Source organism: Papaver somniferum, chromosome 7 (assembly GCF_003573695.1).
Source record: "Papaver somniferum cultivar HN1 chromosome 7, ASM357369v1, whole genome shotgun sequence".
NCBI classification, from domain to species: domain Eukaryota; kingdom Viridiplantae; phylum Streptophyta; class Magnoliopsida; order Ranunculales; family Papaveraceae; genus Papaver; species Papaver somniferum.
The window spans coordinates 56,828,094-56,900,182 of NC_039364.1; the positions used below are offsets into that span (position 1 = coordinate 56,828,094).

The 72,089-nt window shown below is 38.1% G+C and overlaps 1 long non-coding RNA gene and 1 pseudogene across 1 annotated transcript; one reads left to right on the forward strand and one right to left on the reverse strand.

Annotated features, from left to right (window-relative positions):
• Nucleotides 1-18,711: 18,711 nt before the first annotated feature.
• LOC113292716 lies at nucleotides 18,712-23,263 on the reverse strand. Its single transcript, XR_003331836.1, has 3 exons — nucleotides 22,805-23,263; nucleotides 20,708-20,796; nucleotides 18,712-19,056 (listed from the first exon to the last, which is right to left on the reverse strand). It is a non-coding gene; the product is annotated as an uncharacterized LOC113292716 (long non-coding RNA).
• Nucleotides 23,264-34,667: 11,404 nt separating this feature from the next.
• On the forward strand, nucleotides 34,668-57,876 carry LOC113294656 (annotated as a pseudogene).
• The last annotated feature ends 14,213 nt before the right edge of the window (nucleotides 57,877-72,089 follow it).

Here is a 72,089-nt window from a genome sequence, read left to right on the forward strand (position 1 = left end):
AGTTCGCAACATTTCTGTATTAGGGTACTTTGCAACAGTGGTTCTGTAACAATTATATATGTTACAAACATGTTGTTTTATACCTTCTCTTCTTTTTAATCAACTTTTGAGCAACAAACATGTATTTTGAGCAAGTGGTTAATATGAGGAGATAAACCCCATTTTTGAGGCGACGAAGGAAGCCGTTTTTCCAATTATTATGTGGTAATTTCTATTTAACTTAATTTTTACAATTCTTTATGATTATTTGCACTGAACTGAAATTGAATATATGATTATGATCAAGTGGTTGTGATTTCAATTGATGGGTCATGCTTAGGTTAAGTCTTTTGATGGTCCATGCTTTCGACAACAATTAAAATTACATCATGAAGCCAGACCGATACTACTTTCTTGTTGTTGTGTGATCTGATCTTGTTGTTTCTATCGTATGAGTACAATTGTAATAATTGGCATGAGATTGATATCTACGATAGGCAAGATATAAAAGTAATCACAAACACTTCGTCTAATCGTTTGTGATTCCGCAATATCTTTTTTCGCTGCGTCGATTAAGATTATTTTGAAGTGATTGATAATACTAGGCTGTTATTCGGGAATATAAGTTCGGGTTATCAATTGGTTCCTGTTCACCTTAATTTATCAAAAGACGGAACAAAACTCGTAGGTATATTCGTGGGAGACGTATTTATCTATTACCGTAGACTTTTCTATGTTATACAAATTTGTTTATTAAAGTCTTCGACTTTGGGTCGTAGCAACTCTTAGTTGTGGGTGAGATCAACTAAGGGAATCAAGTGCACAGCATCCTGCTGGGATCAGAGACGTAGGAGCATAACTGTACCTTGGATCAGTGTGAGATTGAATGGGGTTCAACTAGAGTCCATACTGAAGTAAATTTGGAGTAGGCTAGTGTCTGTAGCGGCTTAATACAGTGTGTGTTCAATCTGGACTAGGTCCCGGGGTTTTTCTGCATTTGCGGTTTCCTCGTTAACAAAATTCTGGTGTTTGTGTTATTTCTTTTCCACATTATATTTTGTTATATAATTGAAATATCACAGGTTGTGCGTAGTTTAATCAATCAGAATATCCGACCTTTTGGTTGTTGATTTAAATTGATTGACACTTGGATATTGGTCTTTGGTACCATCCAAGTTATCTCTCTTGTATTTGATAAAGACTCACAGATTTCTATTTGCTTGAGTATATATCAAATCGAGAGATTGAGATATAAACTCTTTGATATACTTTTTATCAAGATCGAGTCTGACTGTCTAGTTGATTCTCTAAAAAGTATATTGGAGTTTGTCCATACAGATTGCTAAGCGAAATATTGGGTGTGGTTGTTGTACCCCCGCTTTTTCAGTATTTGCTCAAGTTTGAGTATACTTTCAGTTTGGGTCGAGTGGACCTTGGTGTTGGGAATTGTCTCTCTATGTAAGGTAGTAGCGAATGAGGGTATTTCAGACGAGAGTTTTTGTCTCTTTCGTTCGAATTAAAGCTAGTTCGTGTGGAAGATGCTACATAACATATTATGCCAAAATATGCAATAGAAGACGATGAAAGTGAAAGAAGCAAATCAAGGAGTTGGTGGCATAGACGAGTTTTTTGTTGAGGGTTATGTGGAAGTGAGACGATATTTGGCAACGATAGCATGGAGTAACGCAGCAAGATTGTAGAAGTAAGCCCATCAAATAAAATGAGTTAAGATTGACTCATAGCTTGGAAGAACATGATGTTTTTCTATTACATTAAAGCGTAACAGTTTGAAAGAACAGTGAGGCATGTTGGTTTCAAAGGTGCGTGAAGAGGATACCTTGTCCGAAGTGAAGGTGGGATGTCCCGGGTAATCCTAAGTCATGACTATACCAAAGTAATGCATTTCAATCAAGGTGTTTCGAAAATGCAAGCAAAGAACAACAAGGTGTTGGTTCTTTGGCATACAAATTATTCAAGTCCAAGAAGGTGAAGTTTGCAATATGATTTGAAGGCAAAATCTAGTGAAAATGCTGATGTTGGAGAAGTGTAGCAAAGGTTATAGATTCTTCCGCATACCAAGAGTGGTATGGAATCATAGAGTGCATACCTTAAGGCATGGCATGATTTGGCGTAGGCGCATATGATTGAAGAATGAGGGAAATTCTTGTTTAAAGTCATGTTATGTTGCGTGGTGCAACTAAAGTCGGAGAATGAAGGCATAAGACTATGACAATTATCATCGGTGATCACTTGGGAAGAATCATTACTTGCATACACTTAGGCGCAAATGATTTATGCGAAGTTCAAGCCTAATTTCGGGAATTGGCAAGAAGAATTTCAATTTTGCACTTGGGTGTTGATATATGATTTTCAATGAAGTTGAAAGCGGTCGCGACGCAATAACAAAGTACAAGATCAGTATGATCAATGTAAAGGCACTAAAGCTAAGTGATGCTGATGCTAAAGCATATAAGTTGGCTTAGGGCGTTTTGCAAAAGCTAGCAAAGATTGCTGAATTTCAGAAAGGGTTCTGAAAGTGCATGCAGCGAATATTGAGACTAGTATAGCGAGTATACTTGGTTGCGTTCAACGAGGACGTTGAACAGATTAGGTGGGGGAGGTCTATTACAGGCCAGGCAAGTGATGCACAATGATTGTGTGCTACAGTGTTGCAGGCCAAGTCAGTGTCCGACAATGATTGCACGATATTGCATAGACTGTAAAATGCTAAAGATAGTAAGACCCTACAGGGCCATTGATGCGCAAAGGTGGTGCTACACTGTAAAAACGTTTGGCTAAGTAATGAAGCTTATTGGTCGACACTGAAAATGCTGGGGTCTAACAACCACACCCAACAATTCGTTTGGAAATCTGAGAGTACTTACTCCAATATAATTTCTAGAGAATCAACTAGACAGTCAGACTCAATCTAGAGAAAAGTATATCAAAGAGTTTAATATCTCTAACTCTTAATTCAATCTGCAATCAACAAATAGAAATATGCGACCCCGATTGAATAAGAGGAGTAACTTGAACGGTACCAAAGACCAATGTTCAAGTGTCAATCAATGTTAATCAACAACCCAAGGTTGTATATTCTAATTGATTGATCTTAACGCACAACCTGTGATATGTCAATTATATAACAAAATATAATGCGGAAAAGAAATAACATAGACACCAGAATTTTGTTAACGAGGAAACCGCAAATGCAGAAAAACCCCGGGACCTAGTCCAGATTGAACAACACACTGTATTAAGCCGCTACAGTCACTAGCCTACTACCAATTAACTTCGGACTGGACTGTAGTTGAACCCTAATCAATCTCACACTGATTCAAGGTACAGTTACGCTCCTTATGTCTCTGATCCCAACATGATACTACGCACTTGCTTCCCTTAGCTGATCTCACCCACAACTAAGAGTTGCTACGACCCAAAGTCGAAGACTTGATAGACAAATCTGTCTCACAAAGAAAAGTCTATAGGATTGAATAAATTTGTCTCCCACAGAAATACCCAAGAGTTTTTGTTCCGTCTTTTGATAAATCAAGGTGAACAGGAACCAATTGATAACCCGGACTTATATTCCCGAAGAACAACCTAGAATTATCAATCATCTCACAATAAACTTAATCGACTAGCGAAACAAGTTATTATGGAATCACAAACGATGAGACGAAGTTGTTTGTGATTACTTTTATATCTTGCCTATCGGAGATATAAAATCTCGAGCCAATTATTTCAATTGCACTCAACACGATAGAAACAGCAAGATCAGATCACGCAACTATAAAGATAATAGTTGGGCATGACTTCACAATCCCAATGAGGTCTTCAAGTCGTTAACCTACAGGGTCTCGACAAGAAACCTAAGGTTAAAGGAGAATCGACTCTAGTTATGCAACTAGTAACACACAGGAGGTGTGGAGATTAGGTTTCCCAGTTGCTAGAGTTCTCCTTTGTATAGTTTTCAAATCAGGGTTTGCAATCCAAGTTACCTTGGTAACAAAGCATTCAATATTCACCGTTAGATAAAAAACCTGATTCAACCAAGCTAATATCTTTCAACCGTTAGATCGAACTTAGCTTGTTACACACAAATGAAATGTACCCTCATTTAGGTTTATGTAACCGTACCTAAACATGTACACCGTGTTGGTTCACAAACAGTTAACCGAGGTTAGCCATATGATTACTCTCATATCAACCTTATTCATCTCAACCATAACTAGTTCAAATGACTCAAATGAAACTAGTTAAAGAGTTTTTCAATTGCTATAGAAAACACAATTGAAACCAAATCGGTTTGATTCACTTGAATCAATCATGAACATTATAGCCACGGTTTGCAAAGATTGCATTCCTTATGATTTAAATGTTTAAGTCCATGAACTGACCGATTTGAAAAAGTAACCAGCTTAAGTATGTGTACGGGTATGCGTACTTAAGCAATCGGATTTGAGTTTGTTAAGTTTCCAAACTCAGCAGAAATTTTCGGTTCGAAAACTTCCGCCAGTTGTAGATACCGTCGAAATCGGTTAGGATCTCTCAAATATCCAAAATGGGAATCACGTGGAAAATTATTAATAAGGGAAGTCGTCACCCAACTTAGGGAGTTGGGACCCAAAAAGTAACACTGGTCCAATTTTCAGAGATTAAGTCCGGGAATCAAAACACGGGCTAGGAAGGTGTGAGGCACCCAGCCCATCCAATCCGGAGATTGGCCTCTACTTTATATTTGGGATTTTAGGATTCTAACTTACAATAACAAATAAAAATAATGTTCACAAATTAAATTATAAGCCAATAAAATATTCTCACTAAATCCTGTAAAAGAGAGCAAACTTCAATCAATATCCCAAAACATCATCATTATTATTACCAGAAAATTATTATTATCAGGAATTATTATTATTATTGTAAGAAAATATTATTAAGACGAAACAGAGAACTAAAATAATCAAGCCAATATTATTCTTATTATTATTATTATCGATCAAAATCAATATCAATCCAACCACTACTATTACTATTATTATGCAAAATCTAGATGAAGAAAATCATGGAACAGAGCACGAGTACTGACTATTGGCCACTAATCAACATATCATTATTATTATTAACCATTGAGACACACAGGGACATAATGCTTTTTTCGCTAACTGGATACGATCAGGATTCATGCAATACACCACAAGAACAGAATTCAATCCACTCCAACAAAACAAATATCAAGCATCGGTGTACGTAGATGACTTAGCTAGGACTTAATGAAAACGCATGTTGCTACAAACTATGAAGATGAAGACAAAACAACCACAATCATGCACATATCAACGTCACAAATTTACTCAATGATTGACATACGAATATGAAACTATTCCAAAGCAAATCATACACAGACGCATATATGATAGTATTCAACACAAACAACGTTCCACTCTTGATGCAAGAATAATTAATTCATGGAGTACTAGCATGTGATGCGGATCCAAACGTCATAATATGATAGGAAGAAGATTAGAGAACATATATATAAAACAGGACTAGCTTCGGCACACAAACAGACGAAAACAAATTCCAATTTATTTCATCATATGATCATGATAACATCATTACATACTAATTATAGAAAACCAGATCATATATTAACTCACAAGGGTTATGTTGTATACCTGTTTCGCAGGTGATAAAATGTAACTTGGGTGAATACGAACCGACAATAGATGCTTCCGCGTACCGAATCTAGCAACCACTTCACCACCGTTTCAAGTTTATTTTTCTTATGCAAAATGAATTTTTCTCACAGTTTTTCTAGCTCTGTCTCTATGAATAGGGCTCGCACTAGTATGCCTATCTCTCTCCCAAAAATTTTCCCAAAACTCATGAAATAACTCCCTATTTATAGTCTTCTCCAATCAACTAAGGCTTTAGAATTCAATGCATACAATCAAACGGTGGAACTCTAAAACCTAAATATTATTACTCATTTAATTGCACTAATTTAACTCTTATTCCCAAATACAATGGAGCTGTGTCTTTGCATAACTTTAGACCAATTAATTTAATTGGGAGTGTTTATAAAGTTATATCTAAATTGCTTGCTGAGAGAAAGAAACTGGTACTTCCTAATATAATTTCAGACTTTCAAGGGGATTTCATCCATGGAAGATAATATTCTAATTTCTTCAGAACTTATTGATTCTAAACTAAGGAAGCAACATACTGGTTTAATATGCAAAGTAGATTCTGAGAAGGATTTTGACAATGTTAACTGGAATTGTGTGGATATCACTCTGGCAAGATTTGGCTTTGGGGTTAAGTGGAGGTCATGGATCAAATGGTGCATATCTACACCAAGATTTGCAGTTCTTTTAAAAGGAGAAGCAACTAACATGTTTAAGAAAAAGGAATAAGACAAGGTGATCCAATATCACCTTTCTTATTTATCTTAGTAGCTGAGGTGCTTTCTTTATTGATCAAAAAAGCTGCAGATGAGGGTCTTATAGCTGGTTTTTCTGTCTCCCAACAAGGTACTCTGATAACTTATCTTCAATTTGCTGATGACTTGATTATTTTTCTTAAAGATGATGATACACAAATTCAAAATTTGAGGAATATTCTTATGGGTTTTGAGATTATTTCTGGTCTTAAAGTGAATTATAGAAAAAGTATTGTGGTGGGCTTAGGTCAGTTACACAATGCTGAAGTTTGTGCTGACATTTTTGGATGTTCTGTGTCTCAACTTCCAATGAACTACTTAGGTATTCCTCTTGGCAGTAAGTCCTCAGAATTATTTGGAATGATATCATTCATAGACTGCAGTAAAAACTTTCAAGCTGGAAAAGAAGATATTTATCAAAGGGTCAAAGGCTAATAATGATTCAGAGTGTGCTTTCTAGCTTATCAATCTACTATCTCACAATGTTTCAAATGACTGTGTTGGTTTCTAAAGAAATTGAGAAAATTATCAGAAATTTTCTTTGGGGATCAACCAATTCTACTAAAAAAATGAGCTGGGTGTCTTGGGTAAGAACTTCCTTGCCAAAATGTAGAGGTGGTATTGATATTAAGAAGATGCAGTTGATGAACAAGGCTTTAAACTCTAAATGGATTTGGAGATATGGCTCATAGAAGTTTGCATTATCGAGAAGAATTATACATCAAAAATTTGGAGGTGTTGTGGAGGCTTTTTTTCCTTCTCTGACAAGGAATTCAGTTTGTCACAGTCTTTGGTCCGGAATTTTGAAGGCTAGAGACTTTGTGAAATATGGAACTAAACTGAATATTGGTGCTGGTGTGTGTATGCATTTCTGGGAAGCTGTGTGGATTGGGGAATTTCCATTGAAACAACTTTTTCCTTTACTCTTTCAGATTACAAGACAGAAACATGCTATGGTAAGTGATTTGATCTCTGATGAAGGTGCCTGGATTCTAAACTTTTCTAGAACTTTAAATGAGCAGGAGGTGTTGGAGGTGGCTAATTTATTGCAGATTATTGGAGATCCTTCTAGGCTGGTGAATGAAGATTCAAGACAGTGGCGCTATGGAGGAGAATTTTCAGTGTCTAATGCTTATGCTGCACTTGAAACTGGTGGCTTGTTAACTTTCCCTGATAAACAGCTGTGAAACTCAAATGTGCCTTTAAAGGTATCTTTTCTCTGGACTCTATGCTTCAGTGGCGCACCAACATTTGATTATTTATACAATGCTGGATTAGTGCAAGATCCCACCTGTGTGTTCTGTGAAGCATGTCTGGAAACAAATGAGCATCTGTTTTTGCACTGTAGTTTTGTCTTTGATATATGGGCCTATTTTCTTAAAAGCTTCAACATAAATTGGGTTTTAGCTAGAAATGTGAAGACAAACCTTTGGGAATGGGGTGATAGATGCCGGACAAGATCTATAAGCAAAAAAAAGAAAATATGGAGCATCTTTCCTTTTGCAATTTGGTGGTGTGTCTGGAATGAACGAAATGCAAGAATTCATAATAATGTGAAGAAAGATTTGGATCAGCTGATTAAGGAGATTAAATGTTTGATGTTCAACTGGGGTTTGAAGTCGCAAATCTTTTCAGGATTTCAGTTATCCACTCTGCTATGTAATTGGATGCAGTGATGCATTGACACTTTTTGTTTCTTTTTGTGTATCTTGTGTCAGTGTTTTGGTGACATAATGATCCTTTTAATCAATTTTGCCCTTTTGTCAAAAATAAAATAAAATATTATTACTCATTTTGAAAATATTATTCTCATTTTTATAAATTCATTGGGTATTAATACCAAAAATGAAAAAGATTTCATTTAATCCTAGGATCTTAGTTGGAAGGAAAGACTTGGGAATAAAGGAACCTTAATATCAAAAGCATGTCGACATTTGCGGTGACGACCAGCTAAATGTAATGGCTAGCTTACTTATGGGAACGGACAGGACTTAGTGGACCCAAAACATTTGGTCACACTGTTTGGAGCAGACGTCCAACTAACTTTCAAAATTGTTCGGACTAAGTGAATTCATTTTGGTCCTGTGGACTCTCAAACTATATTCCGGCTGGCGATGCGCATGTTGCTAGATTCGGTTCGCGACAAAAAAATTTAAGGTCCATATCTGTACGAAATTAGGGTGTCTACAGTTACCCCTCTTTGCCAGAGGTTGCCCACAACCGAATGGCAAATTTATACACCTAATTTCGCACAAAAATAGTCTCAACTGCTTTGTTGGATTTTATTGGGTTTTTCGGGATGACACGGTTCAGTTCACGCGAAGCACCTCCAAGTATTTAATTTTATGCATGCATATACATTCTCATGACTAATTAATTAAGTCAAAAAGTTCGTAATTGTTGCGTTTCGAAAAACAAGAAAACACTTACTTACCTTTTACAAATATTCTCTCTTGCAATAACTGACTTCTACTTTTGTCACTTTCTTCAAATCCAATTCTCTCATATCACCCTGTTAACTGCCCCAAATCTTTGTGGTTTTTCAATCCTTTACTTTATTCGAGCGGGTGGCCATTCCTCCTTTAAAGCACAAAGTTTTCCGCGAAGACTTACAGATTGATATTGTAGATTGAGTTACCGATCAAAAGATCTAAGAATTAATGAGTTGGAGGCTATGCTTCACACAAGAGGAGAATGATTAGTAGTACGTGCCTTTGTAGAAAATAATTCTAGAAAAAGAAGAGAAAAGAAAATACAATAAAATACAACTAATTGTATGGAATTTTTGGCTCAGTCAATCTAAACGGAGTAAATTATTATTATTATTTTGTTATGTTTACCTAGATTTTTCCTCACCGGCTTCCACACAATTAGAGTTGTTTTTTTTTTAAAACACTATAAAATTAAAAACAATAATGCCTGATTATGGCACAAAGGAGCCCAACTTCCTGATTCAATGTGTAGGGAGGGAGAACACTGGCATTAAACCGGCACCGTCGAATTTTCATGAGTCAATCTGACCAATTCCAATCATCCCCGATTGTTTGATGTTTTGCCCAAAAATTCCGAAGTACATGTATGTTGGATTACCTTCTTCTATCCTTGTTTCATCATGCGGCTTACCACTCTTTTCTAACTCCTTCAGTTGTTGACCATTTCTCCTCGATGCTTCTTATTTTTCTTTGACTTCTTCAAATGCCGACCAATTTTCTCAAGTGGTTGTTTATTAAACAATCTTTTTTTTGTGTTACTCAAACCTACCCGTTTGGACGTCCGTTGCTTATAGAACTTAAGGAGATGTTGTACAAGACTAATGATGACATACAAATAGACTAACATATCTCTTTCTAAATTACATGACTTCAACAAAACTGAAATAAAAGACCGAAACTTGTCGTGGGACCAATATGATGATGGCGGTGCCCCTAGTTTTTCTTTTGACTGACTCTATCTGAAAATAATAATTCATCATCTTTTTTTTGACCGACTCTATAAGACTGCAAAATAATAGTTCTTCACTTTTTTCTCTTTTTTGTTTTTGATCGACTCTATAAGACTGCAAAATAATAACTCTTCACATTTTTTTTGATGAACTGACGAAGGGTCCAAACTTAATGACGACTCTGGCCCTAGATTTTTTTTCTTTGGACTGACTGACGGAAGGGGCCAAACATAATGACGACTCTGCCCCTACTTATTTTCTACCTGACACTATGAGAGAGAGATATTGGACTCCTAAAAAAATCTCCTTAAATTGTATGAGCGTTCACCGCCCTTAGATAGGTTTGAGCACTTACCTTAGGTGTAGTATTTCTTCAGTTGGTCGAAATTTGTGAGCTTCGGCTCTTCTTGTCCGTACAGATCAGTTAACCGGACTGCAGATCCTGGGTAGATGCTTTTGCTGATGTACGGACCCTCCCAATTAGGCATGAACTTTCCTCTTGGGTCAGAATATTTTATAGGTCTGACTTCTTTAAGCACTAGATCTCCTTCCTTTAAGCCTCGCGGATGAACCATGTTGTTGAAACTTCGAGCTATCCTCTCCTGGTAAGCCTGTGCATGGCATGCGGCACATATCCTCTTTTCATCAATCAAATTCAGTTGTTGAACCTTCGACTCTATCCATTCATATTCAGGTACCATGCCTTCCTTTATCACTCGTAAGGTGGGAATTTCGACTTCAACGGGCAAAACTGCTTCTGTACCATAAACCAAAGAATACAGAGTTATACCAATGGGTGTACGGATCAAGGTACGATAGGCCCATAATGCATAAGGTAACTTCTCATTCCAATCTTTGTATGTTTCTGTCATCTTCTTTAAGATTCTTCCTAATGTCTTATTTGCAGCTTCCACAGCACCATTGGTTTGCGTCCTGTAAGCGGTTGAGTTCCTTAGCTTGATTTTGTACTTTGCACACTCCCTTTTTACCTCCTTGCTAACAAAGTTGGATCCATTATCTGATATAATCTCATTTGGAAATCCGTAACGACATATGATGTTGTTCGTGAGGAACTTAACAGTCTGATTCCCCGTAGGATTCTTTACGGATATTGCTTCTACCCACTTTGTAAAATAATCAATTTCCACTATGATGTACTCATGCCCATTTAATGCGGAAGGATTTAACTTACCAATCACGTCAATGCCCCAAACATAAAAAGGTCATGGTGATGTAAGAGGGTGCAACTCGGTCGGTGGCAGATGTAATAAATTGACATGTATTTGGCATTTATGGCATCTTTTCACGTACTTGAAACAATCTGACTCTATTGTTTTCCAATAATATCCCATTGGAAGAATTTTTCTTGATAACATGTGTCCGTTCATTTGTGGGCCGCAGATTCCTTCATGTACCTCATTAAGAAGGCGTCGAGCTTCATCTCCATCTACACACCTTAACAAAATCCCATCATAAGATTTTTTATAAAGCACTCCTTCGAGGATGATAAATTGAAAGGACATGTGTTGTATGTAACGACGCTCTTTTCTACTCAACCCATATGGCATCGTCCGATCCTCTAAGTAATTCTTGATATCATGATACCATGGATATCCGTCGGATGTTTCTTCTTCGATTTCAACAACATGACAGTAAGATGGTTTCTCTCTTCGTGCCACCTCGATTGATTTGACTGTGGAATCTCCTGGGATCGGGATTAGTGATGCTAAAGAAGCTAATGCATTTGCAAACTGATTCTTGTCTCTATGAAGATGATGAAAAGTAATGCAATCAAATTTTTCTACTAGCTTCATGAGGCATTCATGGTATGGAACTAGCTTTTCTTCCTTGATCTTCCAGACTTTCTGTGTTTGGTTGAAAATCAGCAAGGAATCTCCATATACCTCCAACTTCTTGACTGATAACTCTAAGGAAGCTCTCAAGCCAGCAATGCATGCTTCATATTCAGCCATGTTGTTAGTACAGTCGAAATTCAATCGAATAGAAATCGGAATGCGTACCTCATTAGGAGATATCAAAATTGCCGTTGCTCCTTTACCAACTGGGTTCATTGCTCCATCAAAATACATCTTCCACAATTCACCTTCTTCATCTTGTTCAGCAACAAGGATATGTCCGTCAGGAAATTCTGTTATGAGTGTCTCACAATTTGGAATAGGTTGTGCTGCTAAGTGATATGCTATTGCTCTTCCCTTTATTGACTTTTGAGTCACATAAGTGATGTCAAATTCTTCTAGCAACAACTGCCACCTGGCCGTTCTCCCCGAGATCATTGGCTTTTCAAATAAATATTTAAGTGGGTCCATCCTTGATAACAACTACACCGAATGAGATAACATGTAATGTCTAAGCCGTTGAGTAGCCCAGACAAGGTCAAGGCATGTTTTCTCTAATGTGGAATATTTTGATTCATATCCGGACAATGTCTTGCTGATATAATATATTACTTGCTATTTCTTACCCTCTTCGTCATATTGTCCTAAAACTGCCCCCATTGATGAATCAGTTACCGATAAATACAACAACAAAGGTTTCCCAGGTACTGGAGGAACCAACACAGGTGGATTGGACAAATACTTCTTTATCTGATCAAATGCCTCTTGACACTCTTCATTCCACTCCTTTTGCGAGTTATTTCTTAGCAATTTAAATATTGGTGCGCAAACCGGAGTTAGTTGCGTGATGAATCGATTGATATATTGGATTCTTCCTAGAAAACCTCGCACTTCCTTCTCGTTCTTGGGGGGAGGCATATTGATGATTGCATTCGATTTCTATGGATCAACTTCTATTCCTCTATTGCTGACAATGAACCCTAGTAGCTTTCCTGATTTTACCCCGAATGTACATTTATTGGGATTAAGCCTCAACTTGTACTTCCTGAGACGGTCAAACAGCTTCTATAGGTATGATGGGTGATCTTCTCTTCTTTCGTACTTGGCAATCATATCATCTACATACACCTCCAAATCCTTGTGCATCATATCATGAAAAAGAGTAGTCATTGCGCGTTGATAAGTAGCTCCAGCATTTTTAAGACTGAAAGGCATTACCACATAACAAAATGTTCCCCAATGTGTAATAAAAGATGTCTTCTCCATATCTTCTTCTGCCATTTTTATCTGATTATATCCTGAGAACCCATCCATCAATGATAGTAAGCCATGCCCTGCAGCATTGTCAACAAGGAGGTCAATATGTGGGAGGGGAAAGTCTTCTTTTGGGCTTGCCTTATTAAGGTAACTGTAGTCAATGCACATTCGGACTTTGCCATCTTTCTTCGGGACCGATACTATGTTAGCCAACCATTCTGGATAATTTGTAACCATCAAAAACCCAGCTTCATATTGCTTGATTACTTCGTCATGTACCTTTAGAGACCACTCTGGTCGGAGCTTACACAACTTTTGTATGACAGGTCTCATTCCGGGAATGATAGTTAAGTGATGTACTACCATGTCTGTGTCTAACCCTGGCATATCTTCATACGACCATGCAAATATATCTTTGCATTGAGTTAGTAACTCGATCATCACCCTCCTTTCTTCTGAAGACAAAGTGGTACCGATCTTGACCATTTGGGGTTGATCTTCTGTGTTCAGATTGACCGACTGTACTTCTTCGACTGGTTCCAGCTTGTCTTCCAAGTGATATAATGACCTGAGGATCTCATGAGGTACGTCTTCTTCGATCATTTCCTCGTCATTGGGAGTCGGTTCATCAGTACCATTGTACTCCTTGTCCAAGTCAAATATTTTGTTTCCAAAATTATTTTGATTTCCTGAAATATTTTTAGAAAGAACATAATTCTCTGGTTTTCCAACCAGGTAAGTTTTTTCAACATGAATGGTTGAAGGGCATTTCTGACCTTCCATTAATCGAATTGAATTGACTGGATTAAAACAGGGTATTTCAGTGAAAGTCTTACCTGAGTCCGCTTTTATAGTTCTTACCTCATGTTCTTCTAAAAAAGATCAGCTAACCCGTCTGTTATATTTCCAGAATCAACCTCATGTTTTCCTAAAGACCCAGTAATGGCCTAGAGAGTCAACTTCTTTGTCTCGGCTTGCATGCTGGCTTCATATTCTGAGAACTTGGTATCCAACATCTGTTGGAATTGTTCGCACAACCAAGAGAATGCCCCAGTATCGATATTCATTTCAGATTCTATGCTCGTGTTCCTGTTTTCAAGGAAACAAAAGAATATATGGTAACACAAGGGTGCTTATGCCTCGGATTTTGTGCAACAATAAATGCAATTTACAATCAATGCACGTGCATGCAGGTTTTACTAGATTTTGGGTAGGCTTGGGCTACCTTAGCAGAATATACCTCAGACGTAGTCGAAACTAGTCTTCTTTGGTACTTGGCTAAGGCTTGTGGTGGTTCGGCTGATAACGCTCAGTGGGTTCAGCTTACTAGCCACGGATTTTCCTAAGATTCAGATTCGGACGATGCAAAATGAAAATGCAAGGTGAATGGGTGTGTGCAACACCGAGTAGTGTCAAATTAAAACCCTAAAATCCCAGATACGTTTCAAGTTAGATTCCAATCCCCAGTGAAGTCGCCACTGTAGATACCGTCGAAATCGGTTAGGATCTCTCAAATATCCAAAATGGGAATCATGTGGAAAATTATTAACAAGGGAAACCGCCACCCAACTTAGGGAGTTGAGACCCAAAAAGTAACACTGCTCCAATTTTCAGAGATTAAGTCCGGGAATCAAAACACGAGCTAGGAAGGTGTGAGGCACCCAACCCATCCAATCCGGAAATTGGCCTCTACTTTATATTTGGAATTTTAGGATTCTAACTTACAATAACAAATAAAAATCATGTTCACAAATTAAATTATAAGCCAATAAAATATTCCCACTAACTATTATTATTATTATTATTATTATTATTATTATTATGCAAAATCTAGATGAAGAAAATCATGGAACAGAACAAGAGTACTGACTATTGGCCACTAATCAACATATCATTATTATTATTATTATTAACCATTGAGACACACAGGTTGCTTTTGTCGCTAACTGGATACGATCAGGATTCATGGAATACACCACAAGAACAGAATTCAATCCACTCCAACAAAACAAATATCAAGCATTGGTGTACATAGATGACTTAGCTAGGACTTAATAAAAACGCATGTTGCTACAAACTATGAAGATAAAGACAAAACAACCACAATCATGCACATATCAACGTCACAAATTTACTCAATGATTGACATACGAACATGAAACTATTCCAAAGCAAATCATACACAGACGCATATATGATAGTATTCAACACAAACAACGTTCCACTCTTGATGCAAGAATAATTAATTCATGGAGTACTAGCATGTGATGCGGATCCAAAGGTCATGATATGATAGGAAGAAGATTAGAGAGCATATATATAAAACAGGACTAGCTTCGGCACACAAACAGACGAAAACAAATTCCAATTTATTTCATCATATGATCATGATAACATCATTACATAGTAATTATAGAAAACCAGATCATATATTAACTCACAAGGGTTATGTTGTATACCTGTTTCGCAGGTGATAAAATGTAACTTGGGTGAATACGAACCGACAAAAGATGCTTCCGCCTACCGAATCTAGCAACCACTTCACCGACGTTTCAAGTTTATTTTTCTTATGCAAAATGAATTTTTCTCACAGTTTTTCTAGCTCTATCTCTATGAATAGGGCTCGCACTAGTATGCCTATCTCTCTCCCAAAAATTTTCGCAAAACTCATGAAATAACTCCCTATTTATAGTCTTCTCTAATCAACTAACGCCTTAGGATTCAATGCCTACGATCGAACGGTGGAACTCTAAAACCTAAATTTTATTACTCATTTTGAAAATATTATTCCCATTTATATAAATTCATTGGATATTAATACCAAAAATGCAAAAGATTTCATTTAAGCCTAGGATCTTAGTTGGAAGGAAAGACTTGGGAATAAAGGAACCTTAATATCAAAAGCATGTCGACATTTGTGGTGACGACCAGCTAAATGTAATGGCTAGCTTACTTATGGGAACGGACAGGACTTGGTGGACCCAAAACATTTGGTCACGCTGTTTGGAGCAGACGTCCAACTAACTTTCAAAATTGTTCGGACTAAGTGAATTCATTTTGGTCCTGTGGACTCTCAAACTATATTCCGGCTGGCGGTGCGCATGTTGCTAGATTCGGTTCGCGACAAAAAAATTTAAGGTCCATATCTGTACGAAATTAGGGTTTCTACACCAGTATGCGTACGGGTACGCATATTTAAGGTGACTAGTTTAGGAGTTTGTAATTCCCAAACCCAGCAGATATTTACGGTTCGAAAACTTCCGCCAGTATGCGTACGGGTACGCATACTTATCTTGTCCCCTTCACCAATTTCGTACACACACATATGCATACACTTGGCTCCTAGTTTATGGATTCATACACTAATGTGTGAATACACTATATATGTTTATATCCAAACATGGTTACATTCTCAACTCTTTATTTCAATCATTGAAACATTCTTCTATAATGACAATAGCCGTTTTCACACACTATCAGCATCAAAGCAATTTTCAAGATATTGAAATAATCATTATCGAAACATTCCAAGCCTACATCAAATGATTGTATCACAAAAATCATGTAAGATGTTACTCGGCAATTTTCTCATGATATAAGATGAACTTGGTCGAAGCGAAAGCTTATCAACACATATTTCGAGAAATATGTAAGCGAGATATACTCAGCTCGAAATCTCAAATGTGTATAGAGAAAACAATATCGTAACACGACTTATGTCTCAATATAGGAGATAGTAGAAATAGACTTTCCAAGTGATAGATGAGTTCAAGTCTCCACATACCTTTTGTCGAAGAAGTTCCACAAGCTCCCCTTAGTAGTTCTTCGTCTTCAAATGATGAACTCTGTGAAATCTAAGCTCAACTACGCTATTTATGTCCTAGTCCGAGACATCTATAAATAGGCTATAAATCAATACTTATAGTTTTGGTCACTAACATTGACAAACATGCTTGAGATAGCAACGCATGCGAGTTCGACCGAGCAGTGCTCTAACAATCTCCCCCTTTGTCAATTTTAATGACAAAACTATCAATGCATATGGATTACAAAATAGATAGAAATTGTAGCTTCTCATCCAAATGCTTGATCTCCTTGGCATCTTCAACGCGACTCGAAATCTTCGTCACTTCCAAGTACTCCATGATCCTAAAGGTTGTAAGTTCAGCAGCACAGTTGTTGAAGATCCGTAGCGATAACAATGAGAAAACAAAATGCTCTCTATAATTGTTATACAGTGTCATAGTATTATTACACGGAATCAAAGTTCAATTGTATTACAACATTGACAACAATACTATGGTGATATGTATCACTCCCCCTTAGTCAATACTTCATCTCAACATGAAAACCACTCCCCCTTACATAATGATCCATAAACCATATGTATTTTTAGTGTGAACTACACGTTAATTCTCCCCTTTTTTGTCAAAAAAAATTGGCAAAGGTACGAAAATTAGTGGGATCCTAATGAAATTTCCACGGAGATGCTTCATTACCAAAGGTGTATTAACATACCAACAAATTTAGATGCAATCATATAGCCGAAGCTAAATGCATTCATAAAGGAGTAAATAAAGATACAAGATAACCCCTATAATATTCCACAGCCGCTGGTAGGATTGTAGACAGTACCTACAACTATGTCAAACTGCAAGTGCACAGCGTCTATTGGAGACAGAGCAAATACAGGTCGATCCCACAGAGACAAGGTGGGTGTAGAGTTGATTCTAAGGTCTTTACTAAACTGATTCAATGATAAGTAACACAAAAGGATTTTTGTTGTGTCGATACGACGAAGATGTTGGTGAAGATTATAACAGCAAAATAAAGATGCAATAACAAATATGTTAACACTGAGAATGGAGGTACTAGGATTGTCAAATCCACCACTAACTCACACTATATATTCAGCTAATTATATTACTCTTGTCCTTGTAACAGATAAGGGAGAAGTGTCAAGTCTACCACTTACGTAAGGTGTTTCACCAATGGATAATTCAATCGCAACTAAAGTATCAATCCAGAGCACTAACTGTCTAATTAAGCACAACTAGTCAAGGGATTCACAATAGTCTCTAAAGCATGAGCCACAACACAATCAACACAGTTTTATCCTAACTACAATGGATGCTTGACATACACTGTGAGAGCAAAGTATTGAATCACTAAGATTGAATCTATCCTAGAACATTTTAAGCATTCAAGAGCAACACAAATAACATGAATAACATAGCAGGAAGCTAGGGCTTCATCTAAACTCTAGCAGATGACTTTAGAACATGATGAAGATGATTAAAACACAAATTATATTATGAAAACTAGCAATTGATCCAACTAAATTTTGATGATAATACAAATTACAGAGAACCTTATTTATACCCAATTTTCTTCTCAAACATTAGAATTTGATAATTTAGAGAACAACCACTCACTCAAAACACGTTTTCCCGACAAACCCCCTCTACAATTCAGACCTGCACTCTTGATTTGATGTTTTCTTTTAGCTATTGAAGATAACCCTAACTATATCTCTCTCAATCATAGCTTCTAGGGTTACTGTTTTGGAGAAGAAGCTATGATAGAGATAGATAGAGACTAGGAGGTTGATTGATTGCATAGGGTGGCTGATAGGTTGCCTGAGCTCAGAGGAGGTCGGGGGTGATTGATGGAGATGGGATGGTTGTTCTGCAGAAGTTTGGAGAGAAGAAGAAAACGCAATGAAGGTGCGTTTGGCTTGGATTCTGTTCGAGTAGGGGAAGAAGATATGAGGTTCTTGGGTGATAGGCAGGAGTATCCATATTTGATGCATCTATTGGGATCCCGTTGGATGATGTGCAGCTCTGACGGTTCAAGATGCAAACTGGTTTTGGGTCTTAGATCTTGTCACTTCTAAGACTATGTTTTCTTCAAAGCTCAAATAGTTTTGAGACGTGAAAGCAACATTCTTCACTTGCGGATGAGGTGCAAAAGATATTCTTCACTGCCTTCTAGCGCGAGTCTTTGTTGTCTCTCTTCCATCATCACCAATTCTCTGCTCTGTTGGCTTCTCCAATCATCCAAGCTTTATTTAGTACCTAAAAACACAAAATTAATTAGTAAAAGTGTTTATTCTTGAAAACAATGAAAACACAGAATTTGGGATAATATATGATTTTACACGTTTAAACATTTCCAACATCTCATTATGGTGAGTACCCCCTTTTTGTTGCATCAACCTTTGAGGGAATGGGGCGACAGGAATATTAGATGGTGCAGGGACATTAACATCAGTGGAATTCTTAGAGTCACTTTCATGCTCAGATTCCTTTTCCACCATGGTTGTTTTCTGTGGAGTTGTATGCACCGGTGAGTTTGATTTAGACTCCATTGACTGTGGTACACCTACGTTGTTATCAGCAACCTTACCACTACGAAAGACCAATCCTCATTAGCACTTTTGTCAATAAATAAACCATTGCACATTGACTCAACTGCAGGTACTGACATCTAAGCCTTCATACTAAATTTGCACAAGTCTCCATTTTTCAAAACCATGGTGAGGACATTGGCCCAATAATTCATTAAATATCTCCAGATATTTGGCCAGGGTCTCATCTTCTAATTGCACAAAACTATTCAGACTTTGACGAATTGTCGCAGTATTATGGTTAGGGAAAAACTTTTTGAAAAATTCTTTTGTAAGGTCTTCCAATCTTCTGATGGACTGTGTTTGTAGGGCATTCAGCCAGGATTTGGATTTTTCTTTTTTAGAGAGAGGAAACAGTCTCAGTTTGAGGGACTCTTCTGGCATTTGGTTAAAACGCAGAGTCCCACAGATATCCTGAAAATCTCTTACATGGTTGTAAGGGTTTTCAGCATCAACCCCTCTAAACACAGGAAACATATTAATTGTGCTATCTTTTAGATCAAATTGACCAGTATCAGTTGGTAAAACAATACACGAGGGATGGCTTGCCCTAGTTGGGTACATGTGCTCCTTCATACTACGTCCTGGTTCAATTCTTCATCCACTATTTGAAATTGGTCTGAGATGTTCTCTTCAGAAGTGGGTATCTCAATAATATCCTCTTGACTGATTCTAACTAGTCGATTTGTTTGGTCTCTAAAAGACACAATCATAGCCGAGCATGCATACCAATCATGTTATAGTACCCCAGATAACTAAGCAATTCGAAACAGGGAGAAAACACTCATGTAAACCAAAGAATTTCAAAACAATGAAACAGTGGGCGTAGGTCAAAATGTAATACTGACCAGGCAAGCTTCAGTGCATAATTCCGGGAAGAAGGATTTAATTAGACGGGTATCTAGATTATGCACAACAAACAGATTTTAACAAGCAATGATGGATTTTACTATGACAGTAACACCATTTGCACAAATTATAGAAAACTGGCAAAAGGTTCACAGATACATGCACAAAAACACATTGTCCTGCAGAGATAGACGGATTGTGATAACAATTTCGGCAAGCAATGATTTTACTCAACTACCGCAGGGTCAAGGACTAAATCACTAAATGTTGCAAGGTTGGATAAGGCTATGTGAAATACTAATTCAGCAGCATTCATGGAAATTAGTCAAGGAAGCTAGGTTATCAGGCAAACATGGGGTATCAATCAAAACAGTGTATGAGAAGTTCAGAGATTCAAGGATGAACAAGGAGTTACAGGTTCAACAAATAATCATGGAAGGTATCAGAAATTTAAGGATCGAGAATGATACCGCGGGTATAAAACCGGGTTTAGGCACTTCCACAAATTGTCCTGCTCCTTTCCTTTTCTTCCCTGAGTGTGTAATTTAGCTTCAGGTACCTGATGACTTAGAGGAGAACTTCAGTACATGGAAGTATACAAGGTATGCAAAGAAATACTGAAATGGTGCACTTTTACCACTACCACCAAGACGGAACTGTGAACTACACTGATGTATCAACTGAAAACTTAAGCAGTCAGCAATTGAAAGACTTGCACAGGACAAAATGGGACAGAAAGTATGGACAAGCTTCAAATGGAAAGAGCAAAGAGATGAATGCAGGAATGTCTAGATATATTAGGGGATGAAATGTGAGTATGCTTGATATATTACATAATGCTGACATTCTACTAAAAGAGTACTACTAATCGAACCAGACTATGCTTTTTACCGATTTCTAAAGATGCTTAACCTACAGATAAAACTTTTATAATGCTCAAAACTGAAATAACTCAGATGGACTGGAATAGATGCAGTTTATGCGAGTGACTGAAATTTTAAAATTACAGCTACAACTACAGATGATGATGATAACAATCCTGAAATGGAACAAGTTACACTAGAAGACTAGATGCAGTAACAGATGCACACTGATGGAAGTTACAGAAGATAGTCTAACTACTAACACATTAACAATTTAAGCTACAGGATTCTAGTAAACTATTACACTATAGCATGTAACTGACAGACAGGATAAAGTGCAAACAGAAAGAAAACTATGTAACAGAGAAAAGAGTAACTGAAGATGAGAGGTTACAGCAGTCTGAAAGGCAAAAATATTTTTTTTTAAGAGATGCAAGGTATATATATACAAATGGATCAACTGAGCTACAACAGCAAGGCTGCAAATGATAGTGAAATACAAACTGAACAACAACAGGAGACCTAAAATGCTAAACAAAATACAGGAATAAGATTATCTTACAAGACTATGATGTTGATATGAGAATGCAGCAAAAAAATATGCAAGGAGACTGAAAAGATGATGCGAAGATGCAGATATATAACTGAATGAAATTTAAAAACTTGAATTACAGAATGAGACTATATGCTAATGCAGACAACTTAAACAAGGTATGAGATAAAACGATGACACAATTGACTGAAAAACTTAAAATTACAACTAACAGTAACAACAAGATGCAATTTTCTAACACATATATAAAAGAAATATACTAAAATCAGTAAAGTGGAACTTTAAATCAGCTACACCGCTACCGAGTCCCCGGCAGCGGCGCCAAAAACTTGGTAGGATTGTAAACAGTACCTACGACTATGTCAAACTGCAAGTGCACAACGTCTATTCGAGATAGAGAAAATACAGGTCGATCCCACAGAGACAAGGTGGGTGTAGAGTTGATTCTAAGGTCTTTACTAAATTGATTCAATGATAAGTAACACAAAAGGATTTTTGTTGTGTCGATACGACGAAGATGTTGGTGAAGATTATAACAGCAAATTAAAGATGCAATAACAAATATGTTAACACTGAGAATGGAGGTACTAGGATTGTCAAATCCACCACTAACTCACACTATATATTCAGCTAATTATATTACTCTTGTCCTTGTAACAGATAAGGGAGAAGTGTCAAGTCTACCACTTACTTAAGGTGTTTCACCAATGGATAATTCAATCGCAACTAAAGTATCAATCCGGAGCACTAACTGTATAATTAAGCACAACTAGTCAAGGGATTAACAATAGTCTCTAAAGCATGAGCCGCAACACAATCAACACAGTTTTATCCTAACTACAATGGATGCTTGACATACACTGTGAGAGCAAAGTATTGAATCACTAAGATTGAATCTATCCTAGAACAGTTTAAGCATTCAAGAGCAACACAAATAACATGAATAACATAGCAGGAAGCTAGGGATTCATCTAAACCCTAGCAGATGACTTTAGAACATGATGAAGATGATTAAAACACAAATTATAGTATGAAAACTAGCAATTGATCCAACTAAATTTTGATGATTATACAAATTACATAGAACCTTATTTATACCCAATTTTCTTCTCAAACATTAAAATTTGTTAATTTAGAGAACAGCCACTCACTCAAAACGCGTTTTCCCGACAAACCCCCTCTGCAATTCAGACCTGCACTCTTGATTTGATGTTTGCTTTTAGCTATCGAAGATAACCCTAACTATATCTCTCTGAATCATAGCTTCTAGGGTTACTGTTTTGGAGAAGAAGCTATGATAGAAATAGATAGAGACTAGGAGGTTGATTGATTGCATAGGGTGGCTGATAGGTTGCCTGAGCTCAGAGGAGGTCGGGGGTGATTGATGGAGATGGGATGGTTGTTCTGCAGAAGTTTGGAGAGAAGAAGAAAACGCAATGAAGGTGCATTTGGATTGGCTTATGTTCGAGTAGGGGAAGAAGATATGAGGTGCTTGGGTGATAGGCAGGAGTATCAAGATTTGATGCATCTATTGGGGATCCCGTTGGATGATGTGCAGCTCTGACGGTTCAAGATGCAAACTGGTTTTGGGTCTTAGATCTTGTCACTTCTAAGACTATGTCTTCTTCAAAGCCCAAATAGTTTTGAGACGTGAAAGCAACATTCTTCACTTGCGTATGAGGTGCAAAAGATATTCTTCACTGCCTTCTAGCGCGAGTCTTTGTTGTCTCTCTTCCATCGTCACCAATTATCTGCTCTGTTGGCTTCTCCAATCATCCAAGCTTTATTTAGTATCTAAAAACACAAAATTAGTTAGTAAAAGTGTTTATTCTTGAAAACAATGAAAACACAAAATTTGGGATAATATATGATTTTACACGTTTAAACATTTCCAACATCTCATTATGGTGAGTACCCCCTTTTTGTTGCATCAACCTTTGAGGGAATGGGGCGACAGGAATATTAGATGGTGCAGGGACATTAACATCAGTGGAATTCTTAGAGTCACTTTCATGCTCAGATTCCTTTTCCACCATGGTTGTTTTCTGTGGAGTTGTATGCACCGGTGAGTTTGATTTAGACTCCATTGACTGTGGTACACCTACGTTGTTATCAGCAACCTTACCACTACGAAAGACCAATCCTCATTAGCACTTTTGTCAATAAATAAACCATTGCACATTGACTCAACTGCAGGTACTGACATCTAAGCCTTCATACTAAATTTGCACAAGTCTCCATTTTTCAAAACCATGGTGAGGACATTGGCCCAATAATTCATTAAATATCTCCAGATATTTGGCCAGGGTCTCATCTTCTAATTGCACAAAACTATTCAGACTTTGACGAATTGTCGCAGTATTATGGTTAGGGAAAAACTTTTTGAAAAATTCTTTTGTAAGGTCTTCCAATCTTCTGATGGACTGTGTTTGTAGGGCATTCAGCCAGGATTTGGATTTTTCTTTTTTAGAGAGAGGAAACAGTCTCAGTTTGAGGGACTCTTCTGGCATTTGGTTAAAACGCAGAGTCCCACAGATATCCTGAAAATCTCTTACATGGTTGTAAGGGTTTTCAGCATCAACCCCTCTAAACACAGGAAACATATTAATTGTGCTATCTTTTAGATCAAATTGACCAGTATCAGTTGGTAAAACAATACACGAGGGATGGCTTGCCCTAGTTGGGTACATGTGCTCCTTCATACTACGTCCTGGTTCAATTCTTCATCCACTATTTGAAATTGGTCTGGGATGTTCTCTTCAGAAGTGGGTATCTCAATAATATCCTCTTGACTGATTCTAACTAGTCGATTTGTTTGGTCTCTAAAAGACACAATCATAGCCGAGCATGCATACCAATCATGTTATAGTACCCCAGATAACTAAGCAATTCGAAACAGGGAGAAAACACTCATGTAAACCAAAGAATTTCAAAACAATGAAACAGTGGGCGTAGGTCAAAATGTAATACTGACCAGGCAAGCTTCAGTGCATAATTCCGGGAAGAAGGATTTAATTAGACGGGTATCTAGATTATGCACAACAAACAGATTTTAACAAGCAATGATGGATTTTACTATGACAGTAACACCATTTGCACAAATTATAGAAAACTGGCAAAAGGTTCACAGATACATGCACAAAAACACATTGTCCTGCAGAGATAGACGGATTGTGATAACAATTTCGGCAAGCAATGATTTTACTCAACTACCGCAGGGTCAAGGACTAAATCACTAAATGTTGCAAGGTTGGATAAGGCTATGTGAAATACTAATTCAGCAGCATTCATGGAAATTAGTCAAGGAAGCTAGGTTATCAGGCAAACATGGGGTATCAATCAAAACAGTGTATGAGAAGTTCAGAGATTCAAGGATGAACAAGGAGTTACAGGTTCAACAAATAATCATGGAAGGTATCAGAAATTTAAGGATCGAGAATGATACCGCGGGTATAAAACCGGGTTTAGGCACTTCCACAAATTGTCCTGCTCCTTTCCTTTTCTTCCCTGAGTGTGTAATTTAGCTTCAGGTACCTGATGACTTAGAGGAGAACTTCAGTACATGGAAGTATACAAGGTATGCAAAGAAATACTGAAATGGTGCACTTTTACCACTACCACCAAGACGGAACTGTGAACTACACTGATGTATCAACTGAAAACTTAAGCAGTCAGCAATTGAAAGACTTGCACAGGACAAAATGGGACAGAAAGTATGGACAAGCTTCAAATGGAAAGAGCAAAGAGATGAATGCAGGAATGTCTAGATATATTAGGGGATGAAATGTGAGTATGCTTGATATATTACATAATGCTGACATTCTACTAAAAGAGTACTACTAATCGAACCAGACTATGCTTTTTACCGATTTCTAAAGATGCTTAACCTACAGATAAAACTTTTATAATGCTCAAAACTGAAATAACTCAGATGGACTGGAATAGATGCAGTTTATGCGAGTGACTGAAATTTTAAAATTACAGCTACAACTACAGATGATGATGATAACAATCCTGAAATGGAACAAGTTACACTAGAAGACTAGATGCAGTAACAGATGCACACTGATGGAAGTTACAGAAGATAGTCTAACTACTAACACATTAACAATTTAAGCTACAGGATTCTAGTAAACTATTACACTATAGCATGTAACTGACAGACAGGATAAAGTGCAAACAGAAAGAAAACTATGTAACAGAGAAAAGAGTAACTGAAGATGAGAGGTTACAGCAGTCTGAAAGGCAAAAATATTTTTTTTTAAGAGATGCAAGGTATATATATACAAATGGATCAACTGAGCTACAACAGCAAGGCTGCAAATGATAGTGAAATACAAACTGAACAACAACAGGAGACCTAAAATGCTAAACAAAATACAGGAATAAGATTATCTTACAAGACTATGATGTTGATATGAGAATGCAGCAAAAAAATATGCAAGGAGACTGAAAAGATGATGCGAAGATGCAGATATATAACTGAATGAAATTTAAAAACTTGAATTACAGAATGAGACTATATGCTAATGCAGACAACTTAAACAAGGTATGAGATAAAACGATGACACAATTGACTGAAAAACTTAAAATTACAACTAACAGTAACAACAAGATGCAATTTTCTAACACATATATAAAAGAAATATACTAAAATCAGTAAAGTGGAACTTTAAATCAGCTACACCGCTACCGAGTCCCCGGCAGCGGCGCCAAAAACTTGGTAGGATTGTAAACAGTACCTACGACTATGTCAAACTGCAAGTGCACAACGTCTATTCGAGATAGAGAAAATACAGGTCGATCCCACAGAGACAAGGTGGGTGTAGAGTTGATTCTAAGGTCTTTACTAAATTGATTCAATGATAAGTAACACAAAAGGATTTTTGTTGTGTCGATACGACGAAGATGTTGGTGAAGATTATAACAGCAAATTAAAGATGCAATAACAAATATGTTAACACTGAGAATGGAGGTACTAGGATTGTCAAATCCACCACTAACTCACACTATATATTCAGCTAATTATATTACTCTTGTCCTTGTAACAGATAAGGGAGAAGTGTCAAGTCTACCACTTACTTAAGGTGTTTCACCAATGGATAATTCAATCGCAACTAAAGTATCAATCCGGAGCACTAACTGTATAATTAAGCACAACTAGTCAAGGGATTAACAATAGTCTCTAAAGCATGAGCCGCAACACAATCAACACAGTTTTATCCTAACTACAATGGATGCTTGACATACACTGTGAGAGCAAAGTATTGAATCACTAAGATTGAATCTATCCTAGAACAGTTTAAGCATTCAAGAGCAACACAAATAACATGAATAACATAGCATGAAGCTAGGGATTCATCTAAACCCTAGCAGATGACTTTAGAACATGATGAAGATGATTAAAACACAAATTATAGTATGAAAACTAGCAATTGATCCAACTAAATTTTGATGATTATACAAATTACATAGAACCTTATTTATACCCAATTTTCTTCTCAAACATTAAAATTTGTTAATTTAGAGAACAACCACTCACTCAAAACGCGTTTTCCCGACAAACCCCCTCTGCAATTCAGACCTGCACTCTTGATTTGATGTTTGCTTTTAGCTATCGAAGATAACCCTAACTATATCTCTCTGAATCATAGCTTCTAGGGTTACTGTTTTGGAGAAGAAGCTATGATAGAAATAGATAGAGACTAGGAGGTTGATTGATTGCATAGGGTGGCTGATAGGTTGCCTGAGCTCAGAGGAGGTCGGGGGTGATTGATGGAGATGGGATGGTTGTTCTGCAGAAGTTTGGAGAGAAGAAGAAAACGCAATGAAGGTGCATTTGGATTGGCTTATGTTCGAGTAGGGGAAGAAGATATGAGGTGCTTGGGTGATAGGCAGGAGTATCAAGATTTGATGCATCTATTGGGGATCCCGTTGGATGATGTGCAGCTCTGACGGTTCAAGATGCAAACTGGTTTTGGGTCTTAGATCTTGTCACTTCTAAGACTATGTCTTCTTCAAAGCCCAAATAGTTTTGAGACGTGAAAGCAACATTCTTCACTTGCGTATGAGGTGCAAAAGATATTCTTCACTGCCTTCTAGCGCGAGTCTTTGTTGTCTCTCTTCCATCGTCACCAATTATCTGCTCTGTTGGCTTCTCCAATCATCCAAGCTTTATTTAGTATCTAAAAACACAAAATTAGTTAGTAAAAGTGTTTATTCTTGAAAACAATGAAAACACAAAATTTGGGATAATATATGATTTTACACGTTTAAACATTTCCAACATCTCATTATGGTGAGTACCCCCTTTTTGTTGCATCAACCTTTGAGGGAATGGGGCGACAGGAATATTAGATGGTGCAGGGACATTAACATCAGTGGAATTCTTAGAGTCACTTTCATGCTCAGATTCCTTTTCCACCATGGTTGTTTTCTGTGGAGTTGTATGCACCGGTGAGTTTGATTTAGACTCCATTGACTGTGGTACACCTACGTTGTTATCAGCAACCTTACCACTACGAAAGACCAATCCTCATTAGCACTTTTGTCAATAAATAAACCATTGCACATTGACTCAACTGCAGGTACTGACATCTAAGCCTTCATACTAAATTTGCACAAGTCTCCATTTTTCAAAACCATGGTGAGGACATTGGCCCAATAATTCATTAAATATCTCCAGATATTTGGCCAGGGTCTCATCTTCTAATTGCACAAAACTATTCAGACTTTGACGAATTGTCGCAGTATTATGGTTAGGGAAAAACTTTTTGAAAAATTCTTTTGTAAGGTCTTCCAATCTTCTGATGGACTGTGTTTGTAGGGCATTCAGCCAGGATTTGGATTTTTTTTTAGAGAGAGGAAACAGTCTCAGTTTGAGGGACTCTTCTGGCATTTGGTTAAAACGCAGAGTCCCACAGATATCCTGAAAATCTCTTACATGGTTGTAAGGGTTTTCAGCATCAACCCCTCTAAACACAGGAAACATATTAATTGTGCTATCTTTTAGATCAAATTGACCAGTATCAGTTGGTAAAACAATACACGAGGGATGGCTTGCCCTAGTTGGGTACATGTGCTCCTTCATACTACGTCCTGGTTCAATTCTTCATCCACTATTTGAAATTGGTCTGGGATGTTCTCTTCAGAAGTGGGTATCTCAATAATATCCTCTTGACTGATTCTAACTAGTCGATTTGTTTGGTCTCTAAAAGACACAATCATAGCCGAGCATGCATACCAATCATGTTATAGTACCCCAGATAACTAAGCAATTCGAAACAGGGAGAAAACACTCATGTAAACCAAAGAATTTCAAAACAATGAAACAGTGGGCGTAGGTCAAAATGTAATACTGACCAGGCAAGCTTCAGTGCATAATTCCGGGAAGAAGGATTTAATTAGACGGGTATCTAGATTATGCACAACAAACAGATTTTAACAAGCAATGATGGATTTTACTATGACAGTAACACCATTTGCACAAATTATAGAAAACTGGCAAAGGTTCACAGATGCACAAAAACACATTGTCCTGCAGAGATAGACGGATTGTGATAACAATTTCGGCAAGCAATGATTTTACTCAACTACCGCAGGGTCAAGGACTAAATCACTAAATGTTGCAAGGTTGGATAAGGCTATGTGAAATACTAATTCAGCAGCATTCATGGAAATTAGTCAAGGAAGCTAGGTTATCAGGCAAACATGGGGTATCAATCAAAACAGTGTATGAGAAGTTCAGAGATTCAAGGATGAACAAGGAGTTACAGGTTCAACAAATAATCATGGAAGGTATCAGAAATTTAAGGATCGAGAATGATACCGGGTATAAAACCGGGTTTAGGCACTTCCACAAATTGTCCTGCTCCTTTCCTTTTCCCTGAGTGTGTAATTTAGCTTCAGGTACCTGACTTAGAGGAGAACTTCAGTACATGGAAGTATACAAGGTATGCAAAGAAATACTGAAATGGTGCACTTTTACCACTACCACCAAGACGGAACTGTGAACTACACTGATGTATCAACTGAAAACTTAAGCAGTCAGCAATTGAAAGACTTGCACAGGACAAAATGGGACAGAAAGTATGGACAAGCTTCAAATGGAAAGAGCAAAGAGATGAATGCAGGAATGTCTAGATATATTAGGGATGAAATGTGAGTATGCTTGATATATTACATAATGCTGACATTCTACTAAAAGAGTACTACTAATCGAACCAGACTATGCTTTTTACCGATTTCTAAAGATGCTTAACCTACAGATAAAACTTTTATAATGCTCAAAACTGAAATAACTCAGATGGACTGGAATAGATGCAGTTTATGCGAGTGACTGAAATTTTAAAATTACAGCTACAACTACAGATGATGATGATAACAATCCTGAAATGGAACAAGTTACACTAGAAGACTAGATGCAGTAACAGATGCACACTGATGGAAGTTACAGAAGATAGTCTAACTACTAACACATTAACAATTTAAGCTACAGGATTCTAGTAAACTATTACACTATAGCATGTAACTGACAGACAGGATAAAGTGCAAACAGAAAGAAAACTATGTAACAGAGAAAAGAGTAACTGAAGATGAGAGGTTACAGCAGTCTGAAAGGCAAAAATATTTTTTTTTAAGAGATGCAAGGTATATATATACAAATGGATCAACTGAGCTACAACAGCAAGGCTGCAAATGATAGTGAAATACAAACTGAACAACAACAGGAGACCTAAAATGCTAAACAAAATACAGGAATAAGATTATCTTACAAGACTATGATGTTGATATGAGAATGCAGCAAAAAAATATGCAAGGAGACTGAAAAGATGATGCGAAGATGCAGATATAACTGAATGAAATTTAAAAACTTGAATTACAGAATGAGACTATATGCTAATGCAGACAACTTAAACAAGGTATGAGATAAAACGATGACACAATTGACTGAAAACTTAAAATTACAACTAACAGTAACAACAAGATGCATTTTCTAACACATATATAAAAGAAATATACTAAAATCAGTAAAGTGGAACTTTAAATCAGCTACACCGCTACCGAGTCCCCGGCAGCGGCGCCAAAAACTTGGTAGGATTGTAAACAGTACCTACGACTATGTCAAACTGCAAGTGCACAACGTCTATTCGAGATAGAGAAAATACAGGTCGATCCCACAGAGACAAGGTGGGTGTAGAGTTGATTCTAAGGTCTTTACTAAATTGATTCAATGATAAGTAACACAAAAGGATTTTTGTTGTGTCGATACGACGAAGATGTTGGTGAAGATTATAACAGCAAATTAAAGATGCAATAACAAATATGTTAACACTGAGAATGGAGGTACTAGGATTGTCAAATCCACCACTAACTCACACTATATATTCAGCTAATTATATTACTCTTGTCCTTGTAACAGATAAGGGAGAAGTGTCAAGTCTACCACTTACTTAAGGTGTTTCACCAATGGATAATTCAATCGCAACTAAAGTATCAATCCGGAGCACTAACTGTATAATTAAGCACAACTAGTCAAGGGATTAACAATAGTCTCTAAAGCATGAGCCGCAACACAATCAACACAGTTTTATCCTAACTACAATGGATGCTTGACATACACTGTGAGAGCAAAGTATTGAATCACTAAGATTGAATCTATCCTAGAACAGTTTAAGCATTCAAGAGCAACACAAATAACATGAATAACATAGCATGAAGCTAGGGATTCATCTAAACCCTAGCAGATGACTTTAGAACATGATGAAGATGATTAAAACACAAATTATAGTATGAAAACTAGCAATTGATCCAACTAAATTTTGATGATTATACAAATTACATAGAACCTTATTTATACCCAATTTTCTTCTCAAACATTAAAATTTGTTAATTTAGAGAACAACCACTCACTCAAAACGCGTTTTCCCGACAAACCCCCTCTGCAATTCAGACCTGCACTCTTGATTTGATGTTTGCTTTTAGCTATCGAAGATAACCCTAACTATATCTCTCTGAATCATAGCTTCTAGGGTTACTGTTTTGGAGAAGAAGCTATGATAGAAATAGATAGAGACTAGGAGGTTGATTGATTGCATAGGGTGGCTGATAGGTTGCCTGAGCTCAGAGGAGGTCGGGGGTGATTGATGGAGATGGGATGGTTGTTCTGCAGAAGTTTGGAGAGAAGAAGAAAACGCAATGAAGGTGCATTTGGATTGGCTTATGTTCGAGTAGGGGAAGAAGATATGAGGTGCTTGGGTGATAGGCAGGAGTATCAAGATTTGATGCATCTATTGGGGATCCCGTTGGATGATGTGCAGCTCTGACGGTTCAAGATGCAAACTGGTTTTGGGTCTTAGATCTTGTCACTTCTAAGACTATGTCTTCTTCAAAGCCCAAATAGTTTTGAGACGTGAAAGCAACATTCTTCACTTGCGTATGAGGTGCAAAAGATATTCTTCACTGCCTTCTAGCGCGAGTCTTTGTTGTCTCTCTTCCATCGTCACCAATTATCTGCTCTGTTGGCTTCTCCAATCATCCAAGCTTTATTTAGTATCTAAAAACACAAAATTAGTTAGTAAAAGTGTTTATTCTTGAAAACAATGAAAACACAAAATTTGGGATAATATATGATTTTACACGTTTAAACATTTCCAACATCTCATTGTGGTGAGTACCCCCTTTTTGTTGCATCAACCTTTGAGGGAATGGGGCGACAGGCACATTAGATGGTGCAGGGATATTAACATCAGTGGAATTCTTAGAGTCACTTTCATGCTCAGATTCCTTTTCCACCATGGTTGTTTTCTGTGGAGTTGTATGCACCGGTGAGTCTGATTTAGACTCGATTGACTGTGGTACACCTACGTTGTTATCAGCAACCTTACCACTACGAAGAGTGATGACAGCAATCACATGATCACGTGAAATCTCATTACAAGTTGAGGTGCTTGCCTGAAATGCACTTTTCTGAATTTGTTGAGGTTGACTAGGGAGTTTACCTTTTTCTCTCTCATTTAATGCATTACAGATTTGACCCAATTTGAGTTCTAAACTCGCAAACTTTTGGTCATTTAACTTCTGATATTGCAAAAGATTTTGATTCATTTGGTTCACACCATCATCAAAACTAGGTATTTTCTCTACAGGGTATTTTTTGTGTGTTTGTACTTGGGGGTTTCTAGGATATGCATATCCTTGGTTATTACTCGTTGTACCCCCTTGTACGTGCCCTTTAGATCATGAGAAATTAGGGTGATTCCTCCACCCTGGGTTGTAGGTCTGAGAATAAGGGTTTTTCTCTTGCCTATAATACAAAGCATTGGCTTGTTCTAGTATAGACTCCTGAAATGCTTGTAAGTATGGAACGTAACTAACCATTTCAAATTGGTCACAGAGAGTAGGGGCAGCAGTTTTCACATTCTTCAGCTCTAGCGCTAGCGCTTCTACTTTCCTAGCCAGGGATGCAACATTTGCTTTTTCTTCAAAATTGGACTCGCTTCTATGAACATTAGATACATGAGTGGTCTTTTTGGGTTCACGGATGGACTCCCATTGCTGTGTTTTCTCAGCGACTTCAAATAGGAAAGACCAATCCTCATTAGCACTTTTGTCAATAAATAAACCATTGCACATTGACTCAACTGCAGGTACTGACATCTAAGCCTTCATATTAAATTTGCACAAGTCTCCATTTTTCAAAACCATGGTGAGGAAATTGGCCCAATAATTCATTAAATCTCTCCAGATATTTGGCCAGGGTCTCACCTTCTAATTGCAGTCTTATGGTTAGGGAAAAAAATTTTGAAAAATTCTTTTGTAAGGTCTTCCAATCTTCTGATGGACTGTAGTTTTAGGGCATTCAGCCAAGACTTGGATTTTTCTTTTTTAGAGAGAGGAAACAGTCTCAGTTTGAGGGACTCTTCTGGCATTTGGTTAAAACGCAGAGTCTGACAGATATCCTGAAAATCTCTTACATGGTTGTAAGGGTTCTCAGCATCAACCCCTCTAAACACAGGAAACATATTAATTGTGCTAGATTTTAGATCAAATTGAAGTATCAGTTGGTAAAACAATACACGAGGGCTGGCTTGCCCTAGTTGGGTACATGTGCTTCTTCATACTACGTCCTGGTTCAATTATTCATCCATTATTTCAAATTGGTCTGGGATGTTCTCTTCAGAAGTGGGTATCTCAATAATATCCTCTTGACTGATTCTAATTAGTCGATTTGTTTGGTCTCTAAAAGACACAATCATAGCCTAGCATGCATACCAATCATGTTATAGTACCCCAGATAACTAAACAATTCGAAACAGGGAGAAAACACTCATGTAAACCAAAGAATTTCAAAACAATGAAACAGTGGGCGTAGGTCAAAATGTAATACTGACCAGGCAAGCTTCATGCATAATTCCAGGAAGAAGGATTTAATTAGACGGGTATCAAGATTATGCACAACAAACAGATTTTAACAAGCACTGATAGATTTTACTATGACAGTAACACCATTTGCACAAATTGTAGAAAACTGGCAACAGGTTCACAGATACATGCACAAAAACACATTGTCCTGCAGAGATAGACGGATTGTGATAACAATTTCGGCAAGCAATGATTTTACTCAACTACCACAGGGTCAAGGACTAAATCACTAAATGTTGCAAGGTTGGATAAGGCTATGTGAAATACTAATTCAGCAGCATTCATGGAAATTAGTCAAGGCAGCTAGGTTATCAGGCAAACATGGGGTATCAATCAAAGCAGTGTATGAGAAGTTCAGAGATTCAAGGATGAACAAGGAGTTACAGGTTCAACAAATAATCATGGAAGGTATCAGAAATTTAAGGATCGAGAATGATATCGCGGGTATAAAACCGGGTTTAGGCACTTCCACAAATTGTCCTGATCCTTTCCTTTTCTTCCCTGAGTGTGTAATTTAGCTTCAGGTACCTGATGACTTAGAGGAGAACTTCAGTACATGGAAGTATACAAGGTATGCAAAGAAATACTGAAATGGTGCACTTTTACCACTATCACCAAGACGGAACTGTGAACTACACTGATGTATCAACTGAAAACTTAAGCAGTCAGCAATTGAAAGACTTGCACAGGACAAAATGGGACAGAAAGTATGGACAAGCTTCAAATGGAAAGAGCAAAGAGATGAATGCAGCAATGTCTAGATATATTACAGGGGATGAAATGTGAGTATGCTTGATATATTACAGAATGCTGACAATTCTACTAAAAGAGTACTACTAATCGAACCAGACTATGCTTTTTACCGATATGAGAATGCAGCAAAACAATATGCAAGGAGACTGAAAAGATGATGTGAAGATGCAGATATATAACTGAATGAAATTACAAACTTGAATTACAGAATGAGACTATATGCTAATGCAGACAACTTAAACAAGGTATGAGATAAAACGATGACACAATTGACTGAAAAACTTAAAATTACAACTAACAGTAACAACAAGATGCAATTTTCTAACACATATATAAAAGAAATATACTAAAATCAGTAAAGTGGAACTTTAAATCAGCTACACCGCTACCGAGTCCCAGGCAGCGACGCCAAAAACTTGGTAGGCTTGTAAACAGTACCTACGACTATGTCAAACTGCAAGTGCACAGCGTCTATTGGAGACAGAGAAAATACAGGTCGATCCCACAGAGACAAGGTGGGTGTAGAGTTGATTCTAAGGTCTTTACTAAACTGATTCAATGATAAGTAACACAAAAGGATTTTTGTTGTGTCGATACGACGAAGATGTTGGTGAATATTATAACAGCAAAATGAAGATGCAATAACAAATATGTTAACACTGAGAATGGAGGTACTAGGATTTTCAAATCCACCACTAACTCACACTATATATTCTGCTAATTATATTACTCTTGTCCTTATAAAAGATAAGGGAGAATTGTCAATTCTACCACTTACCTAAGGTGTTTCACCAATGGATAATTCAATCGCAACTAAAGTATCAATCCGGAGCACTAACTGTCTAATTAAGCTCAACTAGTCAAGGGATTAACAATAGTCACTAAAGCATGAGTTGCAGCACAATCAACACAGTTTTATCCTAACTACAATGGATGCCTGACATACACTGTGAGAGCAAAGTATTGAAGCACTAAGATTGAATCTATCCTAGAACAGTTTAAGCATTCAAGAGCAACACGAATAACATAGCAGGAAGCTAGGGATTCATCTAAACCCCAGCAGATGAATTTAGAACATGATGAAGATGATTAAAACACAAATTATATTATGAAAGCTAGCAATTGATCCAACTAAATTCGGATGATTATATAAATTACACAGAACCCTATTTATACCCAATTTTCTTCTCAAACATTAGAATTTGATAATTTAGAGAATAACCACTCACTCAAAACGCGTTTTCCCGATAAACCCCCTCTGCAATTTAGACCTGCACTCTTGATTTGATGTTTTCCTTTTAGCTATTGAAGATAACCCTAATTATACCTCTCTCAATCATAGCTTCTAGGGTTACTGTTTTGGAGAAGAAGCTATGGTAGAGATAGATAGAGACTACGAGGTTGATTGATTGCATAGGGTGGATGATAGGTTGGCTGAGCTCGAGGGGTGATTGATGGAGATGGGATGGTTGTTCTGCAGAAGTTTGGAGAGAAGAAGAAAACGCAATGAAGGTGTGTTTGGCTTCTGTTCGAGTAGGGGAAGAAGATATGAGGTGCTTGGGTGATAGGAAAGAGTTTCAATATTTGACGCATCGATTGGGGATCCCGTTGGATGATGTGCATATCTGACGGTTCAAGATGCAAACTGTTTTTGGGACTTAGATCTTGTCACTTCAAAGCCCATATAGTTTTGAGACGTTGAAGCAACATTCTTCACTTGCGGATGAGGTGCAAAAGATATTCTTCACTGCCTTCTAGCGCGAGTCTTTGTTGTCTCTCTTTCGTCGTCACCAATTCTCTGCTCTGTTGGCTTCTCCAATCCGCCAAGCTTTATTTAGTACCTAAAAACCCAAAATTAATTAGTAAAAGTGTTTATTCTTGAAAACAATGAAAACACAGAATTTGGGATAATATATGATTTTAAAGCGCAAAAGATGAGTTAAAGGCCAATAAAAAGGTGTAGAAATATACACTATTTGGCACTCATCAGCCGCACTCCCCACAAAGATTTGGAAACTAAGCACAAGTTCAAAAAGAACTCTCCCCCATAAAATGTCATCCCCGAAGGAACAACAAAGGCGAACTTACTTTCACAAGAAAAGAAGGATTTCTTTTGGATAACTCAAATCACATGAAAACATGAATTTGAATCCAATGTATTCAATTGAATTATTCACATAAGAATTCATGATTAATCCAATCGAAATGCACAACTAAATTAACCACAAGAAAACCCAAGATTAATTCAATCGGAATACACAACCAAATTAACCATAAAAAGTGATCAATTCAATTGGTCATGCTCGTCATAAGAGAACTTGCGGAGCAACAACTTAAATGACCACAAGAGAATGATCAATTTAGTTGGCCATGCTCAAACATAAGGAACCTTACGGAGCAACAACTAAGTTAATCATAAGAGAATGATCAACTCAATCGTTTATGCTCCACAAAAAAACTTACGGATCAACACAGTATATGCACAAAAATGTGGATCGGAGATCGACCAATACTGCGGAATAGACAAGGATTCATTCTATTTTCCATCACTATTTGCACAATGACATATAATAGACTTAATCCATGTAAACAAAAGTTTTATCCTTTCTTCCATCAAAACAATGACATAAAAGGCTTTAACTTTTGTAACGTCAAAAGTTCATTCTATCATCTATCAATACATTCATACCGACATAATAGAGATAACTTTTGAACAAGTATGGGACAGTCACAGGTTCACGGATGTAAACAACATATCCCATAACAGTTTGCAATATATAAAATCATAAAGATTAAAATTGCAAAAATCATCTTTCAAATAACTTAGAATTTAAATAAATAAGTCTAAAAACATAGAAGATGAAAATCGTTGGACATAGCTATGTGTACTCACAATAATGGCTATTCCAAACCCTAGTTATTTTTCCAAAAATATAATAAGAAGATTTACTATAATTTGAGACCTCTGAATAATTATTTATCGTCCCCGAACTCCTTGTCGTCAACAGCCATGGGAACATAAGGTTCATGGAGAAAAGAGTCAATTTCAACAAACTTTCTAGACTGATGATGTCGAATCAGGGCCTTCTGAATTTCGAGAGTTCTCATAACAAAAGCCTTTATTTGCTGAATCTCCTTCCTTGCTTCCTTCAACTCTTCAAGAACATCAGAATATTTCTGAGAATTTGAAGGAACAACTCTTGGCTTCCTCACATTCCTTCTTTTTCTCTTCAAAGTTGGAGGTAGCGAAGATTTTTCTTTTTCCTTCATGATTGATGGCTTAACAATCATATTAACATCTTTTCCATCAGAACACATGATGCTTGGAGTCTCCATACGTGTACGGGTTTATGAGAGAAAATCACAATTTAAACTCAACAAACAGTCTTAAGATGAAAAGAGTTTCAGATAAGGAAAAGGAATGTATGGTTACGGAAACTTTTAACCACACAGGTTCACGCGCGCACAATTCACGACCCTAAAGAGAGTATAATTGTCGAGAATAACCCTCTTTTATTGAATACACATGGAAGTCTTTTCCAATATCAATTGAAAAGAAAGAATTCCAAATCATATAGCAACTATAAGAAAGAAAAAAATAATAATTTTCTTTTAAGCCTGAGGTGTGCATAATCTTGTCTCTTTTAATCCGGCACATGAGACAGGATGCACTACAACAACACAATCAAGTTGTGCTGCGGTGAACCACAATTTGTTCACCATAACCTCTTTGAAAGGAATTCATAGAACCATGTCTATCAAATTGTTTAGACCATAATTTTTTCTCTAGTGGTCTTGACCTATCTTTGGAAACCAACTTCTTTGAAGAGGATAAAATATTACATACCTCAGCGATTTTTTGAACAAGTTTGAGCTTGTTTGCTAGGCGATTTGCTCTTCGTTGAAGTCTCTTGAAATGTCTCATATTGTGTTTATACTTATAACACTTAGAAAGTTCATGACCCTTGAGTGAACAACAAGAACATGTCCCTGGATAAGATGATTCAGACACACGAGATGTGCAAGCTGGTAGGCACAGAGTGGAACCTGAAAAATCAGACATAGAGTTTCCAATAGAAAGGTTAATTTCTTCTTCCAGATTGGTTGAGTCTTCTTCTGGAAGAATATCAAGATTGATATATGTATTGCTACGATTATCAACATCAATATCTTCACAAAGAAGTGCAACACTTGATTTTTCGTCTTCGTTGGAATCATATTGATCAGACATTTCATCAAGGCTTGCAGCTTGACCTTTGTTTCCAGTGTAGTTTCTATGGTTCAGACACTCATTCGCAAAATGACTAAAACCTTTACACTCAAAGCACTTTGGCATATCCTCCTCATCAGCCTCGTCGGCATCCCTGTTTTTAGGAGGAATGCGATTGTGAGGTTTAAATGATGACCTAGGTTTGTCTCTGGAGAACTGTTTACTTCTCTTCAATAGAAGATCTCTAAACTGTCTTGTGATCATAGAGACTGATTTGTCAAGATCTTCATCTGATGAATCAGTCTCAGAAAGATCATCCTCAGAGACATAAACACTTTTACTTTTGTCAAGTAATTTAGTGTTCCTTTGTGCTTTGAAGGCAACATACTTTCCAACTTTGGATGTACGCTCATGATCAAAGGTCTTTAGCTTTCCAACCAGCGTATTTCTGGAGAGAGCATCAAGGTTATTTCCTTCAACAATGGCATGCTTCTTAGAATCGTATCTAGATGGCAGCGATCTGAGAATTTTCATCACAATGTCCTTTTCAGGAATAGTCTTACCCAATGCAAAAGATGCATTACCAATTTAAGACACTTTGTGATTAAACTCATCAAATGAATCTTCATCTGCCATATGAAGGTTTTCCCAATCGGAATTAAGGTTTTGAAGCCTAGCTTCCTTTTCACTGGTATTTCCTTCGAATTCGGTTTCTAATATATCCTAAGCATATTTAGACCTAGTGCATGTTGTAACATGGTGCTGAAGATCTGGGGTAATGGCATGTATGATGGCATTCAAACCGTCGGAGTTTGATTTGCAACAAGTATCTCGGCAGCATTGTATTCACCAATGTTCTTTGGAAAGGTTGCATTCCCTACTGCCACAACGGGAGCATCCTATCCATTAACTACATAAACCCATGATTGAAAATCACGCGCTTGAAGAAAGGCATGAGGTCTTTAATGTGTTTTCCTGCTCTGATACCAATTGAAAATGCGAGGGTCTAACAACCATACCCAACAATTCGTTTGGCAATCTGAGAGGACTTACTCCAATATACTTTCTAGAGATCAACTAGACAGTCAAACTCAACCTAGAGAAAAGTGTATCAAAGAGTTTAATATCTCTAACTCTTAATTCAATCCGCAATCAGCAAATAGAAATCTGCGAGCCCGATTGAATAAGAGGAGTAACTTGAATGGTACCAAAGACCAATGTTCAAGTGTCAATCAATGTAAATCAACAACCCAAGGTTGGATATTCTAATTGATTTATCATAACGCACAACATGTGATATTTCAATTATATAAAAAAATATAATGCGGAAAAGCACAGACACCAGAATTTTGTTAACGAGGAAACCGCAAATGCAAAAAAAACGGGACCTAGTCCAAATTGAAAACCGCACTGTATTAAGCCGCTACAGACACTAGCCTACTACCAATTAACTTCGGACTGGACTGTAGTTGAACCCTAATCAATCTCACACTGATTCAAGGTACAGTTGCGCTCCTTACGTCTCTGATCCCAGCAGGATAGTACGCACTTGATTCCCTTAGCTGATCTCACCCACAACTAAGAGTTGCTACGACCCAAAGTCGAATACTTGATAGACAAATCTGTCTCACACAGAAAAGTATATATGATTGAATAAATCTGTCTCTCACAGAAATACCCAAGAGTTTTTGTTCCGTATTTTGATAAATCAAGGTGAACAGAAACCAATTGATAACCCGGACTTATATTCTCGAAGAACAGCCTAGAATTATCAATGACCTCACAATAAACTTAATCGACTAGCGAAACAAGTTATTGTGGAATCACAAACGATGAGACGAAGTTGTTTGTGATTACTTTTCTATCTTGCCTATCGGAGATATAAAATCCCGAACCAATTATTTCAATTGCACTCAACACGATGAAACAACAAGATCATATCATGTAACTACAAAGATAATAGTTGGTTCTGGCTTCACAATCCAAATGAAGTTTTAAAGTCGTTAACCTACAGGGTCTCGAGAAGAAACCTAAGGTCAAAGGAGAAGCGACTCTAGTTATGCAACTAGTAACACATGAGGTGTGGGGATTAGGTTTCCCAGTTGCTGGAGTTCTCCTTTATATAGTTTTCAAATCAGGGTTGGAAATCCAAGTTACCTTTGTAACAAAGCATTCAATATTCACCGTTAGATGAAAAACCCGATTCAAACAAGCTAATATCTTTCAACCGTTTGATCGAACTTAGCTTGTTACACACAAATGAAATGTACCCTCATTTAGGTTTATGTAACCGTACCTAAACGTGTACACCATGCTGGTTCACAAATAGTTAACCGAGGTAAGCCATATGATTACTCTCATATCAACCTTATTCATCTCAACCATAACTAGTTCAAATGACTCACATGAAACTAGTTAAAGAGTTGTTCAATTGCTATTGAAAACATAATTGAAACCAAATCGGTTTGATTCACTTGAATCAATCATGAACATTATAGCCACGGTTTGCAAAGATTGCATTCCTTATGATTTAAATGTTTAGTCCATGAACTGACCGATTTGACAAAGTAACCAGCTTAAGTATGTGTACGGGTATGCGTACTTAAGCAACCGGATTTGAGTTTGTTAAGTTTCCAAACTCAGCAGAAATTTTCGATTCGAAAACTTCCACCAGTATGCGTACGGGTACGCATACTTAAGGTGACTAGTTTAGGAGTTTGTAATTCCCAAACCCAGCAGATATTTTCGGTTCGAAAACTTTCGCCAGTATGCGTACGGGTACGCATACTTATCTTGGCTCCTTCACCAATTTCTTATACACACATATGCATACACTTGGCTCCCGGTGTTAGATCATAGCTCGGTTGAACCCACCAAGCGTTGGTATGTCAAGTTTGGTTATCATATTTTAGTGAGCCAAAACTCATGTAAAGAGTCGCTTGATTATGTACTAGAGTCAACTTCATATAGGTTATCTTGAAAGTATGTCAACGACAACATCATCCTTCCACTTGAGGTTAGTAATATTTGACTTGAACTGTTTCATTCCCTAACGTATCTTTCAAGTCGTGCATATTGAAAACAAAACTGCGAAGCATGAATGATTACACTCTAGTTAGACATAGTATTAAGGAATACAATACGAGGTTTATTGCTTACCATTAAACTTTGTATATGAGACACCGACATAATCGTTTGAATGCTATTGTGATTATGTATGAGTATAATGTGAAGATTTCATCCTAGGAAACAATGTTTTACATTTTTTAAAGGAAGTGTAGATGGTGGATTTTCGACAAAGGGTAGAATTGTAAAACTATACTCCAGATTCGGCAACCGGATGAGTATTGAGGCTCATGTCTCTCATCAAAGCATGAAAGCTCGTGCCATAAAATCTCTGACTGAGAAGACTGTCTCTCAAAGTACATGTAGATGTGTAGTCTCTCAGCTGAGGCCACGACACATCTCATGAATACTGAGCAATTTCAGTAATTACTCCGGATCCGACAATCGGATGAGTATCGAGACTCATGTCTCTATGCATGAAAGCTCATACCACCTATGATGGAGAAAGTCTCTCACAGAAGATGTAGATGTGTAGTCTCTCAGCTGAGGCCACGACACATCTCATACTGTATAGAATCGAAAGATTGGGCGGCTCCTAGACAACATGTCTGCTAGTATAGAGCGACAACGTATTCGGGATGTAACCAAGTTTTCCCTGACTATGCAAGAAGAATATGACACTCCAGCAAGTTCATATTACTCAACCCTCAGATAATTAATGCTCTAGACAGAAAGCCCTTCTAATATAGAGCCAGCAATTAATTATCTTAAATCGTCTGAATATCCAGCAATATCCTACGAGCCATCGCTTGAATATCCAGCAATATTCTACGAGTCGTCAATTAATCGCCTGAATATCCAGCAATATTCTACGATTCCTCGTTATATTTCGTTATTTCAATCTGTGGTTCTTCCCAGCAGAATTCCACAGGTTAGTAATAAATATTCAACGAAACAGGCATCTGAGCATCGAATAAGCCCTGGAAAAAATGGTGCAAGTGTAATTAGCGGATAATGCACAGATCGGCATTTTGAATGCACGAACGAGCATTTCAAAAATACGAACGAACGAGAAACCTATGCAAAATAGGAAGGCAAAATAATAATAATAAAATATTAAGCAAAAGCACTAGGGGACTAGGCTCACCAGCCGGACAGTCATGTCGTGACTAGTCTCGCGCCCAATTTTATATTTTATCATATTTTTACTATTTTCACGATCTCATGAAAATCCTCTTGTTCGAGCAAATTTCCTTTATTTCATAGAAATTATCTAAATCACATGATTTTATCAAAAATAATAAAATTAGGGAAAGGTGTCGCGGGACCGAGCACCAGACGGCCATGTCTTGGTCGTGGCCGGTCCCACACCTCATGTCCCATTATTTTATTATTCCTTCTCAAATTATGAAAATTCCTTGATTTTATGAATTTTCCCTAAAATTACCTAATTTCATGTATTTTCTCTAAAATCATGGAAAATATTAAAAAATTAGGAAAACTTGTGGGACCGGGCTCTAGCCGGCCGGCCATGCCCTAGCCGGTCCCACACTCCCATTATTTTATTATTATTTGGTGTTTTGTTTCCTGATTTCATGTAAACTCCCTGATTTCAACAAAATATCTTGGTTTTCAACAAATCCCTTTGATTTTATGAAAATTATCTAAAATCATCAAAACTACATAAAATAGGGAAGAGTGCCTTGGGACCCGCGTCCATTGGCCGGCGAGCCATGCCACGGCCATTGCCGGTCCCACACTACCATTCCCTATTTTATATTTTAATCTATGTCTCTCATCTCATGGAAGTTCCCTAATTTCGCCAAACTCTACAGTTTCATGGAATTTCCCTTAAATCAGAGAAAAATACATAAAATCACATAAAACTGGGAAAAGCATGTGGGACCGCGTGTCAGCCGGCCGGCCATGCCCTAGCCGTGGTCGGTACCACACCTTGTGATTCCTTGTTTATTTATTATTTTCATCATCTCATGTATTTTTCCAAGTTTCAGCAAAACCATGGATTTTTCATATTTTCTCCAAATGTTGCTCAAACGTGCACCAGAAAATATCAAAATTCTCAGGACTGAAGCACAAACATCATGGTGACACGGGCACATCCCCTTGACCGACCAAGAGTGACCCTGAGGCTTGCAAACATCTGGTCCCGCATGTTTTAATGATTTTAACCTAATTTGCTCAGTTGCTCATATTAGGTTCGAACTCTTTCCAAACAATTGGAAGTTCACTCAAATGACCATCTACTGGAGCCACTGCCATCAAGAATCGGTCCCATGACCTCTTGGACGGTCCCTCATATTTTCCATAAAACCAGGTTTTATGATTTGTCGCTCACACGAGCATTATTTCAGCAAATGATTAAACCAACATTTAATCATTCTTTCACCAACTGGTCCTCAAGAGACTTTGGTATTTTTGCTCATTCGAGCATCTGGGAGTTATATGGTGAACCCGTCATCCCATGTAGCCGCTCTTATGTGATTTGCAATAAATCATTATCTCGGTAAAATTAGGGTTTTGAATCCAGAGCTCTGCAGAAACGTAATTCTGAGCAGATTCGAACACTCTGATAATTTTATGTTGATTCCATGATTAACATTCGTATTTATTTTGCTCGACCCAGCAGTCAGTAACTGAAATTAATATTTTACTTGGTCCAGCTACCAACAATTCATTAAAAGAACGATATTTGTTCAAACTAGCAATATTTGCTCGAACTAGCAATATTCGCTCGAACCGGCAATATTTACTCAATTAGCAATATTTGCTCAAACCAGAGAATGTTGGTTCAACTATCAATATTCAACAATTTAGCAACACATTTTTGCTCGTCTTAGGTTATGATGATACCTCGTCTCAGCAGACACGTTAAATTCATGAGTTTCGGAACATTTGCTAATCATGTTCAACTCAGCAATACATGGACTCATCGTCCCACAAAATCAGCAACTGACTCCACGAGATTTCAATCGTGTCACATGGGGGGATATTAACTAGGTTTTTGGTCTGGCGGTCTACGGCACGTGTGTTCACCCACGATGAGAATGTGAGCAAGTCATGCAGTCAGTTGGAAGAGTCAGCAAAGTAGTGGGTGAAAAGTTAACCAAGTCCTCCGCACGATGAGTAATTGGTTTAACATGATTTCCCACTTCCCCACTCTCTGATTCCAGCAACTGTCACACTTCATGGGATCATGGTGTTTTCAACTCCGGCATTATAAAATGTCTCTAAATCCTGATTGAAAAGACAGAAATTTTCGAACACTCGAACAACATTCGCCAAGACGAGCAATTTCTCATCAAAGTTCATACAGACAATCTTTCGTCTACACGAACTCACAGAAATTACTCTCAATTGAGCAAAATTCAATCATTCGGAGCATTTTCATGATGAATTCACAACACACCTACAATCTCAGATCACCATTGATCTTACGTATTTCTCAGCTTCCCTCCAACAGATCAACCCATCCTCTCTTGTGACCGAATTGACTCTGGAACGTCCATTGTTCTTGGTTTAGCCCGGGGTCTTACAAATTGATCTCTCGAACTTAAAGCACTCCCTTCTTGCAGTGCATCTGTGTAAGGTTCAACATTTCGCTCGGTTCAAGGAGTCTCCACACGGTCGACTCTTCAATTTCGTAAAAGCTAGCAAATCGTTTTTCCCCACACACAGATTGGCGACCACAGTGGGAGATTAATCTCTCGGTTGCAATCTCACGATTTCACAAGATAGCTGGTCTTAGTTCTGGGTTAGTTACAGGTTCCAACACAAACGACGCTAGTACTAGCAACAACAACAATGACAATCAGAATATCCCGGAAACGATTCCGGACTCCAACACTGACGGTGGTGACATTACTCCTCCTCACGCTGAAGGTCATCCCCTGTTCGGTCGACACCTTGAAGAAGCCAGAGGAAATCCACCACCTACCATTGCTGATCTTATCAAAGTGCAGGAGACTCTCGCAAAGAATCAGAAAGACATGGCTGCTACACATAAGGAGCTGTGTAATTATCTCAAAACTCTTACTGATAAGATGACGGAGAAGACTCAATAAAAGGGAAAAGAGAAGGAGCAATCCTCAGATGTTGTTGATCCTGAAGTAATCCCAATCCATACAGTGGATGATGATGAAACTGGCAAAGCTGCAGATTCATCAGCAAAGGAACCATCAAATTTCATTAATCTGGAAGACATGGAGCGCCTTCTGGAGAACCGTGGAAAAGACAAGACATCACATGTCCATCGTCACCAACCTCCTTATACGCCGAGGATTCCCCTTCCAAAAGGTTACATTTCTCCAACTTTCACTCTGTATGACGGAACTGGCAATGCTCGAGAACATGTCTCTCGTTTTCTCGAAGCCTTGGGAGAGCATGAACATAACCATGTTGTTCGTCTCAAATAGTTTTCAAAATCCTTGAAAGGCAGAGCATACACCTGGTACAACAACATCACACCGGGGACTATCAACAATTGGGGAGAAATGATCAACGACTTCTACAGGAAGTACTTTTTCGTGTCAGAGAAAGTCACTCTCTCTGATCTTGGAAGAATGTTCCAGAGGGTCAGTGAGAATCCCAATGATTACGTGAAAAGATTTAGAGTCCAGGCCCTGCACTGTCATGACCCAAATGTCACAGAGCATCAGCTGGTAGATTTGTGTATCAACGGCATGCTCCCGGTCTACAGAGCTCTACTGGAGAATCTTCGATTACAGACTTTCTCAGAACTTCACGAAGCCGCGAAGAGATCAGCAACCACTGCACCTGCTCTGTTAGAAAGAGCAAAGTCCACAAAGACTAGGGAATCACGTGACACTCGAGGAAGCATACACCTGATCAACAAGCAGTACAACCTGCAGTCCTCTACAAACGATGTTGCAGAAGGGAGAAAGCGCAAGGCTGAATCCCCGAACAAGCATGCTGCAGCTCCTCCAAAGACGCAAAAGAAGGACAAACCAGAGACACGGGCTCCTGGCCAACGCACAGATGCTCCTGATGATGCACCTGATTTTCCTCTCCCCATTGGAGAAGTGCTCGAACTATTAGACGCCTGGATCCAAGATGGTGCAATCAAATTGTCATACGTCAGGAGAGACCCAACTGAGGAAGACATGGAAAATCCTCGTTACTGCCGATTCCACAGGTTCGTCAATCACCCCACAAGTAGCTGCAAAGTTTTGAAACGCATATTCAGAGAAAAGGTTGAGTCATGAGAACTTAACCTTGGAGCCGAAGGAGTACACAGAGATCCTCTTCCTGTCAGGACTTTCTCTATTTCTGAAGCACCAGTCAAGGAAGCAGTTCAGTCATTGATAGAGCATGTTTGCGAATTGCTCTATCTATCAAAAGCACAAAGAGGAGACATGTTCACAGCTTTGAACCACATAGTGTATGGGAAACGCCTACTGATTCCAGAAGTACCTCCTGAACCATCAGCCACCGACAAAGAAATGTATGACTGGGACTGCTCACCACCGTGCATATTAAAGGAAATAAATTCAAAAGATCATTTGTTGATGTCGGCACCGTCGTCAACATCATCCCTTTGAAAACTCTCAAAGATGCTGTCATTACTCGACAAGAGGCTACTCATGCTCCCATAGCGATCAGAGACCACGAAGGAATCTCCAGAGATGCATACGGCTTCATCATTCTCAAAGTCACGGAGAATTTGGTCTGCACTGAGACCGAGTTTTACATAATTCGAGAAGATCCTGGATATGACATGATCCTTGGAAGAACTTGGATTCATGCTGGAAGGGTAACTTCAAAGCTTTCAACACACTCTGTCGCCGACAAAGACTCCAAATCAGAAGAAGAAGTAGAGGACGCCCCACCGTTTGAGCATCTAGAGGAAGTAAAAACCTTGATGGGACTTACGCAAGAACCTGGGGAAAATCCACATACCTTTGTCAAGAGGTTTCGAGCTCAAGCAAGTCTTATTCATCTTCATGCTCCAATATTATCAATGTTCAAATATGATACTTTGATTCAAGGACTTCTCCCTACAAACGATTTAGCAATTACCAAAATTATGAATGGATTACTTCACCTCGCCAATATTATACCCAATGGTTGGGTTCGGAGCTTCTCCAAGTCGGTCATTCTATCAAGAGGTTTATTGCTGAGGACCTGGCTAAGCACGACAGACAATATGCTGGGTACTTTCCTCTATATGAATGTCTATACGTGCCACAACCATGGAAGCAACAAAAGATATTCAAGGCGCGAACTACTAAACCAAACAAATTCAAGGAAGGGGATTTGGTTTTCAAGGCGGCTAAACGTGATCTCCACTCTGCAAGGATCTCCAATTGGGAAGGACCATTTATGGTTGCTAAGTCCATAACTGGAGGATACTACAAATTGATCAACACAGATGGTAGAACCCTGCCAGTAATTCATGAGAATTGGCTTAAGGCGTTTATCTGAAATTATTAGGCATTTGAGGTACTGGGCGTTTGAGCACTCATGACGTCTGGATTTGGCATTTAGGATTTTCTTTCATTGTCTTTCAATTCCTCCAAAACGTTTGCAATACTTGCAATCAGTATTTGAATTCAACAATTTATCAGAAATTTAATTCACTTTACTTAAAGAAAATCTCTATCAAATCCAAAATCAAAGAAAATTCTCAGTCACAGACTCGACACCTATCAAAGAATCAAAACCCAAATAAAATCTCACATCTCTCACAGAGTTCATTGTTCTTGATATTATGGAAAGGAAACTAAAGAAATCCATCAAAGAAAGATTTATGCTCTTCTGCCTCCTCCAAGACTTTCAAGGTTGCCTTTTCCGCCTCCAGCTTCCTGGTGAGTTCGGCAACTTCATTCATCTTCTTCAACACGGCATCACTGGTAGGGAAGGGAACATCACCCTTTACTGCTTTCCTGATAACTTCAAGTCTTTGACGGAGCCACTTCAGATTAAAGCCAAGATCTTCAGCATTCTTCAAGTTGTACTCCCAATCAAAGAGTACGTCTTGGGTAACATCATTTTTGGCTGTAATCCGTATATCATTTATAACACGCAAGATGACTTTTACTTGTCTCGTCAAGATATAACTTCGTCCTGGATCCTGAGTAACAACAATGTGTCCATACATTTCCCACAGTTCCTTGTACATAACAGCATATCTGATGGGAACGCTAAATCCTCCAACAATCTGGTGATATGGGAGTAACTCACCAAATTGAGGATCAAAGGAAATCCCTGCATTAGGATACTGGTGCACTATCATCTGGTTCTCAGCTACTGGAGCAGCATCGATAATCATAGAGACGATTTCAAAGGAAGTAGCTTCTGCTATTTCGGGTTCGGGTTCCATCGTCTGAGGCACAATTGGAGTTTCTTCTACCTCCACGGAATAAACGACCAGCACTTCATAATATTGAGGCAAAAATATGGAAGTATTGTCATCAACAACTCCTAGATTTCCCAAACTATCATTACTGGATTCATGATTCCCAACTTCATTGTTAGGCACCTAATGCGAAGATTACATGGGATTAGAATGATTCAAGGGGATAAATCCAATACAATCATATTATTAAGAGAGTAAGTGAACTAACATCATCTAAGTTCCTTATCATACATCTAAGATGTTTACAAGTAGCATCAAAGTCATGAAACACGTTTTCAAAGAAACTCAGCTGAAGAAATTTTACACTGCCATGTGTTCAATGACGAACTGGGAGCAATTGGTGTAGAGTCTAGAGTTGGATTATATACCATTCTCTTCGTATGGAAGTCCTCTAAAACATGTAAAACTTTCATGGCAATTGGGCGAACGATCTAGGAGGTGTGATCAAAACATCGGGCAACATACAATCTGAAAAGTTCTGAAAGTCTCCTGGAAGTTTATTATTTCGTATTTTTCAGGCCCTAAACGTGCTCAAAACTTAAAAAGCTTCTATGGAAAAGCTTGGAAATTTTCCGGGCTTGAATATGCACATGCAGATCATGAAAATCCGACTCCAGATGAAGATTTTACGGCGTTTTTGGTAAAAAACTGGGTTCTGAATTTTCTGACGACGAAGTTCGACCAAGTTTTTCGTATATACACATGGATACTCATTCATTCATTCACAAATCAGAACTTTCATACTTCTATGAAGAGGATGCAAGGTATATACTCACTTTGGGGGTCTCCGAAGTACTCAAGGAATTATGATTGTCCGTATCAACGACAAGGGCTCATTGATAGACGCATTTATGTGTCTAATTTTTCCTAAATGTTTCGTATTGTTAGTACTCGTTTTCGTCCTTAGTATGGTGTTTTGTGTGTTTGTAGGTATTTTTTGGAAAAATAAATATTTTTGGAAATTTCGGCTCGAAAAGTTTCCCGGGGCACCCTTGGAGGACACGTGTTATTCGGACTCTCACCGTTGGTTAAGGGGCACCTCAATTACTAAGGGGCACCTTCTTTGCTATTCACACCCCAGTTGTTGGATAAGGGACAACCCTTTCTTCTTCGTTTAAATTTGTTTTGGCGGGAAATTTTCATTCTCAAACTGTGGATTTTTCGGTCGGAATTTGGAGGGGTTAGAAGTCAACTCAATCGCTGAAACTTCATGGGTAGACGTGATATGACAATAGAAAGATGGTATGGGTGTTCGTTTGAATCAGAATTGGCTCAATCGTGTCATGGAGTGAAGCAGAGCAATACGTATCCGAGAGAAGTATTTCACGGATTTTCCCAAGCTCTGTTGTTCTTTGCGTGTGCTTAGAAGGATCCAGCCACCAGTTAGGCCGTGTCAGAGATAAACAAGGAGAGTTTTGCAGCTGTATACGCGTGAAGAATTAAATCAGGGAAGAAATATTCCCGAATCTTGCATGGATATATTCTTGATTAACTGTCGGATATATTGGAGTTATGAGGAGTAATCCGGGGTCCTGTCGAGTATATATAGAGTCATGGGGAACCACAGAGAGGTTACGGAGAGTTTGGGAGAGAAATGGAGCACCACAGAGTCGAAACACCAAGTTGTAGAGAGACCTGTTGTTGCTGCCATTGAAGAACACGAAGAACGGACCATCGAAGACCGTCGTTTTCCAACAGTAACAACGACTCACAGCCGTGAGTCGTACATCAGAGGCAGACTTATTTGCCAGCGTTTGCGACACAGAGCCGTGGGTCTTAGAGCAACAGTAACAGTGACACATCCTTTGTATCGTCTTTTTTTTTGGTTTGTAACAAATATAATTGTTACAAAACCCGGTTTTGAATTATTTCTCCATTTTCATCATTTGTAAACACCCTTTGAGCAATAATAATGATTTTTGAGCGTGTTTCCAACATGATGAGCGGATAATTCTCCTACAACCAAGGCAATGAGGAAGCTATTTACGCATGAATAATTGGTAACTATTTTATTTTCTCTAATATTTAATTATAATTCACTCAATCACTGCTTTTGCAGAGTTTTAAATTGTTTGCGTAATTTTCCTAATCAGTTGTGATTCAATTAGACAGGTTATGCTTTGTTTAGATAATCTATGCTTAAGGGATACAATTGATGTTTGAGAATTTGCTTGATTATTAGTGAGTTAAGATATAAAGGACTTAAAAGATAATTAGAGTTTGGATTATTTACCATCATTAATTCATGTGTAATAGTGGAATCAGTGTCTTGGTTATTTTCTCATATCTTGAAGTCAATTTTGTAATAAGTTTTCTTTACTTTTAAGTTTTATAAGTCCAAAAATCCATTGCTTTCACAAGCCTCAACGAACCTTATCACTACAACATTATTGAGTCACATCAATTTTTGGCGCCGCCGACGGGGGCTTTTCTTTAGGCTAGAGTTTTTAGATTTTTTTAAGTTTTTATTTTATTTGTTCTTCTTTACGTTTTTGGGTTTTTGTCTTTTCCTTACAGATTTTGGAATTGGGAGCGAAAGAAAATTTTTCCAAAGCTTTGGTGAATACTTAAAGACTTGGAGTAAAAGACAAAGCGAAAGGAGCGAAAGAAGAATTTTTTTTTTGTTTTTATTAAAAAAGAGAGACATTTTTTTTTAGACTTTCCTTTTCTTTTGGACTTTGGACTTGGAACATTTGGACATTCTTTTATTTTTAAACCCTACGGAAGGGTAGTATTGAATATTAAACTGTTTGCAGAGAAGGACGGTGATTACGATATCACCTCGGTCCCTCGGGTTCGTACACGACATTGGAGTTGTGGCCCGAGTCGACTTCAGTGGTTCATCCCCCGTATGGAACGGGAGGTAAGTTTGTCGAAACACTCGCGAATCCCCTGTCAGCGAGTTACTGTATTCCTTAGTTTGCATATATGCTGAGGACTTGAAAACGGCTGCTTTAATTTCCTAGTAAAGGGCAAGGACTGGCCATACAAGATAAGGGTTCGGATTTCATCACTGTTCTCTTCTTGCCCGCCTTAGGAAAACAAAACCAAACGCGAACCTAAACCTAAAATTTGGAATAGAACGAGACCTATAGGGTAACGAGCTTAATAGGAAAGTCGTTCGAAAAATATTGGTTACTCTTTTGAGCATACTTCAAAGTTCATGATGGTTTCTGTGAGTTGAATGCGTGACTGCGCCGCCTTGGAATGCGTTGAGGCCTTGGGTATCAAATCTCTATGCAGCTTCCCTCGCCTCTATTCAACTTACTTTGACTCGGATTGATTCCAGAGGGGTTTGCTCAAATTGTAACGAATTCCCATTCGAAGGATTAGAAGCTGGTCTAGAAACAATCTAAGTGGAGCCATCATGCTTTTTGTTTGCTAGAAATCAGTAGGTTTGCTCTGTTGGAGTCAGCCTTGTTTGTGTTTGCATAGAACTTCCCTTCCTTTTAGGATTTTTCTTTTTCCTTTGTTTTTCTAGTGTATACCCGAGGTTATTCGAGAGCGGGATTGGAAAAGAAACACTCTAGGTCGTTTGATTAGTGATAAACCTAGATGTTCTTCTTTTGAAGGCGGGGAGCTCGAAGACTCTTCTTTTGAGAGCCCCGTTTTTGGAAACTTCAGTTTTGAGAATATGTCTCTTTGTGAGGAAAGTACCCCTAGTACTTCAGCTGTGCCAGCGATGGCAACTTTGAAAGATTACATGTTCCCAACCAGGACCAACCGAGCTTCGTGCATTAAATTGTCGGCCAATATGGCTAATTTCGAGATAAAACCTAGTATTCTTCATATGATCCCTATATTCTTAGGAAAAGATGATGAGAACCCTTATTTTCATATTAGGGACTTTGAGGAAATCTGTGGGATAGTTAGAATAAAAGACCTCACAGATGAAGTTTTGAAACTTAAGATGTTTCCCTTTTCCTTGAGAGATAAAGCCAAGACCTGGATGAACAACCTACCACATAAGTCCATTGAAACATGGCAGGAACTTGTTGCTGCTTTCTATATGAAATTCTACCCTAAGCATAAAACTGCAGCTGTTATGCAGAAAATTAGTGCTAGTGTGCAACAAGAGGGAGAGTCTCTTTATAGGTTTTTAGAGAGATTCAATGATCTCCTATCCCAGTGTCCACACCATGGATTTGATAAGATGAAACTTGTTGAGATTATTTATAATGGTTTAGACTATTCGAGCAAATCCATGGTCGATTCTATGTGCGCTGGTGAGTTCACCAGTAAAAATGTTGATGATGCTTTTACCTTCTTAGGAGCTATTGCTGAAAAATCCCAACAGTGGGAGTCTTGTGTTGAACCCCCTAAAAGACTCTTGGTCAATAAAAGTAGCACCAATGTAGTAGATACAAGCATCGGGTCAGATGCTAAGTTTGTTGCTTTGTCTATAAGGTTAGAAGCTTTGGAATTAAATCAGCTAAACATAGGTCTCTTGTTGAACCCAATAAAGCCTCTCAAGTCTCTAGTTGTGGAATAGAGCCCGATAACTCATTTTGGGAAGGTCAGGTTAGTGAAGAGCAAGCCCATGCTATATAACAATGCTAGGTTTGAGAACCGTCAGAAGTTTGACCCTACTCAGAGACCTACAATCCTGGTTGGAGAAACCATCCTAATTTTTCTTGGTCTAAGGGCCAGAATCAAGGTCAGTCTAGTAATTCTCAGCCTCCCCCAGGTTTTGGTTATGCTAAGAACTCTTCAGGTCAAGCCCAGTTCCAGAACCCTTCTGAGAATAGAATGACTAGCTTAGAGGAATCTCTTAGTATATTAAAAAAGAGCCAGGATATGCTATCACAAAGCCAGGAAATGTTAATAAAGAGCCAGGTTAATTTTCAAGAGGAAACCAAGCAGAATTTTAAGAATAGTTCCCAGTCTCTTGCTAAATTAGAACTTCAAGTTGGCCAAATAGCTAAGTTTCTCACTGAGAGAGAAGATGGAAGGTTCCCTAGTCATACTGATCCTAATCCAAAAGGAGAGAAATCGTACAATCATGTGAATTCTGTTACAACCCTTAGGAGTGGGAAGAAAGTTGACAATAAGGTCACCATGCCTGAAAGTGAACATGCTGTAGTTCACCCTTCTGAGCCAGAAAATGAGAAGACTGATAGAGTCTCTAAAGAGACCAATGAGGGTCCTGTTGAGCCCGACTTTGTTCCCAGATCCCCGTTTCCCTAGCTACTAGTTCCAACTAAGAGGGAGTCCAACTTTAATGATATATTGGAGGATTTTATGGAGGTAACTATCAACCTACCATTGTTGGATGCGATTAAGCAGATTCCCGCTTATGCTAAGTTTCTTAAGGACTTGTGTACACGAAATCGTAAGCTTAGTGTCCAAAAGAAATCCTTCCTAGCTAGTCACGTGAGTTCCATTATTCATAATACCACTAGTCCTAAGTATAAAGACCCAGGGTCCCCTACCATTTCTTGCACAATAGGTAAATACCGTGTTAAGAAAGCTTTGCTTGACTTAGGAGCCAGTGTGAATTTACTTCCATACCATGTGCACCTCAAGCTAGGACTTGGTGATATGAAACCTAACCAGATGACACTTCAATTAGCTGATAGGTCCGTTAAAATTCCTCGTGGTGTGATCGAGGATGTTCTTATTGAGGTCCACAAGTTTATTTATCCAGTGGATTTTGTTATCCTAGATACCCAACCTGTCCCTGACCCAGAGAACCAGATACCAGTGATTTTAGGTCGCCCATTTTTAGCAACATCCAATGCGATCATTAATTGTCGAACTGGTATTATGAACTTGTCTTTTGGTAATATGACTATTGAGCTGAACGTCTTTCATATTAGTAAGCTACCCTCTGAACTAGATGACTCGAGCATAGAAGAGGTAAACATGATAGGAACATTAGTCGAGGAGTCATTACCAAACACTTTGTTAGAAGATCCGTTAGAGAAATGCCTAGCTCACTTTGGGATTGATTTCGATGATGATAATGTGATTAATGAGGTGAATGCTTTGTTAGATTCAACCCCTTTGTTAGACACTAGTAACGGATGGAAACCTAAGTTCGAACCACTACCAGTTTCTAAGTCTACCCTAGTTCCTTCGTTAGAAGAGCCTCCTAAGTTGGACCTAAAACCATTGCCAGATACCCTGAAGTATGTGTTTTTAGGCCCTATGACTTTACTTTACTGTTGTTGCTTCCGACTTGGATAGTGATCAGGAAAGTAGGCTAGTGACCGTCCTTCAAAACAACAAGGAAGCTTTAGGGTGGACCATAGCAGACATTAAGGGTATAAGTCCTACTGTTTGTATGCATCAGATCTATTTAGAGGAAGATACCAAACCTTCTAGGGAGATGCAACGAAGACTAAACCCTAATATGAAAGAAGTAGTTCGAACCGAGGTTCTTAAGCTGTTAGATGCAGGCATTATCTACCCCATTTCAGACAGTAAGTGGGTCAGCCCCGTTCAGGTTGTTCCCAAGAAATCCGGTATTACTGTAGTCCGAATGATAACAATGAGTTAATCCCGACCCGAGTGACCACGGGTTGGCGTGTTTGTATTGACTATAGGAAATTGAACAAGGTCACTAGGAAGGACCACTTTCCCCTTCCCTTTATCGACCAAATGCTAGAGAGATTAGCTGGACATAGTCATTACTGTTTTCTAGATGGCTACTCAGGCTACAATCAGATCGTTATTGCCCCAGAAGACCAAGAAAAAACTACTTTTACTGTCCCTTTGGTACCTTTGCGTATAGACGCATGCCTTTCGGGCTATGTAACGCCCCTGCGACTTTTCAGCGTTGCATGATGAGCATATTTTCCGATATGGTAGAAAGTTTTAGAGGTCTTTATGGATGATTTTTCAGTGTTTGGTTCGTCTTTCGATGAGTGCTTGCATCATTTGTCATTAGTGTTGACTAGGTGTAAGGAAAAGAATCTAGTGCTTAATTGGGAGAAATGTCATTTCATGGTTCGATCAGGAATTGTCTTAGGGCATATCGTATCTTCTAAGGGTATAGAGGTAGATAGCCAAAGTTGACCTTATCAAGACTTTACAGGTCCCAAAAACCGTAAGAGATATTAGGTCATTCTTAGGGCATGCAGGTTTTTATCGTCGATTCATTAAGGATTTTAGCTTGATTTCTAGACCTCTTTGCAATTGCTTGCAAAAGATGTTAAGTTTGTCTTTGATGATGCTTGTTTAGAGGTTTTGAGAAGCTTAAGACTTTACTCACTACCGCCCCCATAGTCCAGGCACCCAACTGGAACTTACCCTTTGAGATCATGTGTGATGCTTCAGATTATGCTATTGGTGTTGTGCTAGGTCAGCGAGAAAACAAATTACTTCATGTGATTTACTATGCTAGCAAAACTCTGAATGATGCCCAGTTGAACTATACCACTACCGAGAAGGAACTGTTAGCCATTGTGTTTGCCTTAGACAAGTTTAGACCCTATCTCTTAGGTTCTAAGATCGTCATATATACTGATCATGCTGCTTTGAAATATCTTTTGTCTAAGAAGGATACGAAACCTAGATTGATTAGGTGGATCTTTTGTTGCAAGAGTTTCTCCAGACATTAGAGACAAAAAGGGTGCCGAAAATGTAGTAGCAGACCACTTGTCTAGGCTAGTTGTTGATTCCCCTGATGATTCCCTTCCTATAAGGGATAGTTTTCCTGATGAACAACTTTCTTTGTTACCCAAGCACCTTGGTATGCGAATATAGTGAATTATCTTGTTACTGGTCGAATGCCCCAACATTGGGGTAAACAAGATCGTTCTAGGTTTTTAGCCGAGGTTAAGCACTTCTTTTGGGATGATCCTTATTTGTTTAAGTATTGTCCAGACCAGATTATTAGGAGATGTATACCTGAGAGTGACCAGTCCAGTATTATTTCCTTTTGTCATGATCATGCTTGTGGGGGTCACTTTAGTGCTAAGAAGACTGCTGCTAAGATATTGCAGTGTGGATTCTATTGGCCTTCGTTGTTTAAAGACTCCCATAGTTACTGTGTTACTTGTGAGCGTTGCCAGAAATTAGGAACCATTTCCCGTAGGAACATGATGCCCTTGAACCCTATTTTAGTTGTTGAGGTCTTTGATGTGTGGGGTATTGACTTTATGGGTCCGTTTCCTAATTCTTTTGGTAACCTATACATCCTTGTCGCCGTAGACTATGTCTCTAAGTGGATTGAGGCGGTTGCGTGTAAAACCAATGACCATAGGGTTGTGATTGAGTTCTTGAAAAATAATATACTTACACGTTTTGGTACACCGCGAGCTATAATTAGTGATGGAGGGTCGCACTTTTGTAATGGACCTTTTAGGCTTCTGATGAAGAAATATGGTATTACACATAAGGTAGCTACCCCGTATCATCCGCAGACTAGTGGTCAGGTAGAGGTTTCCAATAGGGAGATAAAACGTTATTAGAGAAAAAGTTAATCCTAATCGGAAAGACTGGTCGTCTAGGCTTACTGATGCCTTATGGGCTTACCGTACTGCGTTTAAGACCCCCATTGGAATGTCGCCTTATCGGCTTGTGTATGGAAAGGCATGTCATTTACCTGTTGAGTTAGAACATAGAGCTTATTGGGTGTTAAGCAACTAAATTTTTCACTTGACAAGGGAGCCCATAGGAAACTCCAGCTCAATGAGTTGGACGAGATTCGTATAGATGCTTACGATAGTGCGAAGGAGTATAAGAACAAAATGAAACTTGTGCATGATAGAAATATTTTACGGAAGTCATTTTCCAGGTCAAAAAGTTCTTCTGTATGATACCCGTTTACATCTTTTCCCTGGGAAGTTACGTTCTCGGTGGACGGGTCCTTTTATTGTTCGCACTGTCTTTCCTCATGGAGCTGTTGAAATTGAGACGGATGGTAGTAGTTCTTCGAAGGTTAACGGTCAGAGATTGAAACCCTTTTTAGAGCCCTTTCCTACAGGTGATGTTGAGGAGGTCCCTCTGGAGGACCCTGTTTACCCTTGATTGACCATCGAGGAAGTTGTATGTTGTATATTAGTTTTTGATTTTCTTCACCCAGGTACTATCTTTCCAACTTCTCCTCGTGTTATTTTACTTTTGGTATTGCTCTTTCATTAGAAACATTGAGGACAATGTTAGATTTAAGTTTGGGGGTGGGGAAGAACTTTTTAGTTGCACTTTTGAAACTTCTAGCGTCACATGGTATCCGGTTAGCTAAGTTTACATACTGTTTCTCACCGAAAAGATAGAAATTGGAATGCTAGGGATAACAACCTTTTGAGACATTAGAGAAAAAGACATTGAGATCCTTGAAATTCAGGAGAGAACTTGTTCCTTTTAGAGGGTAACCGTGATGGACCTAACCATACATGATGGAAAGGCAAGTAGGTCAGGAAATGCCAGAAAGACAAAGCAACCTCACAATGTCGTCTTAGTTACTGGATTTCGACTCTCTCTCAGTAGAAACTTATCATCATCAACAAGCAGAGCGACATCAAAATTTATGAAGAAAGTTGAAGACGTTTAAGGTTTAGAAGCAACAATAGAAAATAATAATCCAAAAAAAAAAAATCAAAGTTGAAGACTTAGTTACAAAAAGTTATAAGAGCAAATGATATAAGTTGTTGAAGTTCATGATACCAAGACATCACAAGTTGCGAAGATCCAAGTTCTAAAGTCCTTCTATCATGGCCATTTAAATTTTTGTCTTGTTATTTTTGTGTTGAAAAAAAAAATGAAATGAAAAAAAATGAAAAATGAAAAAAAATCATCGTTACGTTTTGTTCAATAAGGCCAAAGGGAAGTAGAAATTTATAAGTCAAGCAAGAAATCGAAGAGAAGAGTTAATTGTCAAGGTTCTATGAGGTTCGATTATCATCAACAGTTGAAGACCGAAGAAGACGTTGTTTCTACTGAGCACTATGAGAAAGTCGAACAAAGATACATTTGGTTGCTTTGTTAGTCCACTTTCAATCTGGCACAAGATCTTTCTAGCACTGGTTTAACTCATCACACGTAATTAGTCCAGTTGTGTAGCAGATGTCCCTCTCATCTTTATCTCTCTCCTAATCTTATCCAGCTGTAAATCAGCGGACGCATCTTACAATGTTTATCTAGCTGTGTAGCGGATGTCTCTTTATCTAGCAGTGTTGCGGATGTGTCTCCCCTTTTATTTAGTCAGCTTTAGAGCTGGCACCTTTAATTTCTCTAGCATTCTAGTTACTTGGAGATAGGTTGAGAATATGTATGTCCTCGTAGCTCTTTGGATACTTGTGACCAAGTAGAAGTCATGGTTTTGTGGGTACACCTCTGGTAAACCCTCCCGAGATTAACTCGGTTTTATTTTTATTAGTTTTGCTCGAGGACTAGCAAATAATAAGTTTGAGGGTCTTTGATAGACGCATTTATGTGTCTAATTTGTCCTAAATGTTTCGTATTGTTAGTACTCGTTTTCGTCCTTATTATGGTGTTTTGTGTGTTTGTAGGTATTTTTTGGAAATAAATATTTTTGGAAATTTCGGCTCGAAAAGTTGCCCGGGGCACCCTTGGAGGACACGTGTTATTCGGACTCTCACAGTTGGTTAAGGGGCACCTCAATTACTAAGGGGCACCTTCTTGCTATTCACACCCCAGCTGTTGGATAAGGGACAACCCTTTCTTCTTCGTTTAAATTTGTTTTGGCGGGAAATTTTCATTTTCAAACTGTGGATTTTTCGGTCGGAATTTGGAGGGGTTAGAAGGCAACTCAATCGCTGAAACTTCATGGGTAGACGTGATATGACAATAGAAAGATGGTATGGGTGTTCGTTTGAATCAGAATTGGCTCAATCGTGTCATGGAGTGAAGCAGAGCAACACGTATCCGAGAGAAGTATTTCACGGATTTTCCCAAGCTCTGTTGTTCTTTGCGTGTGCTTAGAAGGATCCAGCCACCAGTTAGGCCGTGTCAGAGATAAACAAGGAGAGTTTTGCAGATGTATACGCGTAAAGAATTAAATAAGGGAAAAAATATTCCCGAATCTTGCATGGATATATTCTTGATTAACTGTCGGATATATTGGAGTTATGAGGAGTAATCCGGGGTCCTGTCGAGTATATATAGAGTCCTGGGGAACCACAGAGAGGTTACGGAGAGTTTGGGAGAGAAATAGAGCACCACAGAGTCGAAACACCAAGTTGCAGAGAGACCTGCTGCTGACATTGAAGAACACGAAGAACGGACCATCCAAGACCGTCGTTTTCCAACAGTAACAACGACTCACAGCCGTGGGTCGTACATCAGAGGCAGACTTATTTGTCAGCGTTTGCGACACAGATCCGTGGGTCTTAGAGCAACAGTAACAGTGACACATCCTCTGTATCGTCTTTTTTTTTTGGTTTGTAACAAATATAATTGTTACAAAACCCGGTTTTGAATTATTTCTCCATTTTCATCATTTGTAAACACCCTTTGAGCAATAATAATGATTTTTGAGCGTGTTTCCAACATGATGAGCGGCTAATTCTCCTACAACCAAGGCAATGAGGAAGTTATTTACGCATGAATAATTGGTAACTATTTTATTTTCTCTAATATTTAATTATAATTCACTCAATCACTGCTTTTGCAGAGTTTTAAATTGTTTGCGTAATTTTCCTAATCAGTTGTGATTCAATTAGATAGGATATGCTTTGTTTAGATAATCTATGCTTAAGGGATACAATTGATGTTTGAGAATTTGCTTGATTATTAGTGAGTTAAGATATAAAGGACTTAAAAGATAATTAGAGTTTGGATATTTACCATCATTAATTCATGTGTAATAGTGGAATCAGTGTCTTGGTTATTTTCTCATATCTTGAAGTCAATTTTGTAATAAGTTTTCTTTACTTTTAAGTTTTATAAGTCTAAAAATCCATTGCTTTCACAAGCCTCAACGCCCTTATCACTACAACATTATTGAGTCACATCACTCATTACTTCTATTTGGCTTCGAATCTTTGGAAGTGCCTTCGTCTATATTCTCAGAGGAAGATCGAACATCAGTACTTTCCATCTCCATGAAGACATCCTCCTGGATATATTATCAAGTAGTTAGCATTTTCACATGAAACATTCGTTTCTGATGGTAAAGGAAATTACTCACGGCGACTTCTTCTTCAACGTTCAAATCAGAAGTCGTCTGCCCAGCAGCAAAGAATCGAAGACCGTCAATACTAGACGGAGCAAAGTCCTGTGACCAAATAACAAATATTGGTTTTGAGATCCTGATAATGCGGATGGAAGAAGTCACAACGGAAAAATATCAACAACTCACCAAAAAGGCGACTGGGGACTTTATGGTGTTGGGCAACAACTTGCAATTCTTGCTCCTGCCTTCTCCACTGTGGGAAATTTCCTCTGCCTCTAAGAAATTCACTTCAATTCGAGGTCTCACAGCACGACCCTCCTGCAAAAGAAATTGATGTGATAATTAAAGACGATTATACGAGTTGTATGAGGAATATGCAAAAGAATACATGCTGGTGAACCCCCTGGAGATGTCTTTCGCTTGTCACCACCATAAATATTCCTTAGTCTGGGAAGAGAGGCACTCATCTCATAAGAAGGAGGATCTTTCACTAAAGGTTGGACGGATGTCACATAATCATTAAGACGCTCAAGCTGCTGATCCCAGAATTCCATGTAGCCTGGAGTCACATACGTAGTTCGGTCAGCACAAGGGAACCAATAAGAGCTCCCTTCATCATGTGTGTGATCTAAGCAAGTCATAAGTTTTTCCACTGATGGTCTTCTCCTTCTAAAGGTTGGAACACATTGGTCCATACCCATCTGACGGGCGGCTCTGTCAATGTTATACTCCTCGACCGAAAAATCTCCATACGTTGTTGATATTAGATGACCGGGAGTGCAACTCAGCATGAAAGATCTTTTTCCATCGCTCAAATCAGCACCAGATTTCAAATACTTACTTTCTCCAGCATTGAAAGTCGTCAATTGAGAAACGTGAGGAGGAACCACCACCCAAGGATGGAAGTTGAACTCAGACTCGTCATCTAATACGTCAATGAAGCGTGTCTTGGACTAAATTTGCTTCGTAGACCAGCGCATAATCCTAGCGTTGTATTTCTCATGGAAGATGCGTCGAGCATCAGCAGAGTTCAGACTTTGTAAGACACTACGCGGAATGGGTGCATAGTTTCGGAAACGCTCCCACATCAGAGCTTGGAGAAACATCGTGTTGGCGTAGCATTCAATCTTCATGAAGCCGTTCGAAACACTGGAGTCTACGACTAAAGAGTCCAGGTTAGAATATAAATATCCCAAGAATAAGATACCTAGCGGAAGTTGTTCACCTTGAGCCATCTTAATAGCGAAAGGAATTACAAACGTCTTCAACAAGGTACCAGCATCTTCAAACACATCCCTAGACAGCCATAAGCACAAGAAAGATCAAGAGGGACGTCTCGTGGCCACCAATGTGTCAACCAATGAGCGTAACAACCTTTAACAAAAACCTTGTTGATTCTCTTCATCTCAGCTGTTAAAGTTTTGGAAACTGCTTTCTCTTCCGCTGTCCAAAGTTCTTCAGGAAAGTTACCTGTAATTGGAAGATGCAATAAAGCAACTACATCTTCCAAGGTAATAGTGAACTCTCCCCAGCTGCATATAAACGTGTGAGTTGGGATGCACCAGCGAGCAAGAAGAGCTACAATACCTCGTGCGTCATGAAAGATATACAAATCTTCATATGTTTGAACGGCCCTGGTAATTTGTGCTCTATCCAGCATAGCTCTAACACGAGGAAATCCTGGCATGTGTCTAGACCATCCCGAGAACTTCTCTAAGGGGCGTCGAGAAAGCTTGAATTCAATCATTGAAGCCTGGAATAGTCCTCGTTCAAGACAGAACCGAATAACAGCTCGAGGAGTCACCAATTTCTTTTGAGTGACCGTCCTGGGATTGATCAGAATGTGATATACTGGGGACTTGAGACGATTTTCGGGCTCCGGAACTTCAAAGAATGCGTCATCTATGTTTGGGACATTCTTGACTCCAGGTGTTTCGTCTTCCTCACCAACGGAAGTCTCAGCCGTGCATGTTTCCTCTATGGAGATATCATCATCTGCACACCTTTCATCTCTGGAAGCATCATTGGCTGGAGAATCAGACATCCTCGCAAAGCTGTTGTGAAATCCACACAATGTTTCAGTCATCCGCGAATTCAATAAGATGATGGAATCATGCAAATTAAAACGCCGGTGTCTACAAATGGTAAATCTTGAACTCTTAGCTCTTTCAATTTCACTAACAATAGTGATTGCAATACAAGAGTTAACACACGAAATTAGTTCGTTCCTTGAAACCTGCAGTAACGAACAAAACTTTATTAACCTTCAAAATTGATTTTCTCATAAAATCATATACATAATTTTCATAACGTGAACATTCACAAAACTGAACTATTAAATTTACAATAAGACATGACTTCATCATAAATAAGTTGTCTAGCTTGAAGGTTACTCAAAACCCATGTCTTGATTTTACAAATCAATAATTAATGCAATTTGTTCATATAAATTTTCAGAATTTATCTAATAAGAACAAATCCATGTGAATAAAATATGTCATCATGTTTCACATAAAATATGTCACGGCTACATATATATTAAAAAAAATCTATTTTCCTTCGTATTAGCGTTTTATTATAAAACGAAGGTTTATGCTAGTTTTGTGAAAGCTCACACCTATTGTGATAATATACTAATTATCATGAAAGCTCATAAATAAAGTTTTATCACTGGATATAAATTTACATAGATAAAAATATATATGTCTATTTTCCTCGAACGAGCATTATCCTTTAAAACGGAGTTTATTTCGGTTTTGTGAAAGCTCACATCTATTAAGGTAAAATCTTGGTTCACATGAAAGCTCATACACTAAGTTTTATCACTGGACCTAAGTCCACATATATAAAGAAATCTCTCATAAATCAGGGATTTTTATTAGTTTTCAAAACTAACGATCGAACGAACATACGTTTGATAAAACAAGGGTTTTTCTACAAAACTCACATCAACATATACACATGTATAAAATTTAACATGATGGAATCATGAACACCTCATGAAATCAGCAAACTTTGAAAAAAAAAATTAACGCACCTGACGGCGCCGGCCGGAAATTGACCGGCGATGATCGGACGGCACCGATTCCCGGCGATTTCAGGCGGAAATTATTTTTTTCGCTCCTGCTGAGCTCGGACGTGAAGGAGATGAAGAAGGTGGTGGACGTGTGGGAGAGATAAAAAAAGGGATATATTCCCTTTTATACCTAATTTTATTTCCAAAACCTAATTCCATAAGGATTTCCTTTTGGGCCCGACCCGTGAATCTAAACCAACCAAGGTTACACCATCGAATCAGCGGTTCTACATCAATTTATGTTCACTGGATGATGTTCTATTATGCCACAGAGGTTTCCTCTCAAACCATGGTTTGCTCATTCAGTCGAAATCCGGTAATATCTTATCTTATGACTAAGTTCAATTACTTATTCTTGTCTGTACCTGGAAAATCACCATTCAATGCTGACTGAGGAACATGACTGTTCCTCAGTAAGCAGGGGACTTAATGTAGATGGTGTATTTTCGACAAAGGGTAGAATTGTAAAACTATACTCCAGATTCGGCAACCGGATGAGTATTGAGGCTCATTTTCTCATCAAAGCATGAAAGCTCATGCCATAAAATCTCTGACTGAGAAGGCTGTCTCTCAGAGTACATGTAGATGTGTAGTCTCTCAGCTGAGGCCACGGCACATCTCATGAATACTGAGGAATTTCAGTAGTTACTCCGGATCCGGCAATCGGATGAGTATCGAGACTCATGTCTCTATGCATGAAACCTCATACCACCTCTGATGGAGAAAGTCTCTCAGAGAAGATGTAGATGTGTAGTCTCTCAGCTGAGGCCACGGCACATCTCATACTGTATAGAATCGAAAGATTGGGCGGCTCCTAGACAACATGTCTGCTAATATAGAGCGACAACGTCTTCGGGATGTAACCAAGTTTTCCCCGACAATGCAAGAGAAATATGACACTCCAACAAGTTCATATTGCTCAACCCTCAGATAATTAATGCTCTAGACAGGAAGCCCTTCTAATATAGAGCCAACAATTAATTATCTTAAATCGTCTGAATATCCAGCAGTATTCTACGAGCCATCGCCTGAATATCCAGCAATATTCTACGAGTCGTCAATTGATCTCCTGAATATCCAGCAATATTCTACGATTCCTCATTATATTTCGTTACTTCAATCTGTAGTTCTTCCCAGCAGAATTCCACAGGTTAGTAATAAATATTCAACGAAACAGGCATCTGAGCATCGAATAAGCCCTGACAAAAATGGTGCAAGTGTAATTAGCAGATAATGCACAGATCGGCATTTTGAATGCACGAACGAGCATTTCAAAAATAAGAACGAACGAGAAACCTATGCAAAATAAGAAGGGAAAATAATAATAAAAAAATATTAAGCAAAAGCGCCAGGGGACTAGGCTCACCATCCGGCCAGTCATGCCGTGACTAGTCCCGCGCCCAATTTTATATTTTATCATATTTTTACTATTTTCACGATCTCATGAAAATCCTCTTGTTCGAACAAATTTCCTTTATTTCAAAGAAATTATCTAAATCACATGATTTTATCAAAAATAATAAAATTAGGGAAAGGTGTCGCGGGACCGAGTACCAGCCGGCCATGTCTTGTCCGTGGCCGGTCCCACACCTCACGTCCCATTATTTTATTATTCCTTCTCAAATTATGAAAATTCCTTGATTTTATGAATTTTCCCTAAAATCATGAAAATTACCTAATTTCATGTATTTTTATCTAAATCACATGATTTTATCAAAAATAATAAAATTAGGGAAAGGTGTCGCGGGACCGCCGGCCGGCCGGTCATGCCTTGGTCGTGGCCGGTCCCACACCTCATGTCCCATTATTTTATTATTCCTTCTCAAATTATGAAAATTCCTTGATTTTATGAATTTTCCCTAAAATTACCTAATTTCATGTATTTTCTCTAAAATCATGGAAAATATTAAAAAATTAGGAAAACTTGTGGGACCGGGCTCTAGCCGGCCGGCCATGCCCTAGCCGGTCCCACACGCCCATTATTTTATTATTATTTGGTGTTTTGTTTCCTGATTTCATGTAAACTCCCTGATTTCAACAAAATATCTTGGTATTCAACAAATCCCTTTGATTTTATGAAAATTATCTAAAATTATCAAAATTACATAAAATTGGGAAGAGTGTCTTGGGACCCGCGCCCACTGGCCGGCCGACCATGCCACGGCCATTGCCGGTCCCACACTCCCATTCCCTATTTTATATTTTAATTTATGTCTCTCATCTCATGGAAGTTCCCTAATTTCGCCAAACTCTCCAGTTTCATGGAATTTCCCTTAAATCAGAGAAAAATACATAAAATCACATAAAACTGGAAAAATCATGTGGGATCGCGTGTCATCCGGCCGGCCATGCCCTATCCGTGGCCGGTCCCACACCTTGTGATTCCTTGTTTATTTATTATTTTCATCATCTCATGTATTTTTCCCAGTTTCAGCAAAACCATGGATTTTTCATATTCTCTCCAAATGTTGCTCAAACGTGCACCAGAAAATATCAAAATTCTCAGGACTGAATCACGGACATCATGGTGACACGGGCACATCCCCTTGACCGACCAAGGGTGACCCTGAGGCTTGCAAATAGCTGGTCCCGCATGTTTTAATGATTTTAACCTAATTTGCTCAGTTGCTCATATTAGGTTCGAACTCTTTCCAAACAATTGGAAGTTCACTCAAATGACCATCTACTGGTCCCACTGCCATCAAGAGTCGGTCCCATGACCTCTTGGACGGTCCCTCATATTTTCCATAAAACCAGGTTTTATGATTTGTCGCTCACACGAGCATTATTTCAGCAAATGATTAAACCAACATTTAATCATTCTTTCACCAACTGGTCCTCAAGAGACTTTGGTATTTTTGCTCATTCGAGCATCTGGGCGTTATATGGTGAACCCGTCATCCCATGTAGCCGGTCTTATGTGATTTGCAATAAATCATTATCTCGGTAATATTAGGGTTTTGAATCCAGAGCTCTGCAGAAACGTAATTCTGAGCAGATTCGAACACTCTGATAATTTTATGTTGATTCCATGATTAACATTCGTATTTATTTTGCTCGACCCAGCAGTCAGTAACTTAAATTAATATTTTACTTGGTCCAGCTACCAATAATTCATTAAAAGAACGATATTTGTTCAAACTAGCAATATTTGCTCGAACTAGCAATATTCGCTCGAACCAGCAATATTTACTCAATTAGCAATATTCGCTCGGACTAGCAATATTTGCTCAAACCAAAGAATGTTGGTTCAACTATCAATATTCAACAATTTAGCAACACAGTTTTGCTCGTCTTAGGTTATGATGATACCTCGTCTCAACAGACACGTTAAATTCATGAGTTTCGGAACATTTGCTAATCATGTTCAACTCAGAATTACATGGACTCATCGTCCCACAAAGTCAGCAACTGACTCCACGATATTTCAATCGTGTTACATGGGGGGATATTAACTAGGGTTTTGGTCTGGCGGTCTACAGTACGTGTGTTTACCCACGATGAGAATGTGAGCAAGTCGTGCAATCAGTTGAAAAAGTCAGCAAAGTAGTGGGTGGAAAGTTAACCAAGTCCTCCGCACGATGAGTAATTGGTTTAACATGATTTCCCACTTCCCCACTCTCTGATTCCAGCAACTGTCACACTTCATGGGATCATGTTGTTTTCAACTCCGGCATTATAAAATGTCTCTGAATCCTGATTGAAAAGACAAAAATTTTCGAACACTCGAACAACATTCGCCAAGACGAGCAATTTCTCATCCTGATTGATTAGTATAACCGTTCATGACTTGTTTATGTTCTTGGTGAAACTATTCACAAAGGCCTGACTTTTGTATTGGTATGACTTTAATTAGTGAAACCAATCTTAAATAATCACCTGAGATGGTATGATCGATTTAGTGTTATTGGTATGACCGACTTTGGGTAAAGGGGAACCGATCCTAGTAAGAGATGCAACCTATCACCAAGGGAAATCGATCCTTGTATGAGGTGCAGCAAGTTTTTAGCAGAAAGGGGAACCGGTCTTATGGACATGTGCAACACGTTTTTAGGCAAAGGGGAACCAATCCTATGGACATGTGCAACAAGTACAAGTTAGACACCATATATATGTGGGGAGCCGATCCTACTACCTAGTCAACCGAATTTTGGTAACTAGCGTGACTATGCAAAGTACTCACATGGAGGTAGAACGGACACTTGTTTTGGTAGAACCGTGAAACCCGTGTTTGGTGATTGAGTGTTCTTGATCAATCACATAGTTCTTGAAAGTTGGATGAACCAATTCTAAACTTGTTTGGAAGTGTGGAAAATTGATTTCAAGATTGTAAGTAAGGACTTACAAAGTAAAGATGTCGACATACTTTGAACATGTGCAGTAACGCTTATCTTTAATTGTTCAAAGATATTCCTTAATAGCTAAAGGAAGAAAATCCCGGATCGAAAGTTAAGTTGAGAATCTGTTATTTAAGGTTTTTAATTTTATTCTTGGAAAATGAAAATTAGTAATGTGCATTTACTAGTTGGAGATTTTCTAAGAGATTTTCGGTCAATATTTGGACAAAGCATTTCCAGGAATTATGGAAACCGAATTTGGAATATATTGCATATCTTGAGAATATTTTCGGTTTAGGAAATTCCTTGGTGTCCAAACTTCCTTGTCTATAAATATCAAACTTTGCATTTCGAGCAAACTAATCCTCAGAGCAAGCAAAACTACCTCAGTTGTGCTGCTACTGGTGAAGCCGCCTATTCGGAAAGAAAAGTAACCCAATTAGGCGAAATCTCTTACGGCCGGTCAGTTTAAAGACTTCTTTGGGATTGAGAAGCTCTATTAGTACCGTTGGTGGGAAACTAGATAATTGCGGTTTATATTTTGTTGTCGATTGATTTGATTGACTAACGGTGGTTGAAATTTGGTTGCACCTAGTTTGTTTATGCTTGAGAATCTTTTCTTCTGATATAATATTCACTCAAACTAGATCGAAGTTTCGACGGGGATCTTTAGACTGTTTGTAGATCTAAAGACGTCTTGTGATAATCCATTGTTAACAGACTCCGTTATGTGCGTGATTGATCACAAGAGATTCAAGTTGATTTTGTGCAGGTGTTTATTAAAGATCTAAGAAGATTTGAAGACAAATAAGACTTTGAAGATTTCTGATTTGGGTTCATAATCTTTGATGTGCACAATACTTGTTTCGGTAAAAGAGGATCCAACTATAATTTGTTTATCCTTGTGGTAAATTAGATTGATTGGTTGTGTAGATCGGCATCAATACAATTCTTTGTGATTAAAAGTATTGATTGCAAAATCTTAACAATTACTTTGGTAGCTGATGATAAGATAGATCTAAGAACCTGACAAAGGAGTTTATTGAGATAAATAGAAGAGCCTTTTGTCGAACTCACATCACTTGGTTGAAAAGAGTTGATACCGAACAGATTTCTTGTTCCTTTACTGTTTGGAATACAAACCACAAGAATTTTTCCAAGTACGTTACTTATTAGATGTCGGAGGCGTGGGAATACAGATGGAACTAGGTGAACTATAGGTTTAGTTGCTTGGTCTCAACTATACGAAGTTGGTTTGATTTTGTATAGCGGCTTAATCCTGAGAGTATTCAATTCTGCACAAGGTCCCGGGTTTTTTCTGCATTTGCGGTTTCCTCGTTAACAAAATCTTGTTGTGTCATTTACTTTTATTTTCCGTAATTATTATTATAATTTAAAGTAAATTACACAAACGTTAATTTCTATTTACTTGATAGTAATCCTATTGTGTTTGTTTAAGTCCGAACCTCTTATCAAGTAAAAATACTTCGTTGTTGTATTGTCTTGATCTCGTATCCATAGAAGATCACACGAAGTATGAACCGATTAGTTGTATTGTCTCGACTCAGTCTATAAAAAATCACTTTTGGAGAAAGGACTTATAGGTGGGAAAGTTTTAGTTTGAGGTATATTTGGGTACCCTCGTCTTTTCAATTGGTATCAGAGTAGGCAAAAACGAAAAGATCTAACAATCTATGTTTGATGCGATCCAACCTATAAGAATGAACTCGAGTTCTCATGAATCGACCTCAATTAACGTACCGACAAGATTTGACGGAATAAACTATCTATGGTGGAAATCTGCTATGAGATCTTTTCTTCAATCACGAGACTTTAATACATGGTTATTAGTCGTCGATGGTTATATTCGTCCAAAGATAGAAAATTTGGAAACTGAGTTTAAACGCTTAGTAGATTTTTCAAACGAAGAAAAGGCTCTTGCAAAGCAGAATTCAAATGGTTTGAATGTTATAATACATGTTGTAAGTCGTGATCTACAACATCATATATAACATGTCAAACTTCGAAAGAAGCTTGGTATAATCTTCAGATCGTATTCGAAGGAAACACTTCAAAAAAAGAAGCTAGACTTCAAAGTCCTACGTCCAATTGGGAAAACCTTCGGATGGATGACAACGACACTTTTGAAGAGTTTCATATTAAAATCTCTGAGATAATTAATGCCTCTTTCTCTGTTGGAAAGACTATCTCTGAAAAGGATATAGTGTGCACAATTCTCAGATCGTTGCCACCAAGATACGTTTCTAAGAAGCATGCATCATAGAAGCAGATTATATCTCAACTCTCTCACGAAGCACACTCGCTGGAAAGTTAAAGATCTTTGATCATGAATCACAATCTATTCAAAATAAAGGAATTGCTTTTAAAGCTGCAAAAATTCCGAAAGCTCCAATGGAGAGGAATTGACAGATGGATGATTCAGATGAACAGATTGCAGAAAATTCTGATGATGAGATTGAACAATCATTATCATTGATGACCAGACAGTTTCGAGATCTCTTAAAGAAAAGAAATAATACATTCATAAAGGATACTCATTGATCTTCTCGTCCACATGATCGAGTTCCTGTCAAAAAGGATCATGAAGAAGATGATGAATATCAGCCGCAATGCTTTAAGTGTAAAGGGTTTGGTCATATTGCTAAAGACTGTCCCAATCTTAAGAAATACACTGGAAGCAAGGCTCTGGTTGTAACTCTAGATGAGAGCTCTGATTCATATGATTCTGAAGAAGAGGAAAAAACTAATATTGCATTAGTTGTCAATCTTATTTCTTCCTCCTCCATTAGTGATTTACCTATTTTAAAAATGGACATGTCTTCCGATGTTATTAAATCATCTAATGGTAAAGAGAAAAATAAGACAAGATGCAAAAACTGTCTCAAAAACAGAATTACTAAAAGTTGCATAGGAAACCCAAGTCAATCTCAAGATACTTCGCTAGTTCAAGGTAACAAGAGGAGAATTTATCATACGATGCTAGATCAAGGACACTCTGTTTGTTCAAAATTCCATAATGAGAGAAAATCTCATACTAATACCACCTGATCGGTATTAGAATTCTTTCCTCAC